Here is a 69,401-nt window from a genome sequence, read left to right as displayed (position 1 = left end):
TCCCAGGTCTGAAGCCTAGAAAGAAACGGGTGTGGCAGAATGTCATTCCCATAGTGTCTCTGCCCAGCACCTTGACAGATGCCTCAAGCCCAGGGTCTTGGGGACAGTGGGGACCAGGGAGAATTGTTTGGAACTTTGTCACACTAAGCTAGCCCTTCTTTCCCGACTCCATGGCACGGCAATCCTACCAAGGATGATGTGCCGATTTCCAAATTTTAGGTCACTGGGTAGTATTCCCAAGGACTCCAGGCCTACCTGCTCCCTTCCCCCTCCCAGAAAAGTTCAAAGAGGCTAGCTGCCCTTCAGCTCATTGTCCAGGGGGCCTCTTGCCCCCTGAAGATGCCTCATTCAGGACCTTGTCCCATTGAAGGCTGAGATCTGGGTGCGTCTGCAAAGGGAGAGAGGGGAAGGAAGGACCTAGGGGTAGCCAGGTCCTAAACATCACCTGATCCTGAAGAAACCACTCGTGCTGGTTTTTTGAATAGAGATGTCATATTCAAGTCTATGCAGTATGGATTCAGAAGACTAGCCATCCTCATACCCAGGGAAGGCACGCTGATAGGAAACTTGAGAGGTGACAGTGGGAAAAAGACTCCCACCACACAGGTCAATGGCCCAGAAACTTCCCAGGACAGGATGGAATCCCTTCAGTGGCTGGAAGTACCCCTTGGACAGCTGAAAGAATCTCTGCTAGGGACACCAAAGAAGGAATTCCTACTCTAGACAATTAGTCACGGTGGGGATCCAAGATCCCTTCTTTCTGTACCTGCGTGACTGAGTGTATGCCCTGCAGGAGTTGTCCCAGATGCAGACCCAGGTCAGTGACACATCCGTGGTCCTCTCCATGGACAACAACCGCAGCCTGGACCTGGACAGCATCATCGCTGAGGTCAAGGCCCAGTATGAGGATATTGCCAACCGTAGCCGAGCTGAAGCTGAGTCCTGGTACCAGACCAAGGTGAGTGTGGGCACCTTGCCGATAGGTTCCAGGGTCAGTGTTCCCTGAGATTCCACATCATCACTTCACTCAGGAAGCATTTCCATTTCTTTCCACTTGGCAGGAACATCTTTGATGCTGTGAGCAACTAGCTTGAAATGCCTGTGGACACATCATATGTTGCCGGGGCAATGCTGGGTGCTCAGAACTCGGAGCAGGGCTCCACTCTAAAATAACCAAGAAATAGTCACAGGGCACTTTCTAAAGGAAACATTCATTTCATTCATATATACTGAGCTCCTACCATCTGCCAAGCAGGGTTACAGGGTTGTAAATGAATAAACCACAGAGAACCCAAGATCTGGGAGTTATGGAAGGGAAAAAGATGGCAGTAATAAAAAGCTGCCATTATTAAAAGAGGTGGGTCTTTAGCCCAGTAGGGAAACAAAGAAGGGAAAACGGTTGCAAAGAAGCAGGAAAATATTGAGGGCTGAACCAGTAGCTGGAAGGCAGGATCGTACACCTTGTGGATAAGAGAATGAAAGGGGAAGTGGGGAGACCACAGAGGGCTGCTGTCCAAAGGCAGCATTTACCATTAGAACGGTGTAGTAGACTTCTAAGACCAGCTCCCTGCCAAACCCAGGCCCCTTTCAGAGGGCAGCCAATCACCCACACACTGGCCCCTGTCCCTTGCACTGCCTTAGTCCCTTCTGGTTGGCAGCATTGTAGAAAGGAAGGAGGGTATCAGGTGCCAGGTGTCTACAGGGCAGATCCTTGGCATTGAGAAGAGGCAGGGTGCACTTCACTCCAAGGTGAAGTGATGGAAGTTTACAGTGGGCAACTCCTTACGTTGTTCCTTCTAGTCATGAATATCTAGAAAGAGAGGAAGCTGGCTATACTTGAGGCAGCAAACTTCCAAAACTGAGCCAGTTTCTTGGCTCTGGCAAAGGTGCTCCTTCGGTCAAGAAAGGTGTAGGTGTGACTCTGGTATGCCAGAGGACATAGGGTAGAATGATTTCTTCTAAGTGAATGTGTCCCAGATAGGCACTATTAGACCCGGAACCACTGAGATTGGAGACTCTTTTACAAAGGTCAAAATTGCAACCTCGGGCTGGGGTTATGGCTCAGAGGTAGAGCGCTCGTCTAGCACTTGTGAGGCACTGGGTTCGATCCTCAACATCACATAAAAATAAATAAATAAAGGCATTGTGTCCATCTACAGCTAAAAAAAGTTGCAGTCTCTGCAGCATCAACCTCATCTCCCTAGCACACACTTGGTCTGGATACATGCCTGAGGCCAGAAATTCCCCAGGGACAGTGACCAAGCCCACTCCTCACTCCTAGAACTTGTCATCTTCTCTCCTGCCCCCAGGATCTTCTCACACGCAGTTTCATCTATCTGGAATGCTCTCCCCACAAACTGACCACTTCAACCCTTTCTTCCCTCCTTCAGATTACAGCTCAAGCATCTCCATCCCTAGAGAAACTTATCACTCCCTCCCCACTTCCAAGTCTAGGTCAGGCTCCTTTATGACACTCTCAAGGACCCTATTTCCTAAAGGACACTTTTCACCATTTGAAAGTGTAATTTTGGAAACATGCTGATGGGATTAGTGGCTGTCTCCCTCAGTGAGCTGTGAGCCTTGGGGGAGCAGGGGCTTGACTGTACTGCTCATGGTGTTCCCAGAGCAGTACCTCTAGGAACCTGCTACCTGCTACCTCCCGGACAAGCAGGGTGCTCAAGGAGCACTGGCTGAATAGAGAGAGGCAGGAGCAAGGGACTGGGGAATGAGCGGGCCTGTTGGTGGCCCTCAGGGAGTGCCTAGGCCAGGCATTTGGCTGGGTGACTGAGTCTGCTCTGGTCTTGTCAGTATGAGGAGCTGCAGGTCACAGCGGGAAGGCATGGAGATGACCTCCGCAACACCAAGCAAGAGATCTCCGAGATGAACCGGATGATCCAGAGGCTGAGAGCTGAAATCGACAGTGTCAAGAAACAGGTAAAATTTGGACAAGGCCAAGAGCTCCTCGAATGTTCATTTCCTCTGGGTCTTCCTGCCATCTCACAGGACTGTACCTGGGGGCACTATGCCTCCCAGGGCTGGCAGCAGGATTCATGATCCCTCCTTTCCTTCCAGTGCGCCAGCCTGCAAACGGCCATCGCTGACGCAGAGCAGCGCGGAGAGCTGGCCCTCAAGGATGCACGGGCCAAGCTGGTGGACCTTGAGGAGGCCCTGCAGAAGGCCAAGCAGGACATGGCCCGGTTACTGCGTGAGTACCAGGAGCTGATGAACGTCAAGCTGGCCCTGGATGTGGAGATCGCCACCTACCGCAAGCTGCTGGAGGGCGAGGAGTGCAGGTGAGGGGCAGATGTCCAACTCCATCCTCCAAGCAAAAGGAGCTCCCTCAGGCCATTGTGAGGGGCTCAGGGTGCTCAGGGACCACAACACAGGTAGAATTGGGCTGTGACTAAGAACTTAGGTGTAGTTTCCTTCCAGGCTGGTAAATAATTTGAGGTGCAACTACGTTTAGTACCCCATAAAAATCTAACACCTCAGCAGATCCAAGGAATCACATTCTATCAAAGGAGAAATCTGGTTACAAGGCAAATCTCAAAATATGGTTTAAAAGGCTCTGGACCCAGCATATACTATCCCAGTAGTTTGGGCTTCTAGGTCTCCCACTACCTAGCTATGTAACCTTCAGAAAGTCAGTTTCCCGTCCCTGGCCCTCAATTTCTTCAATGACAAAACAAAGGAGCTATACGATATGTTCCCCAAAGCTCAGATGGAGCTTGCTGTTCCTGGGTGCTGTGCCAGTTACTAACTATATAACTACAGACAAATTTCTCAAGCTCTCCACATCTGTGTTTGTGCCTATAGAAGGAGATCATAATAGTTCTGATCTCATGTGGTATTCAGAGGTTTAAAATAAGAGACTGTACATGAAACTCTGAACAATGCCTGGTATGCAACTGGTGTTCAATAAATTATGGCTAGCATTTGGTTAAGGGCTATGGAGTTAGATGGACCTGGCTTCAAACCCAGCCTTCTGACCACTGGCTAGATAATTAACCTCTAAAGCTTTAATTTTCCCTCTGTAAAATTAAGACAATAATACTTACCTTATGGGGTTGTTGAAAGAATTAAGTGGCATAATGTAAGTCCCAGGTACTCAATAAATGTTAGCTCTTATTAAAGTTCTAAGTACTCATTTATGAGTGCATACCAGTTGCTAAGACAATAATAGACTGATTGTTGGTATTATTATTTTTATGACTCAGACTCCCTATAACAACTTCAGTGCTGGCCTAGTATATGACAATAGTCCCTTGTTGAGGGAAAAGTCTTGTTATAAGACAAGCTCTGCCTTTCCAACTGACACCAGTCTGTGATCAGCTTTTATTTCCTTAGAATGTGTGACAAATTTAACAAAAAATGTGTTCCTGAGATTATAGGTTTCATTCCTATGAACCTCAATCTCCACACTTTGTCACTCATTAGATTATTTTTAATACAAAATTTCAATTTGCATGACTTCTGCAATAAAAATAATAAAGGGGTTTTAATGTATTTAAAGTAATTGCAAAAATGTCACTGCCAATGGCCACAAGCTGCTGGACACCATAGTAACCTTCCTTCTCCCCTCCTTCCAATCAGGCTGAGTGGAGAAGGAGTTTCTCCAGTTAATATCTGTGAGTATGACATCCTTTTTGTGTTATTTGGAGTGTGTGTGCTTGAGGGAAGGGAGGTGGTGGGATTGCAGGAGGGGAAAAAGTATTAGGGGTATTCCACTGAAAGGTTACGTTCTGAGAAGTTTTAAGGGTTTTGCTGCTGTTGTTGTTGTTGACAATGCAGTATTTTGACATATCATACATACATTGAGTACAACTTCCCATTCTTGTGGTTGTACATGATGTGGAATTACACTGATAGGAAATGTGTGTCTGATTCATTCTACCGTCTTTCCTATTCCCATCCCCCCTTCCTTTCCTTCATTACCTTTTCTCTAATCCAATGAGTTTAAGGTTTTGAGTCTGTTTAAAAGAAAGCCATATTTGGAGAGAGGCTTTAATATGACATTTCTTACCTCTTTATGAATGACAGAGCCACAGAAAGAAGACTGGGGAGGGGGGTTGCTGTAATTGTTCCACATGGGTTTAGAAAACCTCTGCCATCTCTCTCATCTCCCAGAATTCCACACCTGAGACTGGGGGCTACAAGTCTAGCTCAGACCTCCAAGATGAGTGTCTGATGTAGACAGAACCTAGGAAAATCACTGGTTTGCCTTGGGTCTCTGGAGGCAGCCTTCATGCTAGGCACCAGGGCCTGGCCCATCAGGGGACCCTGCCTCCAAACAGTTTGGGAAGAATTCAGTGCGTGGCTCCACCTTGCAGAGCCCAACCACAGGAAATTGCCTGGGGTTTCCAGGCAGCCAGGGCATCATGGGACATGGCAGTTGGGTATAGCGGCCCCAATGCAGGAGAGGTGTTCCCAGCGTGCCATAAGAGCAGAAGTTGTCTCTCACAGAGCTCAGTGCTGGCATCGGGAGGCCAACAGAAGTAACGTTGGCAACTCACACTCTACAAGTGAGTTTGGTTTTCTTGATGAAGGATTCATAAGAGCAACTGACTATACAAACCAGTGATCCTAGAAGCCAGAGCCCTCTGAACCACCCCAGCGTCCGCCTTCCCTAATGCCTCGTCTAGTGGTTCCAGACACCCTTAAAGCTAATTTGGGGAACAAATGGCAAAACATTGAGGTTCCTTTCTCTTGAAATACACCTGTGAGTCTGCATTAGTTTCCTAGGGCTGCTGCAACAAGTGGGCTGGCCTACAACAACAGAAGCATATTTTCATAGTCCTATAGACGAGAAGTCCACCATTGGGGTGTCAGCTGGGCTGTGCTCCCTCTGAAACTTGTAGGGGAGAATCCGTCCCTGCCTCTTCCTAGGTTTTTTGTGGCAGCCATCAATCTAGTTGTCCTTGGCTTACAGCTGCCTAACTCTAGTCTCTGCCTCTGTGATCATGTGGCTTTGTCCCCGTGCACTGTCTTCAGTTGTCTTCCTTCTTCTAATCAGGACCAGTCACACTGGATCAGGGCCCACCCTAAAGACTTGTCTTAACTTGACTACATCCACAAAGATCCTATTTCCAAATGGGCCATATTCTCAGGTGGTTGGAGTTAGGGTTTTAACAGAGTTTTTGGAAGGATGGTTCATCTGCTAAGAGTTCATTTTTCATTTCAGTTTTTTTCTGTAAGACCGAAACCAGGGTATTCGAATGTCTAAGGCAATGAGTTAGGAGAATACCAGGTTGGTCGGAGAAAAGAGGCAGAGTTAACTGAACAACAGGTTCATCTTTGGTGTTTCAAGAATATTCTAGCCCCTCTCTGGGATTCATAAGGCCAAGGCTTGGGACAGCAAATGAGAAGCAGCAGGATTGCCCCCTAGAACTTGCCAGAAGGAAGGGAGACTCAGAGCCAGGTCCAGAGAGGGACCTAGTATCAGATGGAGCAGCAGGGAGATGGTGGTGGAGTCATAGGGAAACAGCTTCCTAGAGAGGGGTAGTCTCCAATAGGTTCTAGAAGAAGAAAGGAGGTACCAAGTAACAGAAGAGAGGCAGCAAGCCATTCTAACCTAGGAGAACACCCAACACTACAGCTCTGGAAAGGCAGGCTGCAGCAGAGGACAGAATCTCACTAAGCTGGTGGGGAGACTGCAAGGAAAAACTGTTGCCTGCGAGAACACCCCAGACCCACCCCCAGGACCTCCTCAGGACACAGACCCTGGCAGCCCTGGTGTCTTCCCTCCTGTGCTTGATTCTCATCATGTCTCCTCTCTCCCGGCAGCTGTAGTCACCTCCACCGTTTCCAGTGGCCATGGCAGTGGTAGCAGCCTTGGAGGTGGAAGTCTGGGTCTCGGTGCGGGCAGCAGCTACTCCTTCAACACCAGCGGCGGGCACGGCTTAGGGGGTTCAGGATTCACTGCCAGTAGCAACCGAGGCCTGGGGGGCAGTGGCTCTAGTGTCAAGTTTGTCTCCACCACATCCTCCAGCAGGAAGAGCTACAAGCACTGAGCACAGCCCCTCAGCACCCTCGCCCCACCCTGAAGCCTGTTTCACTCACACCTAAACCTGGATATCCAGGTCCTTCCTCTTGTCTCCCTTCCACGAGGCCCACCTATGCTGCTGGGAAGCCTGGAGACCTGGCTGAACCCCACTCCCTGGCCAAAGGCAGTCTCCAGGCTCCTCCTGGCACCTGTTTTGTGCTAGCCATGCAAAAACCAAAGCCCTCTTTCTTCCAAAGTTCGCAAGAAGCCTATCTTGCAAGGCCTCGGCAGTCTGCAAACACCCTTTCGGCTCCCCCTTGCTCCCTCCCTCCCTCCAGTTGCAGTGATGGGGAGCCTGTGTCTCCGAGGCTGTTTCAATGCCAGCCTGTCCCAGTCTGTCTCAGGGTGCTTATAAACTGCCTGCTGGTCTGAGTGCTCCTCTGTTCCCTCCCCGGAATGTGTCTATTAAATGCATGTGTAATGTGTTGGCGTCAGGCCCTCTGTTTGCAAAGCTTATGGACCCAGAACAATCCTCCTCCTTCCCAGGCTGTCCCAGCGCAGAACTCCTCACAAGCAGGCTCCCAGCACATCAGCCCTCGCCCCATTCCTTCGAAGCCAAGAGAGAGGTATGGGGAGGTCAGGAGACCACCAGTCTTCCTCCCCTAGCTTCTCCCACTTCTTTTTATCTCTCTTTGGGATACCTTGTTTGGAAAGCCCAAGCCCCTGGGCAGAGGCCCTGCCCAGCTTCCCTTTCAGTATGTCATACAGGGCGATGCCGTCCCCTGCCCAAACTGGACTGTTCCTGGGACACTGACGTAGGGTGGGTGGCCCAGCCTTCTGCCAGCAAAGGAGTCGATTGTTCCCTGACAGCTTCAAACTTGCAGACCTGAGCAGAGAAATAACAGGCCACAGAGAGGAGTTAAAAGTCAGCCCTGGGGCCAAGCAGAGGAGCCATTTAGACTATAATTGCAGGCAGCAGTGAGACATCCAGGAAGGTTCCACATTCCTGATTTTATGAGTTCCCTGGTCCCCTCCCATCAGGCCTGAGCCTGGGGTGTCCTGGTGGGCTCACCCAGAGTGAGGCTAAGGTGGGTTTGGAGGGGTTGGGCTCAATGCTCAGGACCAAGAGTGGAAATGATGAGAGGAACAAACCAGGGAAATGGAAACACTTGTGCGGGCGAAAAGCAGGACATTAAAGGACAGGGGAGGGAACAGTCATGCATCAAAAGAGAGACAAGTATGAAAAATGTCGGGAGGATGAAGATGAAAGGAAGGGGAGAAACACTGAGAACAACTGTTCAATCCCCTGGTCCTCCAGTCCCCAGAGAAGGGCAAGTTAAGACCAGGGAAGGGACCAGTAGAGGGATAGAAATTTAAAGTGAAGCCTCCTCTTGTCCCTGGGCCTGACTCCCCTGCTGGGCAAGTCGCAATGATTCCAGGCACGTAACCTGGTCAGACCACCAAGTTCTAGTATTGGCCCGAAGGTTCACAAGCCTCTGCCAGGCTGCCTCATTACTCAGCTTCTATTGCTTCAAGAATAAAAATAGCTACTCCATAGTGATGTCCAGGGCTAAACAAGAGCACAGGTGTAAGGCAGCCACCCACAGAAGCTACTCGAAAAGCGAGGGCCGTCATCTTCACCATCTACCCTCACGGAGTTAGGAGAATCAAAGGAAATGACGCTCCTGACAGATCTGCCTCTTGGTCCGGCACAGACTGCATCCTCAGTAAACAGAATTTTTTTTATTATTAAGTGACCAGGATGGGATGGGCATAGTCAGGTTCTTGGATTCAGAGCCTGAGATCTGGAAACGGAGGCTGGAGCTGCAGATGAGAAGCAAGGGGAGTGTCTATGGCCTGTGGCTGGAATGGGGTTGGCTGGGGGGCTCGGAACCCAGGCCTGCCACAGGCCGGAATCCCCAGGCCTGGTCCTGCCCTGGGTAGGGTGTTCCCCATGGTGATTAGCGGGGTAGTTAAATGGGCTGTGGCCAGACATGCCATTGGGGTGAACTCAACAGAGTGGTCTTTGATCTCCTCTGGCCAAGCCCAGTTCTTGAAAGGGATATAAGTCAAAGAGAGTCTTAGAGAGCCAGACTTTGGACGTTCCTCGTTCATTTTTGCTCCTGCACCCTCTGGCATTAGCTCCCACCATGACCCAACGATCTTCCATCACCATCAAATCGGGGGGCAAGCGGAACTTCAGTGCCTCCTCAGCCAGCCTCCTCCCGGCGAGCTGCCAGCCCAGCTTCAGCTCTGTCTCCATGTCCCAGAGTGGAAAGAGCTTTGGGGGTGGCTTTGGGGGTGGCTTCGGGACGAGAAGCCTCCACAGCTTGGGAGGAAGCAAGAGAATCTCCATCAGCGGGGGCTACCGCTCCAGCCGCAGCAGCTTTGGGGGTGCTAGCTGTGGGCTGGGTGTCAGTGGCTTAGGGTACAGAATGGGGGGAGGCTTCGGTGGGTACGGAATGGGAGGTGGGATGATGGCTGGAGCTGGGGGCATCCAGGAGGTCACAGTCAACCAGAGTCTCCTGACACCCCTGAACCTGGAGATCGATCCCTCTCTCCAGCGGGTGCGCAAGGAGGAGCGTGAGCAGATCAAGACCCTGAACAACAAGTTCGCCTCCTTCATCGACAAGGTGAGAAACACATGGGTCCCCACCTGGAAAGCACCGAAGCCGGGGCATCTTAGCCTTCTGGTGTTTTTCTGAAGTCTATTATGACTTCCCAGGACCTGCAGTCCTAGGGACTAAGCAGCCTGCTGGTGGGGAGAAGGAGAATGGTCTCCCACTTTGTTGAGCTGAGACCAAAAAAATTTCCCTCTTTAGACCCAAGAGCTCTCTGACCCACTATGAGGACATTGCTCTTCTCATGTATTTGGCTTAAAATGAGCATAAGGGGAATGCATTTTGAGGGAAGGAGGTCAAGTTTACAAGTTCATGGAAGTGAACTGGGTCCCTTTTTCTTACCCAGCTGAGTCAGCACTCGTGTGTTCCCATGGCAGTAGGCATCTGCCTGGTGACACTGATGTCTGGGAAGCTAAGTGGGCAGTGAGGGGACACTCAGAGCATTTAGCATATGTCCTTTGGTAAAAAGGAAACTTATGACCTCAGCCTGAATCCCACTCTGGGATTCTAGGGACTTCCCAACTCTGGGAAAGAGCCCCTGCATCACCATTGCACGCGAATGGGTTGGTTTTGCCTGGGAAGAACCAGTTCAAGGATCTTGATCTCTCAGACTCCATATCTGGAATCTGGAAGAAAGAATGCTGAGCTAAGAGGCAATCTGCCAGGTTCCAATTTGATTCTACTGCTGCAAGAGTCACCAATTTCTCAGGCGTGAGTTGGGTTGGACAGATGGATTCTAAGGTCCCTTTGTAGGTCTGACAAACTATGAGTGCCTCCTGGTATGGACAAGACCACTGAGCACACAGACCTCACCAAGAGCACTGCCAAGGCACTGGTCCTTTAGCTTTGTCACCCATGTCACCCCATCTAGCCTGGGTTGTACTAACAGAGGGGAGATTTTCAGGAGCCAGCTATGAAGAGAATATCCTGGGCCTTGCTTTTCCCAGGTTCATCTGGAGGGGATGAGGGAGATAAGAGCCTGGGACTAGGGAGGGGCTTAGAGATAGGATGTTCTCCTTCCTCCAACAACAGGAGAAGCTAGAAAGGATGCATTTGTTAATAACTCTCTATAAGGACACTGCCATCTCCAAAGGCTTGGAGAAACTGTTCCTTTATTCATTTTGGTTCCTTTCAGTGGAAAGGCTTTGGTGAAGGGGAAGGGTAATGCCTCTCAGGCTAATTTAAGAAACTCAAATTAACGGCACAAAACCTCAAAGAACTCAAGAAAGCAAAGAGAGAAAGGGGCTTTTCTAAGGCCACATGGCTAGTGAGGGACTCAACTAGAATTGTGCCCAGGTCCCCCGAACACAACTCATGAGTGACCCCCTACTCAGAATTTCTGGAGTGTGCAGGCTTAGTAGCCTACATTCTAGATCCTGAGAAATCCTTTCCCAGAAAATGGACAGATGGAATTTTCTGCCTTAAACCTCCTACTCATGTAATAGAAATAAAAATCTCACCAGTGACATGGTGACCGAGGGTTCTTTTCTTACGTTAGCACACATCAGTATGGTTTGGTGTGTTCAGATGGCTTCCTGCACCTACTTCCCTACTTCGTCCCCCTTCAAATCACACTACCACCTGTCCCCTAAGCCCCCTGCAACAAAATCTCTAAACCTCAGGATCCTTGCAGGCAATGGGGAAGAAGAGGAGAATGCCACCTGGATTCTGAGTCCTGCAGAGACTTCCTGAACTGTTGGGGGTCCTATATCCCAGAGCATTCTGGGAAGCTACTGCACAGAAGCCCTCATGGTCTCTTACCTCTGGCTTGGGCAGGTGCGGTTCCTGGAGCAGCAGAACAAAGTCCTGGAAACGAAATGGAGCCTCCTGCAAGACCATAAAACCACCAGAGCCAATATTGAACCCATGTTTGAAGCCTACATCAACAACCTGAGGCGGCAGCTGGACTGCCTGGGAGGAGAGCGGGGGAGGCTGGAGATGGAGCTGAAGAACATGCAGGACGTGGTGGAGGACTTCAAGAACAAGTGAGTGGAGGCAAAGCCGGCTCCTGGGCCAGAGTCCTGCCCTAGGGCTCTGGCAGAGACCAGGGACAGCAGAGAAATAGGCTCTGCTCTTCAGAGATGCCCAGTCCAGTAGGAAATGGGATGCACAGCTGGGGGGGGGGAGTGGAATAGAAATAGACACAAAAGTAGAAAGAGAACTGGGACCCGTTGGCCAAGAATGTTGAGGTCTTAGGGAGGAGCTAGAATTACAGATGACGATGAGTGACATGGGTACGAAGGGCTAGGTAAACACAACTCCGCAGATGAGGAAAGTCAGGCTCTGAGGTGGCAACTCATGGGGTAAGAGTTAAACCCAGAGAATCTCACTGGCACATTTATTCAACCAAATCCCAGGGCTCCTTGACAGTCTTTATGCATTATGGCCCTGGCCAAGAAGCTGGAGGAACAGAGAAGAAAGCCTATTTGCAGACTTCCCTCAGGACTATCTGCACACATGCATGCACAAGCACACACGTGTGCACACTCACACACACACACACACACACACACACACACACACACACCATTAAGGGTCATGGTATGCTCATGCCCATAAACATGAGTTTCTTATTTTTGCTTTTTATTTTTCTTGTTCTAATTGATTTCCAATTATCTTGGCCCAACCAAAATTAGTAACTTGATAATGAGTTTTGGTTACTGTTTGTAGAAGTGAGAGTTCAGGACTGTAAAACAGAATCCTGCTAAAACCTAACCAACATGGTAGTCACTATCCACATGTAACTATTTAAGTTTATGCAATTTTATTGATCAATTATACCTCAAGAAAACTGATCAGTGGTGGGCACATATTGACTGAATTTAATATGATATAGTTCATTTGTCAAAAGATCAAGTTCATGTGCCAGACTAAAAAGAAAAGTAACTTCAAATTTTTTTTAATTATCTGGCTCTACATCATTTTTATAAACAAAAACACAAAACAGCTATTATAGGGTTAGAAACTTGAACTTCACAAATTCAAAGTCTTGGTTTCTCCCCTCTCCTGCTCTACTTTTGTTTTTTTAATCAATGCTGTTAAACTCTTATTGTCTGGATAAGAGTCTTTCTGAAACTTCCCTTGTCACATTTAAATTTATTAAATAAAATTTAAAATCCCATTCCTCAGTCACACTAGCTGCATTTTCAGTGCTCAATCACACATGTTAATGGTTCCTGTAATGAACAAAGATACATAGCATTCTATCATTGCAAAAGTTCTATCCGACAGTGCTATAGAACCTAGTCAATGGCATTCTCTAGCTGAATGATCTCAAGAAAACTGTTTAACTTCTCCAAACCCCAGTTCATCTGTTATAGGGGTGACAATAGTGCTCCACTTAAAAGGGAGTTGAGAATATTAAATCAAAACTTGCATGGAAAGTGCTTGGTAGGGCACCCAGTGCTTGACATAGTAAGTCCTTAAATGTTATCTATTTTGATTGTCCTTATGACTAGGCATCTGTGTGTGGTAATACAGACCAAGGTGAGAGAAGCAGGTGCAGATGGGTAATTTATAATGCACGTACAAACATGGGGTAACAGGGTTTTAATCCGAGAAGGCTTTCTGGAGGAAGAGGAGACTAAAGCTGAAAGCACAGGGGGAGGGACGTGGGATCTGTTGGAGAGCATGTTCCTGGTTAATAGCCAGGCAGTGTTCCTGTGGGATCCAGGTGGCCTGTGCAGCAGAGGGACCATGAGCTGGGAGACATCAAAGACAAGGACAGTGGCATGGAGTCAGGTGAAGAAAAAATGTTCAGATTTCATAAAAAGGCAATTGAAGGCAACAATAAGGAGCACCAAATTGGTTTTCCCAGAGCACGTGGAAGAAGGCACAGCACTGAAGTCTCAGTGGCAGGAAAGTGTGTGGTGCTCAGGTCCTACGGGGCAGTGAGATTCTAGTAATACACCTGTATGTGTTCAGACTTGGTAGTTGTCAAAGATTAAAGACTTGCCATTCCATAGACGGGAAAGAACTCAGAGAGGTTAGGATCTAGCCAGTGAAGTTGCCCAGGGTGACTCAGTGGCAGGTGGGACAGCCAAGGGCTGAACCCCAGCTGCATAATGCAACTGATGCTTCGGAGGCTCAGGTGGGGAGTGGGTCACCTGGGGTAGAAGTGAGGCTCCCTTCTCAGAGAAGGGTGAGCAGGAAAGTATCTCCATAGCCCCATTGAGCAGGAGGGGGTGTGTTGCTGCCTAGGGGAAAACCCAAGAATAAGACAACAAGCGGAATGGACTCTGCTCCTTAGGTGTGGTTCAGGTGGCTGAGGACACCTGAGGGGTATCCAGGCATAGTCCCTCTGCTGCACAGGCCACCTGGATCCCACAGGAACACTGCCTAGCTATTAACCAGGAACATGCTCTTCAACAGATCCCATGTTGGGGATCCCAGAGGGGACAGGACAGTATAGTGGGATACAGGAGCCAGGTCAGATCCCAGGAGCCTCTTACTGCTCTCTCCATTCTTCCTCTCACTACCTCTGTTTGTGTTGGGGTGAGCCCATTAGAAAATAAGATAAAATAAGGAAGCATGTCTGCTTCATCCGGGGACCCCAAGTATTCTAAGGAGATGAGCTGTGGAATGAGGGGTGGTTTTATTCTATTCTCATTTTGCATTTAGGCTTTATTGTGACTGGGGTAGTGTTTGATTGGCGACTTAGGGGTATATGTGTCCTGGAGAGCTATGCTAGAGTAGGATATTTTCCAATGACCTATCTCCAGAGCCCTCCTCCACTCCCACTCCTTCTCTACTCTTCCCACAGGTATGAAGAGGAAATCAACAGGCGAACAGCAGCGGAGAATGAGTTTGTGGTGCTCAAGAAGGTGAGGGGACAGAGAGCCAGGCTGGGAGACAGGGGCAGTACAGGGTCAGATCACAGAGGTCTGGAACTTTCTGCTTGATGGGACTATCAAAGGGAGAAGAGAAACTTCCAGGGGCTGAGTTGGAGGGGGAATAGAGCTGCAGCTATAAAGGTGGGAAGTCAGGTGGGCTTGCGGGGAGGCTTGGAGAACCCAGAGGCAGGGGGAGCCCAAGGTCCCAGGATGGGGTCTCTTCACCATGTGAGGTGCCATAGAAGACCTTTCACATGGTACCTGCTAACAATCAGGAAGAATCCCTGAGGACTCTGATCCTCCTATGGTATGGATCTTCCCCCTCCTCCAACCTCCACTCCACAGCTGGGAAGAGACAGGTTCCCCCTCAGGAGCTGAAGCTACCCCTCTAGCTCATGGCCAGAGGCAGCAAGCTGGGCCCAAGAGTGGGCCCAAGGTGATAGCATGTTCTGTGCCCAGGATGTGGACGCTGCCTACATGAACAAGGTGGAGCTGGAAGCCAAGGTGGATGCCCTGATGGATGAGATCAACTTCCTGAGGGCGTTCTATGAGGCGGTAAGAGGACCCAGTGTTCCCCCAACCTCTGGAAGGGCTGGTGGCTGGGACAGGGGCTGCTGATTCCTTCCCTTGGCCTTCTGCTACAGTCCCTCTCTCTATCTGTGGGTGTAATTCATGAGGCAGATGCACGTTCCCATACAAGGGAGAAAACAAGTTTCCTTAGAACAGCTAGAAGGTAGGGAGAGGTGGAAAATTTAGCCTCGACCACTTGAACCAACCATGTTCCATTGGTCAAACAAAAGAATGGACTTCCTGTGATTGAAATGCCTGAGCATTTCACAGAAGCACCTGAGCAACCTGGCTCCCCCAGCCCAGCCCTATCTGCTGCTCTTCCTCGAGCTATTATTGCAGAATGACACAATTACGCAAATCAAGCAGCAATTAGCAAGCCTGCAGGTGCTTCTGGAAACCTGCAACACAATTGCCTGCATCTCCTGAAGACATGATTATGTTGAGCACCTCTATTCAAGGATACTCTTCTCAGACACTTACCACTAGGATGGTACTGAGAAAACCCAATGGAACCCTAGATTCTTAGGTTTATAGTTAGGGAGTCAGGCAATGGCAAGGTAATCAAATAACTACCATTTCAGACATAATGGGGGCAAAGAAGAAAAATGGCAAGAGGCAGCCATGGAAGGCAAGGAGCAAGTGACATTTAATAAGTCTGAAGGAAGAGAAGATATGAGCCAGAAAGATAAGGGGAGGTGGATTGTGTCTCAGCCACAGGGATCTGGAAGAACAGCATGGCTAGAGCAGAATGAGGAGGTGGGACAGCAATGTCAAGGTGGGGAGAGGAGGGGGATTGGTAGGTCTCCAGGTGGGACAGTTGACATCTATAGGGTGAGCTATGTTTGGTGCCCACCAGCAGCCTGCCATGTTGTTCCAAGACCAGAACTGTCAGCTGTAAGACGAGGTGCCTCCAGTGACCATCTCACAGCTCGCATGAGACAAAAAGCTGTCCTTTGCTCTGCTTATTCTCTTCATTATGGCAACCAGCGTGATGCTGGCTCCTAAATCTGAGGGGGCCCCTTGCCCAGCAGGTCCATGGGCTGAACCTCACCCCCATCCCACCCACAGTGAGGTCAGGGAGCAGGAAAAACTGTATGGAAAAAAACAAACTGCAGCTTAAGAACAAAATAGCCCTTTGCTGAAACAGAAAATGTATGAAGCAGCTGGTACTAAAGAGAATAGAGGGGTATTTTTGCTTTGATTTATGCTTTGGACCAGCAATTCTCAGATTCCAAAGCATCAGATCTTCTGGAGTCTTGTTAACAAACCAGCTTGGACTGAGGATGTCTGGGGAGCTGAATGTGGCATTCCCATCCTGCTCCCAGGTGGGTGGGACTGATACTCCATCTGAAGTCACAAGAGAAGATCCACTGCTTTGGTCAATTCTGAAAATAGATCACTAACAAATTAATTGTGGGCTTACTGTTCAAAAAACATCTTTTATGGGTCACTACTGAGCCCTTCACGGAAGTCTTGCAAGGCAGTATTACGATAAGCCTCTCTGAGACCCAGAGATGCTCTCCAAACTTGCTCTGCAGAGCCAGACTTGGATTTCTCAGCCTCATGTGCTTTCTGCTAATCCAAGCTCGTTTCCATTTCCCAGTCCTGAGGAGCAAAATTGGGAAACAGAATGAGGACATAACCAAGTTGTCTGGCTCCTTCTGACTCAGGTTTCTTTCCCAAGTTGATGTCTTTATGTGGTATGAAGGGCTGTGCTTTCTCAGAACATTAACAGTCATAACAAGGTGTGCTCCCCCCACCCCCTGCCATCCCGCAATGGGAGTGGTTTCTGGAAAATTCTGGCTAGAGTTACCTGTGCTGCTGCTCCAGGCCAGATGAGCCGATGATAAAGAACAGCTGTAAACACCCTAATGTCCCTCCTGAGTTTTGAAGGCTTCTAGAGATAATCAGGGAGCATGACCCAAAAATACAAGACCCTCTATACCAGGGTCTGTCTTCCAACACAAACAGGCACATGAATGCCCCGCCTCAGCTCTCCCCTTTGGGCCCAATCACAGGAGCTGGCCCAGCTTCAGGCTCAGATCTCTGAGACCTCCGTGGTCTTGTCCATGGACAACAACCGCAGCCTGGACCTGGACAGCATCATCGCCGAGGTCAAGGCGCAGTATGAGGACATTGCCAATCGCAGTCGGGCAGAAGCGGAATCCTGGTACCAGACCAAGGTGAGCTATCAAGAGAAAATCCATTAAACAAGCACAGAGAGCCAAGGTTTCAAACACAAATAAGATGAGAGCCTTGTCTTCTCAGATGTTCCAGTCTGGGTCAAAGGCATCTGAGTTCAGCTCGAGGCTCACCCTCTAATCTAGCACCATCAGGAGCTGGGGAATAGTCAGATGCAGGCAGAAAATGATCAGTCCCTCTGCTAGGACAGATGGACACACACTTTCAATGCCCTGTATCAGAGAACAAGCACAACTGGACAGTTCCAGCCATAATGCCAACAGGAGGATGAGGAGGGGACGTGGTCATGATGAAGGTCTAAAACCTCCTGGTGGAAGCTAGAGCATCTAGAGAAGAGAGGTGGAACTGGATGGGGTGGCAAAACTGAGAGGTCACAGAATGAGATTCTTCAGGGTGGAGTAGACACTCTGCTGGGGGATCTTGAAAGATGAGATGTGGTGTCAGGACAAACAACTATGGAGGAGCTATGGAAACAGAAAGGGCTGGGCACCCAGTGTGATGCTGTATGGGGGAGGGTGCGGTGCTTGGAGTGGAGGGAGAAGGAAGAGCCTGGCCATGGGTCAGCTGTGGGGTGAATCCTGAGGAAACAGAGAGTGAGGGGCTATGATGGGGCAGGCAAAGCCAGGAGTCTCCAAGCAGGACAAAGGAAGCCTGTGGAGCCTGGGAGCCACCACCTGCTCTCCTCTGGACTGCTCTTCCTGCCAGCTGCACACATCCATTACTCAAGGCCTGTTTCTCTTTTCTTCTAGTATGAGGAGCTGCAGCGGTCCGCCGGCCGGCATGGGGATGACCTCCGCACCACCAAGATGGAGATCTCCGAGCTAAACCGGGCCATGCAGAGACTGCGCTCGGAGATTGATAACCTGAAGAAACAGGTCAGTCTTAGCTCCCAAAGGTCATCCCATCCATGCCCTTGCCTTTGGGCAGAGCTGGACCTGGGCCTAACTCAACCCATGCAGAGAAAAACTTCCTGGACCTGTGGTCTCCAGATATATAAAAATGTATCCACTAGGACCTGTCCTTTCCTGTGGAGGCGCAAATGGCCACACCTTGGCTTGCATTACTTACCCTCTGCCAGGGAAGTGTGGCATTGAAAAGGGCCTCAGAAAACCATTTTCTCCATCCTGATGAGGGAGGTTCTAATTATCCAAGGAGGACAGAGAGCACTCCAGCTCCAGCCTCCTTTACCTTAAATCCATTTCAGAGAATCCTTCCATGTTTTTGTCATAAAGTCCACTTCTTATTACATTCTCTGTGAATGGTGTCACAATCTCCCATCTCCCACTGGCAGTGCGCCAGCCTGCAGGCCGCCATTGCTGATGCAGAGCAGCGTGGGGAGATGGCCCTCAAGGATGCCAAGAACAAGCTGGCAGAGCTGGAGGACGCCCTGCAGAAGGCCAAGCAGGACATGGCGCGGCAGCTCCGAGAATACCAAGAGTTGATGAACGTCAAGCTGGCGTTAGACATTGAGATTGCCACCTACCGCAAGCTGCTGGAGGGCGAGGAGTGCAGGTGGGTCAACTTCTGCCAAAGCAGATGCCACCAGAGCATGTCATTATGCTACAGAAGCTGCATGAGTCCCACAGTGTCAGCCCCCCACAGAGAAATTCCAAGCCACTGCTCCTTTAGAGACATCCTGTAGCTGCAGCCACTGTCACCATTCCTGCTGGACCCAGGGCAGCGTCAGGGCCAAAGGTATCAGAAAGAGGAGTGATCATGAACCTGTGGAACCCCTAAGCAAGCCATCTCCATGCACGGCCTATAGCAAACTTAGCCACACTCACGACCAGCCTCAGAGGCCCCATGTCTTCCCAGAGATGCCCTATAATGTCACCATCCTGGTCCACCTTTGGCATGAATCCCTCCCCCCTCTAAATGTCCCCTCACATATTTTCTTTAGTTTTCAAAAGCTAAAGAGGTAAGTGGAACCCAGGACTCTCTAACTTCTCAGCAATGAAATGTCCCTTTCTCTCCCCACCTGCCACAGACTCACTGGAGAAGGCGTTGGATCTGTGAACATCTGTGAGTAACTGTCTTGGGATGAAAGAAATTGGGGGTGCAAAATGGGTGCTAACAACATCACTAATTAGGATTTTGTGGTTAGAAAATGAACATTCTGTGGCATTAAGACCCTCTTCGGGGCTCTGTGAAGACCCCTCTCCTCCCAATGGGGACAAGAGAACTCAGCACTGGGACATTCCATGTCCCTAAGGAAGGAATTGGAGTAGAGCTCAGAGACTTTCTCCTCACTCTGGGATAATCTCCCCAGGATCAGTAGGTGACCCCTCACCCCCTAAGCTGGCTGCAGTGGGGTCACATGTCCTCAGGAGTGTGACACCAGCCTGGCCCCTGAGGATCCCATTATGGGACAGGACTACTCAAGCAGAGATGGGTCCCCAGTTCAATGGCCTGATTTCTCTGAGATTCAGAAACTAACACAATAAGAAGCTGTGAAGCAGGTTCAAGGAAAAGACTTTTATTTAGATTTAAGCACTTTAACTGAACAAGTAGAACAGTCGCTGGCCTGGCTTGGCCTGGACTCCCAGGAGGGAGACCAGGAGGAATCATGTCACAGAGCCACATCCCCCACCCAGGAAAAGATGGGCATCCTGTGTGGTGCCACAGGAGCCCTGAGTCCTGGTCATGGAAATAAAAGCCCCTTGGGCATCCCTGAATCAGAACACCTAGGAGCCTGGAAGAGAGTCTGCCACCAATTGGAGTCAGTCACCTTGGCCATCCCTCTCCTCCAGACAGAACCCACAGAGATAGCCCATCCATCCGGGTCTCAGAGCCCTCCAGGGTCCATTCCAGTCCACACTGACTCAACTGCTCTGGGCCAAGACCTGGGCTAGGATTTTTCCCTTAAGGAATTTCCAGAATGGGGGTGTCATAGGATCTTCATGGGGAGAAGCCAACTCTGAAAGTGAGGGTTGGAGCAAAGCCTTCTCATGTTGGATAAAGTCAGGAGGCTGCCCCTGTCAGGAGGGAGCTCCTCATCCTTGAAAACATAGCATAGACACAAAAGTGTTGCCTCTCAGTGACGTAGTCAAGGGGACTCCAATTCCGGAGGGGTTCATCAGGTGGTCTGTTCTGCAACATGGCAGTCTGAGGTCCTCTTCCTGAATCCGTTGCACCCCACATGACAGCCTCTTGTAGAGAAGAGGAACCAACACAGCACAGGAGCCTGAAGTCTTCAATCTGGCAGGCATGACCTTGGCCAAGGCATTTGATCTCTTTGCATCTCATCTTTTCTTTATAAAAGGGAGTCACTGTAATGATGCCCTCTCAGGCCTCAGTGAGATCAGTGTGGTCATAGCTGTGAGAGGGCTTTAAAAACTGTGGGATGATGGGCCCATGCCCACCCTGCCTCAGCCTGACCACTGTACCCAAGGCTCCCTGGGGGGAGAGTGTTGCCTGGAGCAAGACGCTGTGGGAGGACAGGCCTGGGCATGAGACGCCACCCCAAGAGAGGAACCTGCTAACGTGCCTGTCTTCCCTCCACAGCTGTGGTCTCTTCCTCTGGAGGCTCAGGCTACAGTGGGGGCAGCGGCCTGTGCATGGGTGGGGGCGGCTACAGCAGCAGCCTCAGCTATGGTGGCAGCGGCGGGGGCAGCGGATTCAGCTCCACCAGCAGCCGTGGTGGCAGCAGCAGCAGTTCCAGCATGCGCATCATCTCCAAGACATCGTCCTCCACCAAGAAGAGTTACAGGAGCTAAGGCGCCCACCTGTCCTGGGCAGCCACCCCCCAAGGTCCAAGCTTCCAGCCTCAGGCCTGACGCTTTGCCCACATCTCATGCTCACATCCACCACACCAGGCAGAGGAGTGACAAGTGGCTATGAATTTAAAGGTCACCTTATCCATTTCTTGTCACAGGCCCCACAGAGATAGCTCATCCATCCTGGTCTCAGAGCCCTCCCGGGTCCATTTCAGCCCACACTGACTCAACTGCTCTGGGCTAAGACCTGGGCTAGGATTTTGCCCTTAAGAAATTCTCAGAATTAGGGGGGGGGGGGTCATAGAATCTCTTCCTCCTGTCTGACCCAGATCCACTACAATCCCAAGATGATTCCTCTTGCTCAGTCCTTCATGGGAACCTTAAAATTGACCCAGGGACCCTAAAGAAGTCCAGGGCTGTCTAGGTCTAATTTTCTACATAGGTTGTTTCTCCCTGAAGATGACACTTTTCCTGCTGGGCCCTCAGACCAGGAAATATCTTTGCAAACCCTGTCACACATATTGCCTTCTCTCCTCCTTTTATTTTGTCTCTGTCCAGGCCCTCAGCCAAGTCCACCAACAACTCCCCCAAGTAAAATATTTGAACAAGGAATCAATAGCCCTCAAAACAGTACCAACTGTGATTATTCATACTAGATTGGGGAAAAATTTATCAAGAGCCTGAGTTCTCTGTGGCCTGCAGCTGCATTGCATGAGCTTCTAGTCACATTCATTCCATATCTGCCTCATTGAAACTGATATTAGATGGTTGGCTCCGAACAGAAAGATCCCAGTGATGAGGGGGTAGGAGGCAGCCACTCAGCCCAAAATGCCCACACAAGATACACCAGAAAAAGGAATCCAATTAGCCTGTATAGAGAACTGCCCTGTGAGAGTCCTCCTGCAAAACAATGCTCCAGCCTCGGCCCTCTCCCCCTTTCCCTTATGCTAACCACCTATTTCTTCTGGAAGCTTCTCTTTCCTTTTTACCTTATTCACCCTCACTGCTTTTCCTACTCATCCTCAGGGCCCCTCGTTGTGTGTTCTCCCTCATTGCCCATCCTTCCTCTCCTCTCCTCGCCTCTCTTCTCTATTTCTCTCCTTTCGTCCTTCCCATTCTTCCCATTTTGCAACATATTTTCTGTTTTTGCTCTTCCAACCTTTCTTTTCCCACATCCCAGCCTCTGAAATGTCTCTGAGCTATGAGGATTCCCCTGTCCCCAGCCCCAGTGAGAACAAAGCTCTCTAAGGCAGCACCTCAAACTCTCTGCCCTGCGGGGAAGAACTGAGGTGGTGAGCTTGGAGGAGAAGCAGTCCTGGCTTTGGAGTGTCCCCTCCCTCTGAAGGGACATGACAGTCCAGTCCCACCAAGGGAACAGAGGGAAGAGGCAGGTGAACAGGATGAAGGGCTGCACTGAGTTCTTTTTGGAGTTGGCCTTCATGGGTGATTTCCTTGTTTCGTTTGAAGAGTTGTAAACCCTCAAACACCCGCCATGAATTCAAAACCAAACCCGATCAAAAGAGAAGGAGGTTCCCTGCCACTCGGCATGCAGACCCAATTCACAGCTCCAGAAAACAAGTTAAAACTTCTAACTCCCTGCTCCTTTCTCGCTTGCCAAGTTGCTGAAATTGCTTCAATAAAATGTCACTGAGCACTCTGGGTCTTGACTGAGTCGTATCCTGTCTTATACCTGGAGGGCAGCCTCAGAATCAGGAGGTCTGGGAGTAAGTACATGCCTTCTGCCCACCATGAATGCCATGAACCATCCTACTCTCTGCCCCTGAGCTCTGGTCCTGGGCTTCTGGGAGCCCAGCACTGGCACTGAGACTACCATTGTGTCTGGATAGGCTGGGGGAGCTCCGCTGTGCCCATGTGGTCCCAGTGAGCCCTATCCCCGCCCACTAAAGTGCGAGTCTGCCATTTGGCCAGTCTCTCAGCAGCACCAGCTCCATGAACATCATCTCCTGGGCCCACCAGGGTAGAGTGAGAGTCTCCTTCCCTGACACTGTGCAACAGTGTCCCAGCCCACACCACCCTCCACCTCCCACCATTCCAGGCCTCCCATGACACCCCTCACTTCAAGGCCCAAGTCAAGACTACTGAAGAGGGAACAGTGTGAAATGGCACAGTCAGACTGAGAATTTTCAAGGTGCTGAAATGTTTAAGTTCTAGGCTCCTAATCTACAGGCAAAGAATGTGAAGCATGTTGGTACAGATTCCCCGTCCCCAACCCAGGCCTTCAGAGCAGCAGAGCAAGGTGGGGTTAGGAGGAACAGGACTCGATCCCAACCTTATCACTGACAAGCTGAGTGATGGGGACACAGCCCTTCGCTCTGCTCCTCACTTTCCTTGTCTGTAAGATGGTTGCTACAGCAAAGTGTTGCTGTGGGGGATAATGAGATAATGGATAGAAAGAGTTCAGAGGGACCCGGCACATGGTAAACCTCAGTCAGTGTCACTATTATTATCATTGGCTTGATTTTGACCTGGAAAAAAGTCTCAGCATGGAAGGGCAAGACCAAGCAGAGTTTATACTGTGAAGATGGATGAGAGAAGAGGAAAGAAAATTGGCAGGGGCCTCAGGCCTCTCCAAGAGACTGTGTCTGTGCCCTAGTTCTGGGAAGACAGCCTGACCCACATCCACCTGGCACATTCTTTAGAGCAGGCACTGTCTGAAGAGAGGTCCTCAAGCTGGAATGTACCTCAGGGAGGCTCCAGAGCACAAAACAGAACCCCAGACCAATGCTGAATCCCCAGACCAGCTCCATGAACATCATGTCCTGGGGGACCCACATGTGTGGGGGAAAGCATCCCTTCCTCTCAGACTCCTCTTGAGTCTCCTTATCAGCATTGTGTGTGTGTGTGTGTGTGTGTGTGTGTGTGTGCAAATGGGGCCCTGGAGAGAAGTGTATATGCCTGGAGCCCTCCGCCCTCAAGACCCTGGGTGGGGCCTGGATGGCTGAACCAGAACCAGAGCCTTGCCTCCTGAGAAGGGGAAGATCCAGCGAGGCTCCCTCCAGCCCAAAAGTCTACCTCCCTAGGAACTCCTGGGATCACCTAGAGCCCATGGAGGGCACTTGGGTTTGAGGATCTATAGGAAGACAGAGACAGCCCTGGGCAAATAGAGCATCCTCCATGTGTCTGATCTGCCCTTGAATCCCAGGGAAGTTGGGGTGTGTATTTCATGTCCCTCCCCTTCCCTCCTGTGAAATGATGTATAGTCCCACTCTACCCCTCCTTGAGGCTGAGCCACGGGTTATGGCAGGCATCTCTGTCTGTATGGACCCTTTCATCGCCCCCATAAACAAGGAAGTCTTGCATTTTTATAGGCCCCACCAGCATGGGCCACTGGCTCCTTCTCTGGGCTTTCTGCTACCCTAATTATCCACCTTGCTCCCCAGTAGCTGCTGATATCCCAAGCTTGTAAACCAGATTTAATGGTGATTTGGGGTTTGACCCAGCTCAGCCCTCCACCCCTCTACGAGATAAAAGGGGGAAGTCAAACCACGACTTGGCCACGCCTGCCCCCTCTTCTCCACTCCAGGGCTCCGTCTCTCTGCCTCTCTCTCCTGACATGTCGTGCCGCTCTTTCCAGGCAGGCTCCAGGTATGGTACTCAGAATTTCAGCTCATGCTCGGCCATCACACCCCGAATGGTCACCCACTATGAGGTGAGCAAGGGCCTGTGCCGGCCTGGGGCTGGTGGGGGCCTCCGCGCCCTAGGCTGCCTCGGCTCCCGGAGCCTGTGCAATGTGGGCTTCGGGAGGCCCCGGGTGGCCTCCAGGTGCAGCCTGCCTGGCTTTGGGTATCGAGCAGGGGCCACCTGTGGGTCTTCTGCCTGCATCACCCCTGTCACCATCAATGAGAGCCTTCTGGTCCCGCTGGAGCTGGAGATCGACCCAACGGTGCAGAGGGTGAAGAGGGATGAGAAGGAGCAGATCAAGTGTCTCAACAACCGCTTTGCATCCTTCATCAACAAGGTAAGCCGTGGGCCCAAGGTGCAGGAGTGGGGACGAGACCCATTACAGAGTGTACCTGGTGGCCAGTCAAGGGACAAGGAAAAGGCCGGCAATACACAAGCTGTCCTTTGCCCATCGGCCTCTCCAGCCTTCATTTTTGTAAGTGTTTGGATCAGCACTGAATGTTTCTGCTTCCAGTCCATTTTTTTTAGTTATGTCTCTGGACGTTATCTGAGAAAAAAATCACTAAGGTTGTCTGAGGTCAGACTATAAGAGGAACTTTCAGAGCAGGTTATAACCAAAGAAATGCCCTTCCTGATGAGGCTTTAACAATCCAACTGCCTTCTGTGTGCCTGAGCTGTGTTGAGGCTCTTGAAGACTCTGAAGTTGAGGATGGGTACTATGACCCCCATTTTTTTGCCATAGGTTTAGGCTTGGGGTGAGGGAATAGAAGAGCAGTCAGAGCTGGGAGCACAAGGTGGCCACCACCCAAGTCTTATGTTTGTCAACCCCAGAGCCAGCTCAGAAAGGCTGCAGGGAGGGGGACACACTGCCTCTAAATGCTGCTGAACCAGGTGTCATCCCTCAGCTGCCCCTGGGCCTATCCCCAGTCCAGGGAGGCTCTTGGGGTCCAGACCATGCCACAGGCTGAGCTGGTGTTTCTGGTGGCTAGGCTTGTGGAACAGAAGCCAGGAGTCCTGGCCCCGAGTTGACTCCACTCCTGTTGCCCAGATCCCTGAGCAAGGCACTTGCTGCTCAGCCTCAGGGATGCCGGTGCCTCGTGGGGGAAGGAGGAAGAGAGGGGGAGGATGAAAGGAAGCACTCCATACCACAGGGATGCTTCAGAAATAAACTTGTTCAGTCACACTTAGTTTTTTTAATTTTTTCAAGTTCTGGTTATAAACTCATCCAACAACATGGGCCCTGGTCATCAACCTTCTGTGAGGCCGGGAGTCTCCTGCTGATGTGGCCATAGGCCAGAATTGGGGCAACTTCCCTTCTACAATGTTCTTGAGAGGCAAAGCACCATAAGGGAATAAGTCCCAGGGCAAGGCCCAGAGACCATGCTCCCCGTGCCCATGACTAGCGGGTGACCAGGGTCTGATCAGCTGCTTCTAACCTCAGCTCCAGTCCACAAAAATGTGGGAGGTGGGCCAGCAACTATCCCTATTTCTGTGACCTGGACTTCTTTCTGACACAGCCATGTAGGATGGGACAGGGTGGGTGGGAAGAGCTGGAGTCCTAAAGCATCACCCTTGAGCTGATGGTACCCTTGAGCTGATGGTCTTCCCGGAGTGCCCAGAAGCCTGGCCTCCCAAGCGTCACAGCGGGACCTTAGGACGCAGGCTTGCAGGGTGCTCTCCCATTCACAGTCCCAGTAGGAGCTTTGGGAAGCAAAGTAGAGTTTGAAGAGGTAAAGGTTTTGGTCTAGGCTACAGGGTAGTGAGAGGCAGGCGGAGAAGGCTGCACTACGGACCTGCCCAGGCCTCTTGGGCGATATTCTTTCAGCTAAAACATACAACTCCTGAAGGGAAGGTAGGCATCCTCTACTGTCCCCAAAGTCGAGGAGACACAAAGACACCTCAGGTGCCAGTCGATGCAGAGACCTTAACTTTTGCGAATCCCAGTGCGTTGTCACTGGTGTGTTGGGAAAGGACAAAAGCCACTCCACTACCCTCTCCAAGGCCTGGTTCCCAGGGTCCCCCCTACCGCACCCCATTCTTGGCTGTAGGTCCGGTTCCTGGAGCAGAAGAACAAGCTGCTGGAGACCAAGTGGAACTTCATGCAGCAGCAGAGGTGCTGCCAGAGCAACCTGGAGCCCCTCTTTGAGGGCTACATCTGCGCCCTGCGGAGGCAGCTGGACTGCGTGTCAGGGGACCACACGAGGCTGGAGTCGGAGCTCTGCAGCCTCCAGGAAGCGCTGGAGGGCTACAAGAAAAAGTGAGTTGGCTCAGCTTTCATCCCATGAGGGGATCTAGGATGAGTTATAGAAACGACCTGGGCCTCGATTTTCCCACCCATAAAATGGGAAAACAGCTCATTAGGTGGAACAATAATTAAGTGGGACAATATAGGCAGAGCATCCTACAGGATCATGTATGTAGCGCGTGGTGGAAGCCCTGAATATGTGCATTTGTCTTCATCTCCCTTCCCACCACCCTGCCTAAATAAGGAAGGCCCTCACGCTCTTTCTCCCTAAGCATGCTTCATCCACCATGAAGGAGTCCCCATCTCTACTCTGAGCTACCTATCTGCTCTGCCTCATGAGTCCCTTTGTAGGTTCAGGACTTCTTCCTAGTCCCCCAACAGATCCGCAGTCTCCTCCCTCCAAGATTATGCACCTGCTGTTCCCTCCACCTGATAAGCCCTCTCAGCATTGCCCCCCAGCCATCCAGCCATCCCACACTTCCCCTCACCCTTGACTTCCGGCTTCCTCATCCCTCCCCAGCACAGCTGGAAATGATCTGGAAAACTTGTGCACACGTGCACAACACACACACTATTAGGAGCTTGAACTCCTTCTTTCTCAGTGCTTTGGGGCTCGTGTATTCTCTCCTGCCCCAAGTACCCACCTTGGGTCTGATTCACAGCCTGGAGGAGGTGACTGGTGAGCACATGTTCATGGGGAACCAGTAGGAAAGCAGCTCAGTGCTTGCAAGAGTCGGAGGCCAGATAAATTGCCTCCTGATGAGTCTTGAGTGAGTCTGCCCCGGGTGCAGGGCCTCATGGGAACACATGCTGGTGAGAGAGTCAGGAGAGATACATTTTCATTGAGGAGAAACACACACCAAGAGCAGCAGTTCCTAAGAGATAGGAGCCAGTGAAGGGGAGCCATGTCGGGGACACTCATGCTATAGGTGCCAACCATGGACCCTCTCAGTGGCAGGCACCGTGCTGGGAAATAGAGATGCTATAGAAAGGGAAAAGGTGGCTTCTTCCCTCTAGATGGCCCAGTTTAGTACACAATGACCACCTGCACCTATACCCAGGCAGCTGCAATGCAGAACACAGATCCCAAGAAAGGGAGTGAGCAGGAAGAGCCAGGAAGGCTTCCTGGAGGAGGCACCATTTGCTTGGGGCCTTGAGGGATAATGTCCCTTCTGATGGATTCTTCCAAAAGGAGAGCCCAGAATAGACCTCAGAAATGGGTAGAAATAGGAGCAGGAGACAAGGAAGGTCCAAAGTGTGCCAAGAAAGGGGAACGTTTCTAACAGACTGTGGCAGGCTGTGGGAAAGTGGAGGCTGGCCCCGCAGAAGGAGCAATGCCCTTCTTGAGAAGACAGTAGCAAGGTTACATTGGGAGACATGATTTGCAGTTCAAGAGGAGAACTTGGGATTTTCAAAATGGCCAAAAGGAGAGGAGGAGATGCCACTGGTATTTCATCATTGACACCACACTTAGCCCAGGCTCAGGCTGGGCACCGTCCTAGTGTGTGGTAGACATCAACTGACCCTCAAGGCCCCTGTGTGGCAGGACCAAAGTTACCCTCCTTCCACAGGAGAGGAGCTGAGAGGCCAAGTCACTTACCCGTCTTGGCCATGACTAGCATGTGACAGAACCAGGATTCAAACCCAGGTGATAGGTCCCCTAGTCCTGTGCAGGGGCTCTCCTGGAAAGGTGGAAATGGGCATCAGGAAGCACAGAGCCGCTTCTAATAGATCCACGCTGCTCACCAAGCTGAGTCACCATGGCCAGGCTGAATCCTGATGATCCCCTCTGAGGAGCCCTGCGTGGGCTGCGGAGCTCCCAGGCAGCTTGCCAGAAATAGTCGGGCTGCCTCCATGGGTCTGGTGAAGTGGGTAATTGCTACCTCTGTCACCAGACTGCAAGTAGAAATCAGGTTCAGCACCCTCCCAGCAAGGAGGAGGCCCCAGGTCAGCCAGGTATTTCAGAGACAGCAGCCAGTCTCAGGTCAAGAAAAGCAGCCAGGTCAGCAGAGGATTCCCAGAGAAATCAACTAGATAAAGGAGCTTCCTCAGCAGCAAGAAATGAGGATAGCTTCAAAGAGGACTTCCCAGAGGATGACTCACAACAGAAACAGGCTACAGGGAAGTGGGAGGGGTATTCTTGGAAAGTGGCTGTGAGAAGCTCTGGAAATAATTATCTAGTGGTGTCCAGAGACGGGCTCCCTAGGGTGGTCAGTCACTGACAGACAGTGGCCCCCAAAACCTGATGCCAAGACCCCTTCCAAACTCCACATGCCAACTAAAGACTCTCTCCCGCCCACTCCATCAGGTATGAAGAGGAGCTCTCCCTGCGGCCCTGTGCCGAGAACGAGTTTGTTGCCCTGAAGAAGGTGAGGGGTCTACACAGGGAGGCAGAGGCCACTGAGCCGGACTGGCCAGCCTCAGATACCCAGCCCCTGGACTGTGTCCAAACATGTCTACAGCCATCCCATCCAAAGAGTCCCTCCCACCCTCCATTGCCAACCCCTTGACCCTGAAAAAGATGAAGGTCAGAGTCTTCTCCCATCCCCCTTGCATAGGGGCAAGGGTTGGTTTGTCCCCCACTCCCAACTCAGTAGGCCAAAGCCAGGTAGGGTCATGTCTGCACCTGCCCAAGCAGTTGAAGATGTGGCTATGCCAAATCAAAAACAAATCAAAACTCTGACTCAAACGCCCAAAGAGGAACTGATTGCCAGGATTCCTTAGACAGATAGTTGGGGATTTCTAGGCTGAGCTCTACAATCAGAGCTGAGAACATGGTAGGCCAACATGGTAGCTCCTCTAAACCCCTACATCCCTCAGATCCTTCCCCATCAGGGTGTCAGGTCCAGGCATAGGGGTCCCAGGGCCGGGGACCCACCCTTCCACCTTGGCTCCATCCTTCACTTCCACATGGACTCCTTGAGGAAAGGTGGGCCCCACACCTGCCACCTGCCACCAGCTGGTACCTGGCTGGTGGAGAGTATGGTCCCCACATCCCCCCAGCTCCAGGTCATGATTCTGTCACTGTTCTGCTGCAGGATGTGGACACGGCCTTCCTGGTGAAAGCTGACCTGGAGACCAACGTGGAGGCTCTAGAACAGGAAATCAACTTCATGAAAGGCCTGTTTGAGGAGGTACCTGCAGCCATGCTGCCTTCTAGATGGCTGGTCAGGGCCAGGGGGTTAAGAAGGCATCTGCCCAGCAGGTGCCTGGAACAGATAGATCCCCCGGGGACAGCTGGAGCTCAGGGAGTGAGACTCTCAGAAATTGGAGTATCCAGATCCCAGGCTCTCAGGCCCCTCAGGGAAAGCTCTGGCTCACTAAAGGACAGGGACCAGGAGGATATTGATGGCTAAAGTCCTGGAACAGCTACAGCAGAGACCTATGCAAATCTCCCACGGGAGGCCAGAGCAGGCTGTCCCCTTCCTGCTGCTGATTCTCAGAACTCACTCCTTCACCTTGGCCCTCCCCAGGAGATCCTCCTGCTGCAGTCTCAGATCTCCGAGACCTCAGTCATTGTGAAGATGGACAACAGCCGGGATCTGGACGTGGATGGCATCGTGGCCGAGATCAAGGCCCAGTATGACGACATTGCCAGCCGCAGCAAAGCTGAGGCAGAGGCCTGGTACCAGTGCCGGGTGAGCTGGGGTGCAGAGGCCAGGGCTGGGGGTAGGGAAGGACAGGGAGCAAGGGAGAAGGGAGAAGAGAGAGGAAATAGGTAGGGCCAGGGGAGGACCCCCAGATGCTCTGGGCCCCAGGAAGTGAGTAAGGAGCACAGAGGACTGGACAATGCCACAGAGCCAGGGAATCCCATAAATCCCAGCTCTATTGTTTCTGCCAAGCTTCACGCCAGTTCGCTACAGAGCATGTAGGAGGGACCCCCACAGACAGGCCAGGCCTGTCACCAGGGTGCCCAGCTGTATTTACCTTCAGACTCACCAGAAGCTCTCCTCTAAACAGCCTTCAATAAACCTAATTGGCGATGATGGCAAAGAGGACTCTGGGCTTGGAGACGTGGGAGGCTGGTGGCATGGGGTGGTTACTAATGGTACAGCAGAAACAGTGATTAAGGTGGGCCCAGACTTAGTAATTAGGGGATTGCTGGGAGGGCAGGGGAGCCCCTGAGGGCAATCTGAGTTAACAAACACTATCATCTCAGTGTCACTGCCCTGTCTGTGAAAGGCACTGCGCATGCGTCCGCTCACTGGTTCGTGCATTCAGGCAACTGTTCATTGAGGATCCATCGGGTGCTAGGAGCTGGAGATCCAGCAGCGAACAGAACAGACAGCAACCTGGCCCCCATGTCACTTCCTTCTTTGAGGCAGAGGCAGGGGGCAGACAATGAAGGAAACAAGGAAGTCCAGAGGATGTATGATAGACAGTGGTGTATGCTAGGGAGGAAACAGGTCAGGTAGAGGGTAGGGAGTGTGTGGAGGGTGGCTTAGATAGGGGGCCAGCGAAAGATGGCCCTATGGAGCAGGGCGACATCCAGGATACCAAGAGTGAGACCAGCCCTGTTCTCGAGGAGTTATATTTCTGGGGGATAGAGGGAGTGTATAATTAATCACCATGAGAGACAAAGAGTGTGTGGTGATTGCCAAGGTCAAGCAGCAGATTCAAGGGCCTGGAAACAGAAGCAACACATTGTACCTGAACAGCAGAAGAATTGTCAGTACATAGAGATGTCAATAAGCAGAGGACTGGGGAAGCAGGCTGAGGAGCAGAAGGAAGGAGACGCAGAGGCAAGAAAATGAGGTCCCGGTGTGCTGTGAGGGAGCTGGGTCCAGACAGATAGTTGGGGGCTGGGTCGCCACACGTCTGCAGGGCTGTGCCAAATATTTTGGGGCTCTTTCTGAAGGTAATAGGTAACCCACCCAGCCAGGGCCTCAAGTACTGCTCTGCCTATTTTCTGAAGATCTGTGGTAATTACAAATAACAAACCCTGGCCTGGAGCCAGCCCTGGTGACTCCGTCTGTGGCCCATCCATGGCCAGCTTCACCCTGCTGGCCCCTCCTCTGGTTGCTCCTGGACCATCCATCAGTCAAGTGGGCTCAGGGGACACAAGCTCAGTTTCCCATCATCCCGTCAGAACCATAAAGATGATTCTATTGGTTAAAGATTGTATTTAGTTAGCTATAAGAATCAGAAATTTTTGAAAAAATAGTTAAATTCAGTTTTTATTTTTTTTTCATGTGATACAGTACAAAAATAGACTGCCCAGGATCATACCACTCAGGATCCTTTTTTTTTTCTAATTTGTTATATATGATAGCAGAATGCATTACAATTCATATTACACATATAGAACACAATTTTTCATATTTCTGGTTGTATACAAAGTATATTCACACCATGCGTGTCTTCATACATGTACTTAGGGTGATGATGTCCATCTCATTCCAACATTCCATTCTACGCCTTTTTTTTTTTTTTTTTTTGGACTGGGGATCGAACCCAGGGGCACTTAAACACTGAGCCACATCCCCAGTCCTATATATATATTTGGTCTAGAGATAGGATCTTGCTAATTTGCTCAGGACCTCACTAAGTTGCTGAGGCTAAATTTGAATCTGAAATCCTCCTATCTCAGCCTCCCAAACCACTGGGATTACAGGCATGTGCCACTTGCCCAGTCAATTCTACCATCTTTTTTTTTTAATACTTTTTTAGTTGTGATGGACCTTTATTTTATTTATTTATATGTGGTGCTGAGAATCAAACCCAGTGCCTCATATATGCTAGGCAAGTGCACTACTGCTGAGCCACAGCCCCAGACCCTATTCTACCATCTTTAACACACATTTTCAGGCTCATGATTGCCTCATGTCTCAAGATAGATACAAACATCACTCATGTTCAGCAAGAAGGAGAAAACTAGAAGGTGGAAAACATGGCAGCTGAGTCATTTCCCACTTAAAAAGCTTTCCTAGAATCCCTACCCAGCAATGACCATAGACCTCATTGATCAGAAGCTGGGAAATATTCTCCTATCTGGGTTCAAAGGGTTCTATTTTAAGGGAAAAGGAGTGGATATTTATTAGGCAGCAGCAGATTTCCCCACAGTAACCCAATAACAGAAGAGCCAACTTGATTGTGCTTAATATGAATTAAGTGGGGAATGACTCAGCTGCCATGTTTTCCGGACCTGTTTGTTTTTATGGTGCTGAGATCAAACCCAGGACTTCACACATGTCAAACAAGCCCTCTACCACTGAGCTATAATCCCCTTGCTTTGTATTTTCTTATGAAAGATATTCCTATCCACTATCAGAAAATCTAAAGCCGGCTAATTTTTTAAATAATATACAAATGTAATCTGTATACAGTTACTCTTCAGAAATTGAATGCAAAGGGACAAGGTATTCAAAAAGTGTTTAGCTGAGGTAAGACATAACTTTGCATTTTGGTTTTGATTGTTTTGAGTTATTGATCTTTTAGCATTCCAGGCTGAGCACAGAACCCCCTCCCAAGATCCAGAGGGACATCTAAAAGGGAGAGAGTCCTCAGATGGTTAGGGCTCTGGGGCAGAGAGAAGGGGATCTGATAGGGAAGGTGAAGATCTTGGAGCTTGGAGGGGAAGTTAACAAGCCTGAAGTCTCAGAACTGAGGGATGAGACAGAAATAAGGAGCAGCCCATGAAAGGACATCAACATTGGTCAGAAATAAAAAGGGAATTGAAAGCAGGACAAGTATCAGAAACCAGAGAGCACCAAGCTAGGAAGTCACGGGAGAAAAGACTGGGGACAGTGAGGAAGAAGCTAGGAGATGCCACAGTGCAGAGCCTGGAGGTGTAACTCCTGTGTCCCGGCAGTACGAGGAGCTGAGGCAGACAGCTGGGAACCACTGTGACAACCTCCGCAACCGCAAGAACGAGATCCTGGAAATGAACAAGCTGATCCAGCGGCTGCAGCAAGATATTGAGACTGTCAAAGCTCAGGTGAGGCGGGGGAGGCCTCTGCTGTGGGAGCCCAGCACAGGTGACTCTCCCGCAGGCTGTGGGGCAGGTCCAACCCTCCCAGGGAGCACCGCAGAGGAAGTAATAAACCTGGCCGCCTCCACTGGTGAAGAAGTAGATCCTTTCTATAAGAGCTTAACCCCACTCCACCCCCAGCGCTAAGCCTATCTAGGAGGGAATCTCAGCTCTCCTGAGTGTCTTCCAGAAAAAACAATTCCCCATTCCCAGGAGAGCCAGATGTCACAATCCTAGGATAAAGCCCACAGCAAATTCAAACCTGGCAGGTGCCACCACATGTCTGCTTATCCTTCTGAGCAACCCACTCAGGGATTCAGGGGCCCCCAGTGATGCCATTCCGTGCCCTCTCCCCCAGCGCTGCAAACTCGAGGGCGCCATAGCCGAGGCAGAGCAGCAGGGCGAGGCAGCCCTGAGCGATGCCAAGTGCAAGCTGTCGGGGCTGGAGGAGGCCTTGCAGAAGGCCAAGCAGGACATGGCCAGGCTGCTGAAGGAGTACCAGGAGGTGATGAACTTCAAGCTGGGCCTGGACATCGAGATCGCCACCTACAGGCGCCTGCTGGAGGGCGAGGAGCACAGGTGAGCTCTGCAAGGGAGGGCGGGGATCAGGGTGTTACCCAGCCTGAAGTGTTGCCGTGACCACCCACGGGTGGTGGAAAATCCAGAACAGCACACAGTCCTTGAGCCCTCCTGCTCGGCATGGTGAGGGCAAGAGAAGGGGAGCTTCCACCTGGAGTGCCTCGCTCTGTTTATTTCTTTGTTTTTTCTTTGTGGTACTGGGGATGGCAACCCGGGGGCGTCACACATGCTAGGCAAGCACCTTCCCACTTCATTTTTTCTGATGCAGTCACCTTGTCTCCTCCTCTCTCCAGGCTGTGTGAAGGCATCGGGCCCGTGAATATCTGTAAGTAGATGAACCTTGGCCCTAAAGTGCCAGGTCGTGGGAGTTGATAACACAACGTAGGTTGGCACCACTCCATCCAGACCTCTGGGGCATCCCCCACCTCACAAAGAACCCTGGGTTGATGGAGAAGGTCTCTGGCAGGACTATCCATATTTGGGGTATCACAACTAGGAGTAGATGCCCAGCATGGTCTCAGAGTCCTCAAGAAGCCACATAGACCAGAGGATGCTTTGCTAGAGGGCAAGGGTTTGAGATAGACACAAAAGGGAGAGAGAAGACAAGGAGAAGCTGAGAGGGGGTGACATCAGGCCTGACCTCTCCAAGGCTCTGAGGAAAAGAGAGAAGCCCATGGGGATCTCCAAGCACTGTTGCTAGGGTGGGGAGACATGGAAGTTGGTAGCTGGAGGTGAGTGGCAGCAGGTGGGAGGTGTGGCCTGGCTGAGAAGTTCCAGGGCAGCTCCCTCAGAGCCACATGGGGTGGGGTCCTGAGCATCCCTTCATGTTCCCACAGCGGTGAGCAGTTCCAAAGGCGCCGTCCTGTATGAGCCCTGTGTGGTGGGCACACCCATGCTGAGGACCGAGTACTGCCCTGGAAGCACAGGTGTCCTCAGGAGCAGCGGGGGCTGCAGCGTGGTGGGCACCGGGGAACTCTACATCCCCTGCGAGGCCCAGGGGCTCCTGGGCTGTGGGAGTGGGCGGAGCTCCAACATGAAACTGGCGACTGGGGGCAGCTCTTGCACGCACTAGTGTTAGCACTGGCCCCCAACACCGGAAACCCAGGGGACAGGGCCCTAGATGTTGTACCCCCAGGGCCAAAAGCTGTTCCAAAATCCTGCCCTTCCTATATTGACTCCAGAGACCCCTGGGATTTCTGTTTGGGGTTGAGCTGACCTTCAAGTTCATCTTTATTTTCAAGTATCTGGGTACAAAATCTGCAATGGGACCTGAGGTGAGGTAGGATGCAGAGAGAGAGGATGCATTTCTTTTGTCCCTCCCAAACTAGTGACAGTCAGCCCTGGTGTGGCCTAGGAATGGCAGTAAACCCAATCACTTCACTTTCAGATAAGACCAAATGGGCACATCACAGTTCTGCTTTGCAGAAAACCCCATGAAAGTTTCCCCTCAAAGCCAGTCTCCTCCTCCGCACTCCACCCAAGCCTCCCACCTTTCTTTCCACTGGCCCTCATGTACCTAAAAAAAGTAAACCTCTTTTAGCACCCTCCTGAAATATGCACTATTGTAAACATCAAAAGGAGACCATCACCAAATCCCATTCTGAATTCCAAAGCCAAGTGCCACGATTTCAGATCATTTGGGATCTGCCCATGTCCTGCCAGCACCAAGACTCAAAAAGCAGTCTTTGGGTAGTAGCTTTACTTACACAAATTTGTTTGATCTCAAACTACACACATGAGTCTGTTGCCTGAGCCCACATTGGCAGTGGATGGTGGAATATTCCTGAAACAAAGGGTAAGAAGACTTGAAATAGTTACTGGGCAGAAGGATGATCAAGAGCTGACATTATTTACTCAGTGGGATCAAGCCCCACTCCCCACCCCATATTCTGTACGTAGCCAACAGCTCCTGCTTCTTCCCTTTAGCTCCTCTATATTTGAGGCTTTGGGTCTACATGAACACATTTCTCCACAACAGTTCTGTGGAGCTGCCCCAGCCACTTGGAGGCTCTAGTTTGGAATCTGGGAAAGGGAGGAGAAGGTGCTGGGCTCACCCACCTCCCAGGAGCCCTGCCCACCAGGGATACAAGTTGTCTGCCCGGAGCCCCTGGGCTCCGTGTTCCCAATAAACTAACTTTATTCACACTTTGAGAATCAGGATTGCTCATCCCGCTCTGTGTCAGGGGGCGGGGGGTGAGATAAGGCTGAAAGGAATCATGAGCCATCTTTAGGGACTGGAAGCTTGGGAATGGGAAGGAAAGTCGTTCTACCAATGGGAAAACAACACACACCTGATTTGCAAGTGGCCTGTGGAATAAATATGGCTCCATACAATTCATACTCAAAACCTGCATATCACACTTCACTACTTTGCATGTCACTTGCCATGTTAAAACAGCAACCGTATTATACAGAGGCCTCCTCACTGCATGGGGCCTTGCATACAGTCTATAGAAAACCCTGGGGCCTGCTATCATGTTTAGATGTAGCAGTCCCCAAACCCTGTTTGGGCTCCATTCCCTGTTCTGGACCATCCCCAGGGCCTACACAGTCGCGGCCTGGGCAAACCAGTGAAGATGGGCATCAGCCCAGCAAGGAAGGAAGCCCAGGACACTCCAACCTCCTCTTCCCATTTGGAAAACCCTGAGATCTGGAGACAAGATTCAGTGGAAATGGTTCTACCCTCTGCAAGGTTCCAGTGCCCTTCCCTGTTGCCTCAATGACCCCTGAAACAGCCTCTCCCCTAGGGCTCTCTCCCCCTCCTGAACCCTCCCTTGACAGCCATCCTGTGCCAAGCACTGGCTAGTGATACAGAGATGACAAAGACACACTCTTACCCCTGGAGGGACTCTCAGCCTCATCAAGGAGTCATAAATAATGATGCTAAAAAAATATGAGAACAACAAGAAGCAACAAATGATTGTGCTGAAAAGAGGGTCAGAGAGAAGCTCAAAGGGAAGATTGCAAGGACAGAATCTGACAGGAAGCCTGGAGGTGCAGATTTGTGGCAACATGTTCAATAGAACTTATTCATTCACTTTTTCAGTCACACAATATATATTTATCAAGCACCGGCTTGGGTCAGACCATCCAGGACCTGATAGCACCACGGTGAACAAGACAGCCCTGTACATACAGCAGGCCCAGCGCTGAGGGCCCAGGATAGGGACTGTAAAATGGTACAATGATGTGCAGAACATTCTAGCAGTTCCTCAGACTCTTGAACATGGAGTTACCATATGACCCAGCAATTCCTTTCCTAGGTATATACCAAGAGAAATGAAAATACATGGCCACACAAACTTTCGACATGATTCAAAGTAGCCAGGAGGAGGAAACAATCAAATGCCCATCAACAGGTGAATGGAATGGATCAACGACATGGGATCCGTATCCGTACAATGGAATCCTATCTTGGGCATAAAAAAAGAATGGAATAATTATACCTGTCACAATATAGGTGAACTATAAAGAAGTTTTACAAAGTGATAGAAGCCAGACGCGAAAGACCACCTATTATTTTATTTCATTCACATAATAAATGCAATGGAAGTTCAGAACAGGGAAATCTAGAGAGGGAGGGAGCTGAGTGGTAGCTGCTTAGGTCTGGAGGAAGTAGGTGATAGGAGTTGGGAGATAACTAAAATTTCTCTCTCTCTCTTTTTTTTTTTTTTTTAAGTGATGAAAACGTTCTAAAATTGACTGCAATGATGGTTCCACATATCTGGGAATAGATTAAATTCATTGAATCATACATTATAAATGAGTATAGCAGGTCCATGAGGCTCCTTTTAAAAGGAGCCTGGCCCAAGACCATGAAATGTACAGCTTAGCAGTAATGTGGGCCTGGAACAGGAAACTCCAGCTGAGAGGACTATTGTGAAGGTGGCAGAGCAGAGGGACATGGGAAACATAACCGAGGGTCCCTCTTGAGTCACAGGACTCTGGAAGCTCCCCAGGAGAAGTAGCAGGAAGCAGGCCAGCCTGAATCCCAACAGCCACAGGACTGTGAGGGGAAGGAAGCCAGTGGAAGGACACGTGTCCAGGGCCCAGCAGAGCCTGTGATTCCAGAGGTGTGTGCCAGGTGCGAGGGAAGGAGGGAGGGGATGGTGGGCCTCAGGAGCCTCAGTGCCACTTGCATCCCTGTTGCTCTGGACCTGGCCCCGAAACCAGCGGAGCTCCCAGCCCATTAATAACTCAGCTCTGGAAGCAACAGAAACACTCTGGCCAGGAGTACACCGAAACCTGAGATTCCAAAGAGACTGGCTATCTCTATCTCACAGAAGACTACCTGAGGCCCCGGGGACGCCCCCTTTAGGTGTTTGAGCTGAGTAAAAATTAAAATGATCCCTTACCCTCACAGGGGGCCTCTCTGGCCTGCCTGCCACCCCTTTTAGACTTTGGTTCCCAAGTACCTGGGCCCTTAACAGTTCTGCTAGAAAGGGGAGGCTGCCTGCAACCATGTACTAAGCACTACTCATCCCAGCAGTGGGGCGCCCCCTGCTCAGGTCTGGAGATAAGCTCATGGACCTGGGTTTGTCCCCTCTAGAACATTCCAAGGACTCCCCCACTCCTCACTGTCTGGCAGTAACCCATTCTCCCTTCCTCCCATGGGGTGGTGATGACTCAAAACAGGTGAGACAAAAGCGCCTCCTGGTGGTAGCACAGTGTATCTCATTCCATGCGACTCAGGAAACACCTCCTGAGCTTCCTTCCCCTCTGGGCCAGCTCCCTGGGTGCTGGGACACAAAAGGAACCAGCCTGGGGGGGAGGCAGGCTAAGAACCGTCTACAGCAAGCCAGAACTTCACTACGTTTGACTCTGCCTGGAGAATCTAGCTTTCAATCCCACGCAGAGTGCCAGGGAGGACAGCGTGGGAACAAGCAGGTCGGGGATGGTGGAAGGACCAAGATGGAGCTCCTGCCTTCCCAGAATGTCTCCATTTCCTTGTCCCTTATCCCCCCCGGCTCTCAAGTACTCACATAGAGCCTCTCCTGTCCCCATACACCCTGACCTGCTCCGATGGCCCATCCCCAGGTGCCCACTGCCTCTGCCTCAAATGGTCCCTTCCTCACTGTGGCCCCAAGCCCTCTTCCTGCTGCTTCTCTCTACTAGGGTTACTTGAGCACCCAGAAAGAATCTTGGCAGGGGACAATGACTTCCTAAATGGCACAGTGATTCAGTCAGTGGATCTGATAGCAGAAAAAGGGCTCCCTTGGCCATCCCAGCACCTAGTTACAGTGTTGGGCACACAGGAGCACTCAGTGAAGGGTTATTGAAGCAAACCGCACCTAGCAGGAACATTTTCACTCTGGCCAGATGGCACTGCGTGAGTAATGGGAGGAATTTGGCTTAAACCTGAAAACCTCATCCTTCCTGCAGGAAGAGGGTGCCCAATGAGAAGAGGCACTTTATCTCCCCTGGGGAGATGTTTGGGTTTCAAGCAAGTGGTCATTAGTCTGAGTGGGCAGAGGTGGAGGTATGGGCAAGAGTGGACTCAGCCTCCCCTCCCATTCCGGCTCCTTCTGTGGGGACTCCCAACGTGCTTTCCCAGCAGGGGCAGGTCTCAGCGTGAGAAAGGACCTCCTCCCTGGCCAGTGCCTCGCTCCAGCACAAACTCATCCCCGGGCAAAACGGAAGCACTCAGAAGGCGGCACTTAGCAAAGGCTGCTCAGCGCCTGGACTGCCCCCTTTCATCCCCCCCACCCAACCCACACACACCCTGCCACACCGCATGCCCAGGGTTCCCAGACCCTGCTCAGCCAACCAGGAGGGGGTCCCCTCCCCTGCCACTCGGCCCGCCTCCCTACTCCACAGATAGCATCATGATGACCCAGCAGTCGGCCAGTGACACAGCTGAGGAGCCACGGCTGGGCGCAGCCAGATCTCCAGGATTACATTCAGGTGGACTGACGACAGCAAAAAGAAACTGTCACGGCAGCAAAACCTCGAGCCCAGGGTTGCCAGGACAACTCCTCCCCTCTCTCTACCTGCCACCCCCTTGAAAATGTCTGAGTGTTGTGTTATGCATCATCTGGTGAAATGATACCTCAGAACTATAAAGTGCTGATGGTGACAGGGTTAGGCTTGGCTGGTCCCAGTCACCCCCACTCCACCCGTTCTGCTCGGGGATCAAGGAAGCTGAAACTTGGGACAGCCCAGGAATGCCTAATGGGATAATGAGCCACAGGAGGGGTGTGGGTTGCAGGACAGGAATAGGGAGGACTGCCCAGAAATGGAGGGAGGTTTGGGCTAAAGAGAGAGAAAAGGGTAGAGAGGACAGGAAGGAGGAAAAGGGGGAGAGAAAGCAATGGAGCTCGGGAAGGGTCCCCAGGCCTTGACAACACACATCCCAAATGTGTCCATGTTGAATCCTTGGAACGATGTGAAGCAGGTCTAACTCCATATACGAATGAGGAAACTGAGGCTCAGAGAGGTTAAACACCCGCCCCCGCCCAGCCAAGGTCACTGATATGCCATGGAATCAGGGTGATCTTTGACTACCAACATTATTTAGAACAGCCAGGGCATGTTGATAATGAAAAACAGATTTTAGCTGGTTGCATTACTGTTTTCAAGTTGTCTACAATCAAGCACCCCTTACGGCCTGTACGCACCTGAAACAGGATGCTGTCACCATCCTCCCCTCAGTGCATCCCTCTCCCAGATCACACTTCTGACAGGTGGCAAAACTGGAGTGAACCTGGGTCCATCTGATTCCAAAGTCTATGTCCTCAAGTTCTCTGTCCTCACTGGTGCCCTCGATGGCATCCTCCTGCTCCCCCTCCCTCTTTCTCCTCCAGTGGGGCTCCTCTGGTTCCCTTCTCAATATCCTGGAAACTTTTGCCTATCCTTAGAAGAGTGAGGTGTCTTTTCCTTCAACCAGACAGATTTAAGCCCCTAGAAGCAGGATCTGGAGAAACTGGACTAGTTCCCCTGTGAGCTCTTGAGTTTCTGCACCACCAGCATCTCCAGGGTCATTCCTGCTCACTGTGAAGCCTGGAGATTCTCTTTCTAAAATATCTGCAAAAACAAATGCCCCAATTCCTCTTCTTTATCCTCCCTGCTCTCCTCTCTCCTTTCTCTTCCTGATTTTAACTTTTGTGGTGTATTTATTCATTCAACAGAACTAGGTAGCATACCTGCCATGTGCCCTCACTCTACCAAGTACTGGGGTCACCCAGGAGAACAAAATCCACAATGTTGTCACTACTTAAAGCTTATGCTCCAGCCAGGGCGGACAGATATTATACTGCAATTCTGTGCAAGAGATGACCTCAGATGGTGAGAAGTGCTAAGGAAAAAGGAGCAGGGAGCTTGGATGGAGATCAAAGACCTGGAAGAGTTAAGGGACATGGCTGAGGAGCTTTTGAGAGGAAATATCCTTGCAGTGAAACCAGCAAGTGGGTAAATGTCTAAGGCAGGAGTGTTTCTGCCTGTTTGATGGACAAGCCAGAGCCCACAGTGGTGGGAGCAGAGTGAGCAGTAGGAAGGTCAGGAATGGGAGGCATGCTGGAGAATCTTCCATGGCATTGGCTCTGAGCACAGAAGTGATATGGCCTTACAAGTTTTTGAAGGATCCCCCTGACCATAATGTTGAGAGAAGTCTGAAGGTGCAGTCCAGGAAGCAGGGAGTCTAGCTGGAGGATGAATGGATGGAGCCAGTGAGGAGTGACAGTCTTAGACCCACATGGCAGCAGTGGAGAGGCAAGAGTCCAGATATACTCGCCAATGGATGGAACGAGGGATATGGCAAAAACAGAGGGAACGAGGACCACTCCAAGATTTTTGGTCTGAGCTGCTTCAGGGATACTGAGGATGGCAAAGTAGAAAGTATTTAGTAGGAATGATTTGGGGAACATCTTGGGACACACTAGGATTAAGTTTCCTGTCTAATATCCAAATGGAGCTATCAATTAAAACACATGTGTGGGGAGGTCTGGGGGAGAGCCCTGCCTGGGGAGTAGCTGATACACAGTCTTTAAAGTCATGAGTCTGACTGATGTCACCAAGGTGTATGCAAAGATGAGAAAAGGCACAGGACTGAGTCCAGGGACGCTGTGATGTGTAGAGGTTAGGGACATGAGGAAGAACTGGCTAAGAAGACTAGAAAGAAATTGAGAGAATGTGATGCTTGGAAATGGACACAGAACGTGCATCAAGGATGAACTGAGTATGTCAAATATGGCTGAGTTGAGGGAAAAGAAGACCCAGAACAGCACTGAACACAGCAACACAGAGGCCACTGGGAGCTCGACTTGTTATTTATTTTCCAGCTTTTCCTTCCTCTTAGGTACACAGCTGATACCTGAATCTACAGAAAATAGTGCACATCTGAGCTGTATACTTCCAGTCCAGAGCACATATTCCCTTCTTAGTAGAATCCTAAGCTTCTCAAAGAAGCTCAAGCTTCCAAACACAAGTTCTCCCAGGCACAGGACAACAAGGAGGAACCATGTCACATAAGAGAACAGAAAAGGTAAATCAGCTTCAATGTCCAACATTGTGGACAAGAACAATATCCAGCTGCTTTGAACTTTTCATTTTCTATCCAGATGCTTATTGCTGTGTGTCTCTGTACCCTAACCAAAGATTCATTGATAATAAGTAGCCTGCATAGGCAGGATTATAAATCAGCCCTATGGTCTATTATTGGAAGAGCTCCAAACCTTGTAGTTAACATTACACACAGACCCACACTGCCTGGCACAGGGTGGACAATCAATTCTTAAATGAATGAATCTCCTTTGAGCATCTCAAATCAGAGCTATGTCAACACTGGCCCAAACAAACTTTACTATGGATTTAACTTTTATGTAAACACCCAAACCTGATCATGGAGAAGAGATAAAACACTGCAAAAGGTCTTTTGATTATTCCATCTATCCGCAGAGATGTAAAAAATATATATATATTCTCTTTCAATCGCTTCTTACGTGGAGCTGCACAGACCCTGTCTCTCTCCTCTGTACAACCACTCACCTTTTTAGGGTGACATGTCTGCACAGATGCACCCCTCATGAGCCTCTGGCCATGACTGTTAGCATCCTAACCTTCTGGTGGTTAGCCACACTGGCAGTGGAAAAACCTCTGAATTTATGACCAAAGCAAATTAATGTCCCCATAATGGCAATTGTGGTGGACTTATGGGGAAAAATAGGACCATAATGTTTATGTGTTTATGTGTTTTTAATGTTTATGGGTCTGATGTTACAGTCCTCATCCTGATGAGAATAGGTGTGTCCGAGTTAGCTCATTGTTAAGGAGGTTATAGGCATGAAGAGTTTCTGCTAACTACCCAAGCTCATAAATGCCTTTTTCGTTTTTATGGGGCCCATCCTCAGATCCCCACATACATAAAAGGGGTGAGAGGGATCCACTAGCCTCAAAGGGACTCCCCACTCCAGCTCGCCCCATTCTGCAATCATCCTTGGCTCTCACCCAGGAGGAAGCCACCATGTCTTGTCGCTCCTACAGAGTCAGCTCTGGGTGCAGGATGGGCAGCTTCAGCTCTTGCTCAGCCGTGACCCCCCAGAACCTGAGCCACTTTCAGGCCAGCTCTGTCTCCTGCAAGAGTGGGCCTGGTCTCCGGGGCCTTGGTGCCTTTGGTAGTCGGAGTGTCATCAACTTTGGGTCCCATGCACCCCAGATGGCAGCTGTAGGCCCTCATCGCACCCGCTGTGGAGTTGGCTTTGGTCCTGGCAGTAGGATGGCCTTCGGCTTTGGTGACAGGAGTGGTGTCGGTCTGGGATTTAGGGCCTGCAGTGGTGTTGGTCTGGGCTTTGGAGGCGGCAGTGGGTTTGGCCATGGTTTCAGCGGCCCTGGCTTTGGCTACAGAGTTGGAGGAATTGGAGGACCAGCAGCCCCATCTATCACAGCGGTGACTGTTAACCAGAGCCTGCTGACGCCCCTCAACCTGGAGATTGACCCCAATGCCCAGAGGGTGAAGAAGGATGAGAAGGAGCAAATCAAGACCCTCAACAACAAGTTCGCCTCCTTCATTGACAAGGTAGTTATAATGGCTGAATCTCTGGGTCTGGGATAGTGAGGTTAAAGTCTTGGGAGTTCTGTCTCTTAAAAAGAACTAGTCCAGCTCTGGGGCAGCACCTTTGACCCAGATCCTTTGGGTGTCTACCAAAGCATTGAGGTATGACCTCTGGGAGGTTCTGTCAAGGAACGAGGACAAGCCAGAGAAACTGCTACATGGTGACACAGGCCAAGGCCTGGTCATGTCTTCTGGAGGAAGGAGGGGCGGCTAGCCAAAGCTGAGGGCATCTGGGAAAAAATTAGACCTACTATCTGGTCACTTAGAAATGTCTCCTCAACAGGCTGGAAGTACCAGGACTTCAGTCAGATGTAGAGTGTTGTAAGTTCAAAAGATTTAATCCTTTGAGATTGTGGTTTCCTTAATAAGATATTCAATTTCTGAAGCTGGGTGGCCCCATCTGTGCAGCATTAGGAAAGCGGACAGTGAATTGAGTAATTTTCATGTAAAAAGAAAAAAAAATACATCCTCCTGTGAATGTTTGGCCAAGTTGCCTAGATTGAGGGAAATCTAGGTCCCAACACTGGTAGTCACTGATACAGAGGAACAGTGACATGGAACTTCCAAAAGACTTGACCTCCCAAGGCCATGTCCATGGAGAAGGAAGCTAGGGCTATGTTTGAAAATGGAAACTCTGTGAGCTCCAGTTTCTCCATGTCTAACATAGGGGTAGGGGCTGTGAGTTCTTCTCCAGCTCTACACATCTCAGTGGATGGGATATCTGAGGTGGTAGGTATGGCTTATGATCCCAGAATACACCTCCTAGTACCACACCCACCCCAAATGTACTTTCCTCTGCAAGGTATGGTCTGCCAGGAATAGCTGGCATCTGTTTTCAGCTATAGACAAACCCCAGCTTAAGCAGAATCAGTCTTTCCACCTTCCCCATGAACTGTCTTACATCTTTCTTAGCGGGAAAAAGAGGGGATTGTACTGAAACATGTCTATTTGTAGTCAAGACTGACTGAACGTGAGTAGAGGGTCATGGACATGCCCTTCCAGTGTGACCTGCATTGGAAGAGGAATGAAAGTCAACAAAAGAGACAACACTGTCCACATGTGATGGAGATTCATTGCCAGCCATCTAGAGAACTGGCCAACATGTGGGGACTCTATCAAACACTTCATTTCTTTGTCCCTGTGGATCTAGGTACGGTTCCTAGAGCAACAGAACAAGCTCTTAGAAACCAAGTGGAGCTTCCTCCAAGAGCAGAAATGTGCCAGGAGCAACCTAGAACCTCTCTTTGAGAACTACATCACCAACTTGCGAAGGCAGCTGGAGACACTGGTCAGTGACCAGGCCCGGCTGCAGGCTGAGAGGAACCACTTGCAAGATGTCCTCGAGGGCTTCAAGAAGAAGTGAGTGGAACCCGGATTGCACACACTGATGACAGGCACAGGCTGCTCCCAAAGCAGCAGCCCAGCTCATATGACAGCAACTGGGAGGGTGGGAATTGGTTGGCTACAATACACAGCTTGGGGACAGGATTGAGGATAGTAATATGTGAAGGGGGAGGAAGAGTGCCTCCATGAGTCCTGAGGATAAAGAAGTCTTGGAATTGAGCATGGTTTGTCCCTAATACTGTCAGTGGGAATGAGTGAGATTCCCAGAAAAAGGATTCCCTTGATTCTGAAAACAATGCCCACATTCAGCATTGAGTTAGATCCTACTCTGTCAGTGGTCAAGTGCAATGACCCTAAGTCATTTCTAACAGAGGAGTATAGCAATGGTCCAGAACTCCAGACCCCAAATCCAAGTTGAAAAGGTAAAATGGATTTGGAAGAACTAAGGCCACCAACTCATAGGTCTTAAAGATGGAACAGGGAGCCATGTTACTCAATGAAGCAGAGAGTTCCTCAGAGGCTTGCTGGGGGCTTAGGAGTCACTGGTTCTCAGTTTGCAGTGAGAACTAACCCCTTCATCTTTATCATCCAGGTATGAGGAGGAGGTGGGATTCCGAGCCAATGCTGAGAATGAGTTTGTGACTCTGAAGAAGGTAAAGAAGAGCAACAAACCCAAATTTCTCCTCCGGCAGGGCAAATATTCTCAAGAACCCCCAGAAACATCCCAGGGAGTCCCATGGAATCAGGGACTATGTTTGAAAATGGAAGGGAACCTCTGTGAGCTCCAGTGTCTCCATGTCTCACATGGGGTTGGGGGCTGTGAGTTCTTCTCCAGCTCTACACATCTCAGTGGATGGGATATCTGAGGTGGTGTGTATGACTTACAATCCCAGAATACACCTCCTAGTACCACACCCACCCCAAATGTACTTTCCTCTGCAAGGTATGCTCTGCCAGGAATGGCTGGCATCTATCTTCAGATATAGACATAGATACCCTAACTCAGCCAACGTGGATACCCTAGCTCAGGAAACTGACTTCCTTAAAACCCTGTACACGGAGGTGAGGCCCATCTCTCAGGCATCTGAGGAGATCAGTGCTTTGTGAGTATACAAAGACAGCAGAACCTCAAAGATCACATCAGGTTCCCTTGGAAATTCTGATTTGGCATCAGATTACTTCATTGGGTCACTTGAATCAGAGGTATGAAAAGATGACCTTTTAAGTATTGTGAATTAGCTACATAATCCTTGCTTTCAAATGAACACTGGAGAATTTCCAGCAGCCTCTGGAGGAGTTCTCAGAAGAGCCATAGTCACTTCCACTCAGTGACGTTCCACCCATCCTAAAAGCCTGTAGGAATTGGTCCTGTGGAAACTGACCAGATCTTCCACCCATTCGCAGATCCTGCCAAGTTGGGATGGGTAAGCAGCATACAGGTAATGAGTATCTTATCCTTCTCTCTTCTATGCAGGATGTGGACACAGCTTTCTTGAATAAATCTGATCTAGAAGCCAACGTGGATGCCCTAACTCAGGAAATTGACTTCCTTAAAACCCTGTACATGGAGGTGAGGCTCATCTCTAAGGCATCCAAGGGGATCAGTGCTTGACCTGGACTTCCCGATGGCTTTGCCTAGGCTGGCATATTTTCAAACGTTGGCATCCTACATCCTACCACCCAAGTCTATGTGCTGTGTCATGGATCTGCAAGTGGAGCAGGTCAGGGGAGCAGGCTTCTCAGCAGCCTGGCTCAGGCCTATGAATGGCCACCTTGCATGTGTGATCCAAATCTCCATGAGCCAAGCTAAGGACAGAGGTCTAGGAATGTCACTTCCTTTCTACTGGCCAGATGACTCTGGAAAACTGATTTGCCAGGAGATGTAAGAAAACATGTTTCTGATCCAGTAGACAAACTAACTCGTTATCTTTTGCTTCATATGTGATCTGTTTCATCTGGAGCCGACCCAGGCAGGGCTGAGTTTTCAGCTCTGAGCAAAGATACCCTGAGTGAACACTCCCAGGAGCCCTCGCCTTGCCAGCCAGCTCCAGCCTCCTAGTTCTGAGACTTGGGAGGCCATGGTTTAAAATATTGGAAGCTCTCAATGGACTGTGACCAGCAAAGCCACTTTCTGGATGAGCCAAAGAAAAGTTGAATCCCTAGCATGGCTCCCACTCCCCCCACCAAGTCCACGGACACTGCAATTTTACTATTTAAAACCTAAGCAAGGGAGAGGGTTGAAGGGCTATCTCCCAACAGATAGCAAAGGTTCTAGTGTGACACTGAAATGGTTCTCGGACACGTCTTTTCCCTTGCCCTCAGTGTGGAGGATCTTGATGTGTCCTAAACCAAATAGCAATGTTTTTCTGCCCCTGATCCCAGTCACATCCTGGGGACTCTATGGCAGGGTCTGAGCCACAGATGAGACTCTGAGCCCTTCTTCCTTGCTGTTCCTCCAACACAGGAAATCCAGTTGCTGCAGTCGCACATCTCAGAGACATCAGTCATCGTGAAGATGGACAATAGCAGAGACCTGAACCTTGACGGGATCATCGCTGAAGTCAAGGCTCAGTATGAGGAGGTGGCCAGGCGCAGCCGTGCTGATGCTGAGGCCTGGTACCAGACCAAGGTGGGCAAAAAGAGGTGTGGCTAGCCCTGGGGGGAGGGTGCTCCTTACAATGGAGTAGAGCCAGGGAAGTTCTGAAGCTCCCAACTTGGTGGGGGCTGTGGTCTTTACCTGACCTTTGAAACTTCAAAACACTGCCTTCTCATCCCAGTATGAGCAGATGCGAGTGACAGCTGGCCAACACTGTGACAACCTACGCCACACCCGGGACGAGATCAATGAACTGACCCGGCTGATCCACAGGTTGAAGGCAGAGATTGAGCATGCCAAGGCTCAGGTGGGCACAAAAAACGAGAGAAAGCCACAGAGCGGGAGAGGTAGGGTCCCTAGCTTTAGGGAGCCCCAAATCCAATGAAGTCAGGGTCATGCCAAGACCAAGAAACAGAGGAATGGAGGCTTTGTGCAGGAAAGACTTCCTGGAGAAGGAAATAGGGAAGAAGGGAGAATCTCCCATGTAGGAGGAATGAACAGAGGCGGACCCAGAGAGGGAGGGGAGGTCGAAAGAACAGGTGGATTCTCTGGACCCCATGGGCAGCAAAAATCAGGAAGGGTGAAGTCAATGTGGATGGAAAGGGAGGGAAAGTATGCTCTATCCTCTGGTGACAGCAAACTACAGGATCACCATCCCTAGGAAAACAGCCACCAGAGGCTCCATCCCTGGCTTGGCCCCAGCTACATCCCTATCAGCCGTGGGCAGTGTTTCTAACCCACCCCACCCGCCCCCCGACCCCTGGGCCCCTGCCAAAGCCCAACTGCAAACTGCCCTCCCTGCAGCGAGTCAAGCTGGAGGAAGCAGTGGTTGAGGCAGAGCAGCAGGGCCAGGCGGCCCTCAATGACGCCAAATGCAAGCTGGCGGACCTGGAGGGCGCCCTGCAGCAGGCCAAGCAGGACATGGCACGACAGCTGCGGGAGTACCAGGAGCTCATGAACGCCAAGCTGGGCCTGGACATCGAGATCGCCACCTACAGGAGGCTGCTAGAGGGCGAGGAAGTCCGGTGAGTGTTCTGGGAGGGGAGGTCAGACATAGGCATTTGGGAAGGTTAAGCAAGTAAGGGGAGGGGCCAGGGGAAGAATTGCTAAAATAAGCTGCTCCCCGAGGTGACAATACATTTTCCGCAAACATTAGTTGGTTGTCCTTGTCCAGAGATTAGAAGGTAGCTCTAGATCTGTGCTCTCAAATGTGAAGTCTGTAAAGCTACACAGTGTCTCATAAGTTTTGCTTGGTTGGCCGGTTTATTAAAAATAATAACAATACATTTCCTTAAATATTTTAATTCAGTAGTTTGGGGATAAGCCAGGAATGGTGGCACATGCCTGTAATTCCAGTGGCTCAAGAGGCTGAGGTAGGAAGATGAGGCAAGAAGATCTTAGCAACTTAGTGAGGACTTAAGCAACTCAGCAAGACCTTGTCTCTAAATAAAATATTTAAAAGGCTGGGGATGTGGCTCAGCGGTTAAGCACCCCTGGGTTCAATCCTCAGTGCCAAAAAAAATAATAATTTGGGGGTAGGCTCTAGGAACATGTGGTTTTTCAAAGCTCCCCAATTGCATGTACAGCTGAGACTGAGAGCCAAGTATCCCCTGCCTGTGAACTAAATTGTTCCTTTCTCTCCAGCATCTGTGAAGGCGTTGGCCCAGTTAACATATGTAAGTAGCTTACACCTTTTCCTCTTCACATTTCTCTCTCCTTCAAATTTCTTTTAAACTCAGGCTCATGCAGGGTACAGGGCCCTCCCAAGAAGCTCCTTGGTTATGACCAAGACAGTTAGGAAAGCAGGGGCCACCTGCCCCTTGGAATGGGACATGTCCTCAGCTGAGGTCCAAGATCTCTTGGAGTCTGCCTTCCCCAGAGCAAAGCATTGACAAGGGTGTGCAGAATCATCAAGGTAGGAGAAAGTTCCAGAAGAGACTCAGCCCTTTTGCTTTGAATGACCTTGTCCTTCAAGGGAACCATCTCAGAGAAAGAAGGAATGGAAAGGCCTGTGCCAGGGAGGTCTGTCATTCCCCGATGGCAGGGACGGGACAAGCTGAGTAGAAGTTCCCCCTCCTGTCAAATAGTACTGGTTGTACCCAAAGTACGCAGGACACTGAGCAGAGCACTATGGTGTAGCTCCAGGCCAGCTCCTGCTCTCTAGAATTTCAATCTTCTTGCAAAGGTGAGTCCTAGTTACTGCCACCCTCAACCTGGAAAGACCTCCGGGAGGAGGAGCAGGCGTTGGCATACCAGATGTGATTTGCTGGAAGTCACAAGACTAGGCAGAATCCAGATCCAGATTTCTGACTCGATACACAAATGTACACAGATGCGTGGTGGGACTGAGTGCTAATCTGGGTGGGTCAGATGGTCAGAGCTACCCCTTCCAGGAGGAGAGTGCCCCTGGAGGCAGAGGAAGGGGCAGCAAGCAATGGCCCTTCAGCAGGAGGTTAAGCTCCAGGGGAGATCAGATGGTAGCAAAGACCCTGGTGAGAGGAGGGGGCAGAAAAGAGTATGTAGTGACCGGCTGGGGCTAGTCTATGCAGAGGTTAGGGTTCAAGTCCTGGGGCATGGAAGTGTGTCCAGAGCTGACAAAGGACCCATGTTGACAGGGTTTCTTATGGGGGAGTAAGTGGAAAACGTGGGGGTGCACCAGGGACCCAGTATAACGGCAGAGAGAAGGTCACAGCTTCCCAGAGGCTCCAGGGCCTGGGTCATCCAGCCCACCCCACCCACTCTGCCCCCACCCTCACTCCCACCAACCTGGGCCACATATGAATGACAGTCAGCAGATGGACAGATGCAAACATCCAGGGGAATTTCCAGAATTCTCCCCTCTTGACCTGGCTGTTGGCTTTTAGTGCAGTCACAGTCTTTGGGCCACCCAGACAAGAGAAGGAAAAGAGGACCCTGACTCCTGGAGTCAGCCTCTCTGATGGTTTCTTCTCCGCAGCTGTGAGCAGCACCCGGGGTGGCGTGGTGTGTGGGCCTGAGCACCTGGTTGCTGGCTCCACCCTGTCCCGCAGCGGAGTCACCTTCTCTGGCAGCAGCAGCATCCGCACCACAGGAGGGGTCCTGACTTCCTGCAGCTCCAGCCTGGGTGGGGCACGGGGCAGCCACGGGGACCTGCTGAGCACAGGCACCAAGGGGGGCTCAGTGCTTGTGGGTGAGGCCTGCGCCCCCAGCGTCCCGTGCCCGCTGCCCACTGAGGGTAGCTTCAGCAGCTGCAGTGGTGGCCGCAGTACCCGCAGCTCCAGCGTCCGCTTCTCGTCCACCACCACCTCTCGCAGGACCAAGTACTAAGCCGACCCCCAGGCCCCAGCCACTGTCCAGAGGAGAACCAACTCAACGTCCCCTGCTTGTGCCCCTGAGAGGTCTCTAGCCACCCCTCCTGCCCAGTCACCAACAGCAAGCTGTCCCCAGGGGCAGCTGTGCCTTGTCAGACACCTCCTAAAGGATTTTGCCACAGTGTAGATACTCTGTCCACAGCCTCAGCCCAACTGGCTTCTCTCTGATTCCCAATTTCCTTCCTTGGGATCACTCCTCATGGTCCATTTCCCAGGGAAATGCAGATAGAGCCCAATTCCAGACACAGTGTACCTGGGAAGAAAAGGACCGTTCAAGCCAAAAGCAGGTGTTTGGGTTCCAGGGCCACCTGCAGCTTTGGTGGAGCTGGAGCACACTGTGGACTGCACAGTGCAGGTGTCCACAACTCTTGCTTCCTGCTTCTTGCCTTCCCTGCCCGGGGACATTTCTCTCCTTCTCTTCCTGGCCCAGAAATACCCACAGTTTTTGGTGGCCCAGGGACCCCACAGTGGTTCTTCCAGTGGCTTATGTCCTAGTGTTCCTCTTCCTGGGGTATTGGTGAGGTGGTGGCTGCGGGTGGAGAGGTGATCTCTGTAGCACTCCACACCACTTTGGTGGTGTGAGGCCCAGCCCTGGCCACAGGAGGGTTATGTCTATGAGCTCCAGAGAAACGTGGGGGTGGGGGTGCCGTCTGTTTGTGCTGCTCTTTGTGTTTCTGGGTTTTCAATAAACTTGCCGAGCTCACTCTAACAGGACTCTGGCCTCTCCTTCTGGATTACACTGGGGATGGGGAGACTGCTTCCTAGAGCCCCCCAGTCCATCCTCCTAAGGACTTGCCAAGGACTGGTATCCTGAGCCCAGGGGAAGCACTGGGAAAAGAAAGCTCAGAACCTTCCAGGGAGGGGCTCAGCTCTGCAAGACAAAGAAGACATGGAGCAAAGACTCTCAGAACAAGTGACAAACAGCCCACTTCTCCCCAAGCTCACCTCACCCTTCAGAGGTGCCCTCCTCCTGACCAAAGTGAACCCTTCCACCTGGTTCCCAGGTCCTACCCAGTGCCAGGTCCTCTGGGATCACTGCAGGGACCTCGGGGTCTTTCCATCTCTGCTCTTGTTTCCACCCAACTCATTCATCTCCAAGCTGCTGGAGAGATCTTTCTCACATGGAAGACCAGTCATGGTTCTCCCCTGCTTATAGTCCTCAATGGCTCCCCCTTGCTCTCCAGAAGTAGCCCAGGCTTCTTCACATGGTTTTCAAGGCCTTCGTGATCTGCCCACACACTTCCTACTGCCATCTCCTCCATGCACCTCACTTGCGGCCTGTCATCTTTCACTCACATTCAACAAGTTGATAAATGCCTACTACATAAGAGTTGGGAATGAGATTCGATTCTTGTCCCCGAAGAGTTTCCAATCCATCTGGTAGAACAGATGCACAAGTAATTAAGTCTCAATTTGATAGATTCTTTGTTAAGAGTAGAGTTGGCACAGGGTAGAGGCTTAATGCAGACTTGGGGCATCGTGAAAAGCTTCCTAAAGAATGTGATGTCCTATCAGAGAAGCAAAGGATGATGCCTTAGCCACACAAAGAAGAAAGAAGTGCTCCAAACAGAGGCCACAGTGTGTGCAAAAACCAAGAGGTGATAGAGAGCATGACAAACTTGAGACTTGCCCGGAGTTGAGTCTGGCTACATTATAGAGGCCAAGACACGGCATTCCTATTTCAAGCGGAAATAGGAATCAGCCAATGTGGGTCATGACCAGGAACCTGGATGTGCTCCATTAGGACACATCTGTCATAGTAGGAATTATTTGCTGATCAGCCTCCCCCGAGATAGCTCTTCTTAGAGATCAGGAAGAACATATTTTATCTTTATATATTCAGCCTTACCCAGACCCTGGTCAACAACCCAAGGACATACAGAGTGCCCTGCTCACAGCCTCAGGCCTGCCTGACCCTGGCCTCACCAGCCACCCCCCGCCATTTCCAGAGGCTCCTGACTTCCAGCTCCTCTCCCCTATGCAAAGTTGCACACACCTCCAAGACAGCAATACCAAGGCTTCCTCATGTGGCCTTGGTGCCTCTGAGCCAGACCTACATCCACCCTGTGCCAGGGCTCAATTTATGGCCTCAGTTCTAAGGTCACCTTTGCCTGCCTACACTGTGAAAATGATCTGGTCCCTTTAAACATTTTCGTTTTGAAGAGAGGGGTTAAAGATAACTCCAAGCTTTGTCGGCTGGTGTTTCAAGTAAGAGATTCCCTTCCACGTGCCTCCTTGCAGGTCCCTGTTTGGGTTCTCCAGAGCCAAGTTCCCACCCCACAGAGGGCTTCTACAGTGCCATGCTCCTGCAGCACACAGCAGCAGCCAGCTGCACCAGATGCCAATAGCTGCCCTTGATACCCTCTTGGGCAGTTTCAAAGCCAAGCGCCTCCAGAAAGCTCCCTCTTTGTGAAAAGCCTTCCCCACACCCAAGAAGGTGGATTTCCAGCTCTGAATATTTCCAGCAAGCTCCACTGGAGTGGCTTCCCAGTGACTTCTCTGGCATCCAGTAACACTCTGCTCTTTCCAGGGAGGTCTGGATCCCAGCCTATTCCCTTGGGCCCTCCAACATGGCCCGAGGGGTAGGAACTGTTTCTCACATTGTTGCTTCTCTATTTTCTGGAGTTCTCTTTACTTCTCACTGGCCAGTGCCTCATAACGCCGACATCCCATATTATTGGTATTAAACACTCCCCATTCCAGTTACCGCGGGGTGCTGTCTCCTGATTGGGCCCTGGCTGACGGATGCATGCCATTGGAATGGCATTGATTCCAACTCTCGAGCTAGATGACAAGGCAATGTTGGGAGTCCCAGGCTCTAATCATCAGGTTCCTTCTCATCTTTCTGCCCTACCCCGTGGGTGACATCAGCTTTAAGTGCTGTGGATAAGCCAGTGACTCCTGAATTTGTCCCTCCAGCCTAGACCTCCCATTAGCTACAAGCTGGTATATGCAACTCACCCACTGACATCTCCCCCTGTGTGTCTAACGGGCTTCTCAAACTAATCATGTCCCCAAACAAGCTCCTCTTCCTGCTTCCCTCTCCAGCTCCTTCCACATTAATGGCAACTCCATTAATCAGCTGCTTAAGTAAAAAATCCTTGGAGTTATCTTTAACCCCTCTTTCCTCTCATGTTCCCATGTTTAATCCATCCACCAATATCATCAGCTAAGCTTTTAAATAATAGCCAGAATCCAACTGCCTCTCATCACTCCTACAGCGACCACTGAGGCCCAAGTTAGAAGCTACTGCAATAGTCTAGGCAAGAGTCAGTGGACTGCATCCAGCTTTTGAAGAGCCTAAAGTCTGAGCTGTCAGGGAAGCAGATACCTCCTTGGCCTTTCCTGCTCCTGCCACCACATGGCCTCTGCTAGTCTAGCCATGGGGCTTTGCTGCCCTCTGCTGGCCGCCACCTTCCACCGTGACAGGGCACAGGGAATTTTCAAAGGCTAACAGTGTGACAAGGTGAGCTTAGTGTTTCAACTTTTTTTTCCCCCCCAACCAAAATTGCACGTAGGACACAAACATAACAACAATAAATAGATTTTTTTAAAATCTATTCCCTTTCTTCCCAGCACTACACAACCCTGTTTCCATCACCTGTGTTTCTCGCTTTGTTCCCAAGGGTGCTTTCAAAATCTACAGCCTTGAAGTGCAAGAGTCCTGTGGTTTTCAAACCGGGCGTGCACCTTAGGGCTCAAAGACCAAGGCTTCCCACAAGTGGCAATTTCTGCCAAACCTCAAACATCTAAAAAATCTGAGATGTTCATTCATTTACACAATTCAATTGGTCAGCAAATAAGCAGCAATAAATAAATAAGCACTTACTAAAATAAATAGAATAAAGTAGATTGGAAAAATATAAGCCAGGCGAAGAATGCCCTGGGATAGGAAAGCAGGTTACCATCTTTAAAAGAGGGCTGCAAGAGGTGATTTTTGAGCAAAGACTCGCAGGAGGCAATGGAGGCTGTCATGTGGATGACAAGTCAGCACCAGGCAGAAGAAAGAACCAGTGCTACAGTCCTGATGGGAGGGCTCCCAGCATGTTCAAGGAGCACTGTGGTTGCTGAGAGTGGGGAATCAGGGGAAGAAGACGAAGTGAGAATGGGAGCAAGCGACAGGCAGAGCAAGACCTCCTGAGCCATCGTTAGGACAGGGGTGGGGTGTCGAGTCACCGCGGTTTGGAGCAATCTGACTTAATGTATTATGGGGTACCCTCCTGTGCTGGGGATGGAGTCCAGAGGGTGGGGCGAGCAGCCAGCAGGGAGACTAACATGACACGCTCATTTGTTCTAAGAAAATACGCAGGTCGCCTTCAGTATTCATGGCTTCACATCCATGGAGTGGAGGAAAATTGTGTCTAAACTGAACAATAACTACCTTTTTTTCTTGCTATTCCCTGAACAACACAGTATGACAAACTATTTACATAGCACTTACATTGTACCAGATATTGTAAGTAATCTAGAGGCGACTTAAAGCATACAGGAGGACATGACAGGTTATAAGCAGACACTACGCCATCTTTTTATGTAAGGGGCTTGAGCATCTTTAATTTGGGTATCCTTGGGGTTCCCAGGACCATTTCTCCATGGATACCCAGGGGTGATTTTATAGCTTTATATATTTAGTTTCCTACTAAGATTTAGGAAAATGGTTCTTTTGCTAAAATTAAAAGAAGAAAAATCTCAAAACCATTAATACAGTTGAATTCTGAAATTAGAAGCTCTGAGAAAAAGACAAGCCACCAGGGACAGTGACCACAGGGAGGCAGATGCACAGAGTTTGGGAGGAAAGTGAAGAATTTCCTGGGGTTCCTGGTGGGAAGCCCTGAGAAGAAAGAAAGGGGGGCAGACCACGGAGCCCTTGGCCAGCCGGAAGAGGAACCACCCCATGGAAGCAGCTGACCATTCAGCCAAGTTCTTACTGCTCTGACCCTCATCCCTCCCACACCAAGTCTCTGAATCATACCCAAGTCTCCAAATGCCAAAGAAAGGGTCACGGTGCCATGACGCCCCTTCAAGAGCCATGTCCCACTGTAGGCAGATGGCATTGATTTGCATGCATAATGAAAGTGTGGCCCGCAGAGTGAGGGCCCAATGTGAACCAGCTGTACAGGAATCCATCAAGCCCCTGCTTGGGACAGGGCTTGTCTATGGGGAGCCCATCAGCATCCACTCGGGAGAACCAGCCAGCCAGGAAGGATAGAATAATCCAAGCAGATACAAATACAAAACTGGGAGGGTTTGCGGTGGCTCTAAGGACAGGCAGGGAAGCACTGAAGAAGGTATTCATGCTCTCCTACCTTTCGACAAATCCAGGAAGTCTTCCTGGAGGTGGTGATGGGGAATGTCAGACATAGTAGAAAGAGCAGAGGGGAAGGGAGGTAATGAGTCCCTGGTGACTAAGGCATCCCAGCTTCAGTCAAACAAAGGAGGAGGATGGACCAGCATGGGTGGGGCTGAGGCATGAGTTGCAAGGCCTCTAAGGAAGCCCCTGGGAGTGTGCTTAGTGGACTGGGGCAGGTCCTAAATGTTCTTAGAAATTACCAGGGGCTCCTGGGTGGGGCAAAGAACTGCTCTCTCCCAATTAGCTCTTGAAGGCTTCCTGGAAGAAGTGTCCTCTTAGGAGCATTTTAAATCATGGAAGGGTCATGGACTCCAGTAGACATTCTGGTACTGGGTGGGGCCTCCAAAGGTAGGGGCCAGCACGGGGCAGGACCAAAGAGGGTGATGTGTGACTGCATCGAGCTCAAGAGTGTGCAGAAGAGGATAATTGGGAGTCACCTGGGAAGCCCAGAGAGGGCATTTTAGGAGACACCAGGAGAAGAAATCCCAGCCACCCTCTAATTAGTTCATTAAGACTTCCTGGAAGAGATGGCTGCTCTGGAACATTCCAGACAAAGGTGTGCCTGGAGAGAAGTCTTAGAGAGAGGGGTGCAGTGCAGGAATCAGCAGGATATAAGGGGGAAGAGATGATGAGACCAGTAAAAGGAGGGGGGCCTCCCACCCCACCCACAAAAGATCCTGACTCAGGATAGGGCCTGGTCCCCCAGAGTGTGTGGCTGATAGGTAGAGCTGGGCATGGGTTCAGGACGCCCTGCCCCTCCAGAGGGTAGAACCGTACAGCCAAGGCCAGGCCCCTCCAGGGCAGTGTTCCAGACTGACTTGGCCTGTGAGCTCTCACTCACTCTGGCCTACGTGGGACCAGCCAGGAGGAGTCAGCCACCCTCCCCTCTCCCCAGCACAGTCTTCCATCCACAGCAAGTTTGGGGGAAGACAAAGCAACTGACATAGAACCTCCATTCAGACAGAGCTTCCCCTTCCTACTGCCTCTGAGGAGAGGTAGGGTTGGGTCTGACTCCATCATCTGAGCAAATGGAGGCGAGCAGAGGCTTCTACAAGTTGGGGTGGTGAGATTTCAAGGCGCCCCTACCTCCTGCTTACCCAGCCCTCCTCGCCAATCCCTCTTGTCCACAGCACATGACCCCAGGTGTCCAAGACAGCCGGGCAGTGAACTCCTGTTCAGGACACTGAGAATAACAACCCAGGGACCCCACCCAGGGGTGAGGCTAGGAGTCATCTCCTGAGCTCCCCCCAAGACAGTCTTCTCCCTCTGCCCCCAGACTCCACCCCAAATTTTTATACGAGTGAAATCAGGCTAAAGAAAACATTAAACACAGTCTTGAAAGGGTAAAGAAGTCATAAATGTACAGAGGAGGTAAAGACCCTGGGTGGGGCCACTATGCTCGGGAGGGAGGGTCCGGGGGCTGATTCTGACCGGAAGCAATGATCCCTTTCCTTATACAGAGTTTTATGACACCTAGAGAACATTTTCACATATTAGCCACTTAACTCTCCCAACAACCTTGGAAGGTAAGAATGAATTCCACTTTACAGTAAAAGAAACAGAGGCTCAGAGAGGTTAGGTGCTTCCCCAAAGCCACATAGCTAGGACTTGAACCAGATCTTTCAACTTTGACTCCATTGCCCAGGTTACTAACCCCAGATGTTTCTCCTCAACCCACTTCCAAAGGCCTCTCTACCTTCCCTGAAGAACAGGGGTAAGACGTGGGGTAGGAGTGTCAGTATGATTTTAGATGGACACCTAAGGTGGCTGGCCATGAACATCAGGACAGAATGCAGGGTACCCTACAGAGGATGTCGGGGGGATGGCAGTGGCAGCGTTTGGTTCTGAAAGGCTCCCTAAAGGAGGAGACACCCTCTGAGGAAGTTCATCAGATCTTCTTTCCTAAGTTCCTAACACCTCAGGGGCAGAGACCACATCTTCAAGGTTTGTGCTGTTAAAGGATAGCAATCATTATCCTAATAATCGGCCCAAGGACACGCAAGGACATAAACAGCCAAGACTCTCAGAGCCCCCCTAGAGCCAGAAATTATAGGGTCCTGAGACAAGAGTAGAGCTGTCTCTAAGCATTCCTCTAAGAGGGACAACCGGGGCTGGTGAACTGAATGAGCTCCCCGCCTCTGGCTGGTGGTCAGAAGGAGGGGAGACTCACAGGATTTGTTTCTTCTTCCAGAGCAAAGAGAAGGTGCCCAGAGCAATTTGTGGCCACCAGGTAATCTCAGGATTGGGTTCTCCACTCCATTGGGCCACAGAGAAGAAAGTGGCTGAAGGGGAGTCTCCCCATTATCCACAAGTGGTCATTATTGTGGCCACTGAGAGTTGAGTGGTTTGCACTTTTGCTTAGAGAGAAATAAAGACCCTGAAACAGAGCCCTCTGGGCTGAAATCCAGAAGATTCCAAGGGATGGTCCCCTGCAGTCTCTGTACTAGAGGGAGCATGGTCAAAAACACCCCTCCGGTCCTGAACTACCTTTCAGTCAATGCTGCGGGGATGCATGTAGACACTCCTGACCTATCAGTTCCTGAGATAGTGATTTACCCGAGAATGTGCCTTATGACAATTGGGTGGAAGCAAAGGCTCCCCAGGGCTCACCCAACCTGAGACCCCAGAAACTCTCCCTTGAGATGATGGCCCCGCCTATAACCCAAACCCATCCACCCCCAGACTGTTGTGGAGTTCAACTCCGTCTCCAAGTGTGGGTTGGGGCCATCTCACAGAGAGACTGCGAGAAAATTAATTACTTAATGTGTGTAAACGAGCTTTGAAGATGAAAAGTGCAAACATACAGTGTCCCTAATAACATCTTCAATACTTTTACGGTGCCGGAATCACTGCTGAGCTCACCTTTAAGATGAGTCCTTGGGAGTTGCTGGAAAATTCCCCAAGCCAATAAACAACATAAAATGGCTTTTCACTCCTTTTATGCAGCCAACCCCAGCTCTCCCCACCAATAAAAGGACCAGAGAGGATCAGAGAGACCAGAAGGATCCTCAGCCTCAGCTACGCAGCCCGCACTGACTTTCACAGCCTTTCACACTCTGCTCAGACTCCCACGATGTCCTGCCGCTCCTACAGGATCAGCTCAGGATGTGGGGTCACCAGGAACTTCAGCTCCTGCTCAGCTGTGGCCCCCAAAACTGGCAACCGCTGCTGCATCAGTGCCACCCCCTACCGGGGAGTGTCCTGCTACCGGGGGCTCACGGGCTTCAGCAGCCGCAGCCTTGGTAACCTGGGCTCCTGCGGACCCCGCATGGCCATTGGGGGCTTCCGCTCTGGGTCCTGCGGCCGCAGCTTCGGCTACCGCTCCGGAGGCGTGTGCGGACCCAGTGCTCCCTGCATCACCACTGTGTCGGTCAACGAGAGCCTGCTCACGCCCCTCAACCTGGAGATCGACCCCAACGCACAGTGCGTGAAGCACGAGGAGAAGGAGCAGATCAAGTGCCTCAACAGCAAGTTCGCTGCCTTCATCGACAAGGTCAGTTTTGAGGCCTATGATGGTGCAGAGAGGACCTCAGCCCTGCCCTCCCTCGAAAAGTCTGCTGGGGAGACAGGCTGGCTGCCAGGTTGGAAACCGCAGAGGGAAAGAAATGCAGACCAATTCAGGTAGAAGGATCCATCTCCATCACTTTGTTCCAGCCAAGTTTATGAGGTCCAGGTCTGGTCTAGAAACTGTGTCTGTGGTGGTCAGGCTGTGTGGGCTTCTGCAGCCAAGAGAACGGCAGTCACAGAGCTGTCCTTGAAAAACTGGACTTGGGCCCTGGGTGTGGGAAGAGCAGGAGATAATAAGGAGAATAAAAGGCCTTGTGGCACATGGTTCAGTGGCATGTGAAGTGATGGGCACCACTCAGGGCACACTGCCTCCCCCAAGAACTTGCTGTGCCAGTCAGCAGTGTGAGGCCCCAGACAGATTATATGTCTGGATATCAGGTCCCGCCTCCTCAGCTCGTTAGGAGGACTGATGAGCTCCTACATGGAAAATGTTGGCAAATAGTCCAGGCTCAATAACTGCTCGCTGTTATTATTAGTTTCCAAAGACAGTAGTGGATGAGTGACAGTTAACTAACCCAGGCTTGGCGGCCTCTTCACGGATGGAGTGCTGCAATGGAGACTGGGCAGGGGCCTGGCTGGAGGGAGACCCACCAGTATCCTCAGAGTGAGGAACTGCTGCACAGACCAGGAAGTGTGGGAGGGAGACAGGAAGCCCCCTTCCCGCCCAGCAGAAGGATCAGGTTTGGGGTTCTGGGGCAAAGGGGTGACCTTCCTGTTTTTCTTTAGGGATCTTAGTTAATCCTGAAAATAACCCACTGGGGTATTATCATCTCTATCTTTCAATAACAAATAGGAGCTGAGAGAGTTTAGATAAGCTGCTAGATAGACATACTGGGGTGGGCAGGTGAAGACAGTGGACAGGGATGCAAGGGACATTGAGTCCTCATTCCATCACTTGCCATGAGCTGGTCATTTCATACCTTGGGAGTCTCAGTTTCCCCATTTGTGATATGGGCAAGACAAGGCCTACCCCTGCAGGATTGTGATAATCCACAGGATATCAAATGACAGATGACATAGATACAAAGATATGTGTGTCCCAGCACAGGCCCTGGAACCACATGTGAGTATTTGTTGCAATTAAGTGTTTGTTGCATAAATTAAGTGTCTGTTGCATAAATGAATAAAAGGAAAACTGGTAATTATAATAGTTAAATTGGCTGAGCACTTAATACATGTCAGGGGCTGTTCTAAGAACTTTACATGTATTAACTGGTTCAATCTTCGCAGCTCCATCAACTATTAGCTCTGTATTAGAAATGAGAAAACCTAATACCAAAAAGTTTTAAAACTTGCCCACTTAAAGTGGCAGAAAGTTTAACCAGAACTTTGGCTTTGAGCCAAGCCTAGGTCAATCAAGTGACTCCCTAAAGTGCTGGGAACAGGGTCCCTTGAGCCTCAGACACTCAACTGCATGGCTCAACCCTATTCAGCTTCCAGCATCCAAGAGCAGAGAGCTCTAGGTACCAGACACCTCCCCAATTCCCCGCCCTGAGTCTCTTTCTTTCTCCCAAATGGCAGGTGCGCTTCCTGGAGCAGCAGAACAAACTGCTGGAGACCAAGTGGCAGTTCTACCAGAACCAGCGCTGCTGCGAGAGCAACCTGGAGCCCCTGTTTGCTGGCTACATTGAGACCCTGAGGCGGGAGGCTGAGTGTGTGGAGGCTGACAGTGGGAGGCTGGCCTCGGAGCTCAACCACGTGCAGGAGGTGCTGGAGGGCTACAAGAAGAAGTGAGTGCCCATGCCCAGGGCAACTCAGAGGGAAATCTAGAAGGTTCTGCCCACGAGCCCTGTGTAACAGTTTCTTAAAGATTCCTTTAACAAGACTTCCTGGGACCCAGCGGGGCTGAGCGGTGAGACTTAGATTTCCCCAAATTCCTGGGCTCCCCCTCAACCCCTAGGAGGCCCTGTGAGTCTGGGAACTAATCTCCAGGGAAGTAAATAAAGGAAGCCCAGAGAGTCCTACATCACTTCCCTTTCTGATGCAGGCTCCGTGCTCTCCCTGACAGTAGCACTCGCTCTCTTTGGATCCAGGATGCACAAACATTAGGCTTGGGGGTGGAATGTGCATTCCTGATCTCATTCCAGAAGCAGAAGACTTGGGTGAAATGAAGCCAGGCTGGGACAGAGCTAGCCATGAACCATGTACTAATAGATGACAGAGACGACAAGATAATACCTGAAGAGGGTTCATTCCTTTTCAACCCCTGGAAGAGCTTGGCCAGGAGCTGGAATAGACCTCTCAGCCCCAGCCTTTCTCTCTCTCACTTCCAGGTACGAAGAGGAAGTGGCTCTGAGAGCCACAGCTGAGAACGAGTTTGTGGTTCTAAAGAAGGTAAGGGGGCTGGTTGCAGGGGAGGGAGGGTTGGAAGGGGACCCATCTGTGCAACCTCCAGCACTGGGCACAGAACCACACTGACTCAAGGTCCTTCCTTTGGCCTCCTTCCCCCACCTCCTCTTGTTCAAATGCCAGGATGTGGACTGCGCCTACCTGCGGAAATCAGACCTGGAGGCCAATGTGGAGGCCCTGGTGGAGGAATCTAGCTTCCTGAAGCGCCTCTACGAAGAGGTGAGGGCACCTGCCAACCAGCCAGGGCTGTTGGAAGGGAGGTTGCAGGGACTGGGGGAGCTGGGGGTAGGGTGCCTATGCATGTGTGTGTTTCCAAGTGAAAAGAACAAGGGCACCCATGTGAGAGGGGCCCAGGGTAGGGTGTGGTATGTGGGGTGTTTATGCCTGGGCCACATCTGTGTTCACCTGTGTGAGAACAATGGAATGTATGTGTGTGCATAGCTTCCGGGGTCTGTGGGCACCCCTGTGGGTTGGAGTGTCATGTCTACACTGGTTGGTGGAGCATTGGTCTATCATTAAATATAGAGGTATATGTGGGGTGGGGGTTCCCAGATAGGGAGGGGCCTTAACTAGTGGACTAATCGCTCCCCTGGGCACCACACCTAGCTCCCCTGCGGGGTAACTTTGGGTCGGGGCTATTTTACACTTTGGGCCCTAGTTTTCCCATTGAGGAGTTCAGAGGCTGTTCTGACATGGTGTCTAGGGCCCTTTCCAGCCTTGTTGTTTTATATGTGTGGATGGGGGTGTTAGCAGAAGGAGAAGGCACATGGCATTCCTGATCAGCCCCCCAGCCAAGAGCGAGCCTGGTTCCCTGGGGGAGCAAACAGCCCAGGTCAGGCACCAGACCCAAATGCACTGCCTGTCGACCCCACAGGAGATCCGCGTTCTCCAAGCCCACATCTCAGATACCTCAGTCATTGTCAAGATGGACAACAGCCGCGACCTGAACATGGACTGTGTTGTGGCTGAGATCAAGGCTCAGTATGATGATGTTGCCAGTCGCAGTCGGGCTGAGGCTGAGTCCTGGTACCGCACCAAGGTGAGTGACTTAGGACACCTGCCTCCTTGACAAGGCAGTGGAAGGAAAGTGAACTGCCTATTAGAAAAGGCTTCTTTTACTTGAAGGATGGTAAGAGATGGTAAGGGTTGACAGCTGTCAGGTTGGGTGCAGGGCCGAGCTGCCAAGGCTGAGCACTGTACCACCTGTCAGGCATCCTTGGTATCCCGAGGGGGTAGGATTCCCATGCTGAGCCTCATGAGCATTTTTGCTTCCCCCAGTGCGAGGAGATGAAGGCCACAGTGATCAGGCACGGGGAGACCCTGCGCCGCACCAGGGAAGAGATCAACGAGCTGAACCGCATCATCCAGAGGCTGACGGCTGAGATTGAGAATGCCAAGTGCCAGGTAGGTTACAGGGAATACTCAAACACCCAGCACATGCAGGCTACAATGCCAGGTCCTTTAGGAAGCAAGGACCCAGAGAGAGGGCAGGGGCTCCCCCATACTGCACAGCACTCTGGCTGGCATGAGCAGGGTCACTGACTTCCAAAAGAGGCACCCTGCATCTGTGGGAAGGTGAAAGCACACCCCTCTCCTCCATCATGTTCCAGCCTATGAACTACTGGTCGTGGCCCCAACCTTTTCTGCAGGTCTTCCCTCTCCCTGCCCTAGCCTCATGAGCTCAGGCGAGACAAGCTGAGCCCTCTCTCTCAGCCTTGCCTCACATCTCCACCCCATAGCGTGCCAAGCTGGAAGCCGCTGTGGCCGAGGCAGAGCAGCAGGGCGAGGCGGCCCTGAGCGACGCCCGCTGCAAGCTGGCTGAACTGGAGGGCGCCCTGCAGAAGGCCAAGCAGGACATGGCCTGCCTGCTGAAGGAGTACCAGGAGGTGATGAACTCCAAGCTGGGCCTGGACATCGAGATCGCCACCTACAGGCGCCTGCTGGAGGGCGAGGAGCACAGGTGAGACCCAGAAAGACCTTGTAGGCTTAGAAGGGGAAGGTCCAGTCCACAGCCATACTGCCCTGAGTGTGTCTAGGCCTGGAGTAAGCAGAGGTGGGCCTGAGGAGCCCTTGAATGGGACAAGGTGGAGGCCTTGGTCTCTCAGAGCAAACTGTCCTGGGTCCAAGTGTGACCCATAACTGACCAGGCTAGTACTGGGCAGGCTTTAATAGTGTCTATTACATGCTTGTTCTGTGTCAAGCACTCACTTTATAACCCTCCCCATCCAATGAGGTGGGTCTCATTTTTTCCATCCAAAGATAAAGAGGTAGGCTTGGAGTTCAGTGCCTTTCCCTCGGCCATACAGCAACTCAGCCCAGCTGGGACCTGCACCTAAGTCGTGTGCCTCTAAAACCCATTATTGTTGCAAAGCTTCCTCAGACAGCTGCTCGGGGCTTGGGCACACAATGATGCACCCCCACATAGCTCTGCACCACCCCAAAGCCCTTCACACACTGAAGCACTGGATTCTGCTCTGCCAAGAGCTCCCTTGGAAAACCCAGTGGGGGCCACAGGCATCTGATTGGAGGCAGCAAGAGAAGGTCTTCTCTTAACCACCACTACCCACCCTCAGGCTAAAAGTCAGAGGAGCTGGACTCTATGGAGGGAGAGCCATTAAAGAGAGTAAGATTTTGGGGACCCTCCTCTAGCCCCTCAGGAAGTAGACTCTGTACACAGGACACAGGATGACTTTCTGTCCCCAAGCAACCATGGGTCTCAAGAATTCCACTCACTGCCAAGAACTAATGGAGTTTTCTTTCCCCCCAGGCTGTGCGAGGGTGTGGGCTCCGTGAATGTCTGTAAGTATTGCTTGAAATCCCAGGAAAAGTGGCTTTGTGATGGGCAAAGGTGAACTCGTTGGCCTAAGCCAGTGAACCTCAGTTGTCCCCCACTGAGAGAGGGCCTCTTCTCTCCCCTGGCCCCTCACCAAAGACCAGTAAGGGAAGAACAGAACCAGAGCTGAGTCCCTTTATGGGTGGCCTTAGTGAGCTGCAGGCTTGGAAAAGGGTCCAGGAGTCCTCGCTTCCTTCCCGATGAGCTGAGAGGAACTGGGCCCCGCCATTGACCACTAGCCCCCTTGAGGAGTGCTCTGGACCCATCTTGGGGTGGACTAGATGATCACAGCAAGCCCCTCACCCCTCCGTGTCTCCTTGTCCCACAGGTGTCAGCAGTTCCCGTGGTGGAGTCACCTGTGGTGGCCTCTCATATAGCACCACCCCTGGGCGCCAGATCACCTCTGGGCCCTCAGCCACCGGGGGCAGCATCACAGTAATGGCCCCCGACTCCTGCAGCCCCTGCCAGCCCCGCTCCTCCAGCTTCAGCTGCGCGAGCAGCCGGTCAGTCCGCTTTGCATAGTGTGGGGGCCTCCTGCCAAGCCGCCTGCCCCACCGGCGTCCACCCCAGCACTGAATGATGTGTGAATGGAAAATGTGTGCTTGCTTCCAGAATCTTCCCGATGTTCCTAGAGAGGGAAAAACCCTTGGGCCGCTTTCCTCCACCTTCTTGTTTTAGGGAGCTGTTTCCTAGTTCTCCTCTTGGCTTCAGTTTTAGAGGGCCATTCCTAGCCCTCACCTAACTCCATCTAGCTCCAAATACCTGTGGCCAATTTGAATTATTCACCATGCTGTCCGGGACATGACCAGTCACCCGACTGCATTTGGGTGCCCAACTCCACTTGGTCCTCCTCAGACCCTGGGGGCTGGACAGCATGGAAGCTGAGCCTTCCCCTGGGTCAAGGCATGATCCTAACCACCCAGCCAAGCCTCCCGCAACCAGAGGAGGCCCCACTCCCAGCAGCTCCCTATACTGCTGGCAAGAATGGCCTCTGGGCAAGACCCTGCCTGTTTATTCTTTATTGTGTTTTGCTTGTCTCTCTGGCTGACTGTTCTTCTGGGTTAACCTGCTCCAGCCAGACTCCTCCTGTGACCTCCCAGTGCAGAGGCCCATTATGGTGGAAATCCTTTTGCCTATAACCCCTGGTTAGGGGACTTTGGACAGGTCTTGCTATTCAGTGCATCTTTATACATTTCAAAGGCTCCATGGTTGCTCCAGATCTCCCCATGCCCAGAGAAAGAGGGGATTGTCCAATGTAGAGTTGGTCGGATGGAGAAGGTTAGGTCACTTCCTGGGTCCCCTCTGGTTATGACTGTCTATGGGTGCCATGCCTTCTGGGTTGTCTCAATCTATGTTTCAATAAATGCTGCTGCAATGCAAGAAGGGTATGTGATCTTGTGAGCTACAGAATCTCTGTTCCCTTCTTGCCCCAGGACCAGCCAACCAATCCCAGTCCAGCCCCACTCAGGATTCCTCCTGTTGCCACCATTCCCATGACTCTGCCTCTTCCTGTCCACTTCCACTGCCCGACTCCACTTGGTCCTCCTCAGTCCCTATAGGCCTGGACCACAGCCCCAGCACCCCCATACCTATAACCCCTCTCAGCAGCCACAACCCTACCCTCTTGGCCAGATTTAAATGACTTACCAACACAGGTGTACCTCTTAAACCAGTGGCAACTCCCTCCCTTTCCTTTTTCCCCACTTACTCCTCAGCCATATCCAAGCCCTCTGCCCAGGGCAGATCCTTCCAGACCTGGACCTGCCCACAGTGAGGCAATTCCACCCTCAGGCTCCTGCGACCACTCTCTTCACCCCACGCGGGCCAGCCCATGCCCCTCCTCTAGCTGGTCTTTTCTCAGGGCTCTCCTCTGCTCCCTGCCTGCCAGCCCTCCCCTCACCACACACATCCCCTCCCTGCCCCAAGCTGAGATCTCTTATTCTGTCTCCCAGCTCTTCTGGGTTCATAGCTTCTAGGCACTCAGGCTGCCACTGCATTTGACATTCATGAGTCACCCCAGGCAGGCCTCCTCGTTCTCTTGCCTGTCCTCCTTCTATCTCCTGGCTCTCTTGTCCCTGAGGGTATGCTTACAATTTAGGGTATATCATTGGCCACAGGAAAGGTTAACTCTCAAAGGCTAAAGTGTCAGGAGATAGAGATTTGAGCCCCAATTCTTCCAGGACTGCCAGGTTTCAAAGATTCTCTCACAATTTGGGCATCAGTCTGGGGGACTGTGAGAGGAAAGGGCTGAGGTCTTTCCAGCCCGGCCACCTCCTGCGGATCTGGCATGCTGGAGTGAGCACATGCTTGGGGAAAACAACTATGTCATCGTGGATCAAGAAAAACTAAAATGCAAGATTCGATAACCAAAATATATGACACCATGCACTAAAAAGTCAAATAGAGGGCTGGGGACATAGCTCAGTTGGTAGAGTGCTTGCCTCACATGCACAAGGCCCTGAGTTCAATTCTCAGCAACACACACACACACAAAAAAAAAAAAATACACAAAGTTAAATTGATGGATCTGGAAGGTGTTAATAAGCTTTTTAATACATTTACATGCTTGGTATACAGACCAAGAAACTGATTCAGTCAGAGCTCACTCTTCTGGGTTCATAGCTCTGGGGTTCCTGCATCTCTCTCCCTGTAAAAGCTTTGTTCCCTGAGGGAGGCAACAGGAACCATCCAAGTAATTAAGGATTGAAGTTTAATTAGAAATGAAGTTTGCAGTCAAGTGATCTGAAATTGAGAAATCAAAGAAAAGTCAGAAGAGAAGCAGCCCCAGTAAAGGACTGTCTGTGGGAGTGAGTCTAGATCTCTTTCCTAGGCTCTCTTTTCCTTTGAAACATCACAAACCAAGCTAACATCTTCATCAGAGGAAATCTCATCTCTGTCTGAAATCAATTCTTATTTAAATATTCAATGTTTTCCCCAAACACAAAGTTTCCAAATATTTGAAAAGTATGGATTATAATCCTTCCAAATCTACAGACAAATTTGGGCTTGGTCATCTCCCTCCTAAAGCACTAACACTCCCCCACCAAGTCTCAGTTCCCCTCTGCCTCGGCCATCCTCACCAACACTCCCAAGATGGCTCCTTCTCCTGGCCCCAGGGTCTTGGATTGGTGCTTGCTTCAATTTTTGAGATCTCAGGAAATGTGACTTTTTAGTACTCACCTAACCCCAGCATCATGAGAAACACAAATTAACCACATTATTGAGGAAATTACAAAGTGTGTTCCACATGGACATGGAAATGACCATCTAGGAATTACCCCTTATCTGGACTCTTCACATCACTACTGCTTTCTGGAAACAAAGACATTAGAGGGTGTTTTGTTCACTGAAGATTACAGCAACTAGGACATTAACACTAAGCTCTGCTGTTCTTGGATATGGGTATCTATCTGGAAGAACCAGCAATGGAAGAAGGCTTAGTTCACACTGCCTTGTGCTACTTTTCTCCTCCTCAAATCTCACTTTTGTGCCCCTGGAAATGCCTGAGCATTTTTGCTTTGTTCAAATACCAAGAGATCCATTCAGGAGTGGTAGTGCATATCTGTAATCCCAGCAATTCAGAAGGCTGAGGCAGGAGGATTGCAAGT

At 50.9% G+C, this 69,401-nt stretch overlaps 5 protein-coding genes across 5 annotated transcripts in view; all 5 read left to right on the top strand.

The window, feature by feature from the left end:
- The window catches only part of LOC308657424 (keratin, type II cytoskeletal 75), a gene marked incomplete at both ends in the record, with an annotated part of 9,954 nt that extends 2,944 nt beyond the window's left edge, over positions 1-7,010 (top strand). Inside the window, 5 exons of the mRNA XM_081309114.1 lie at positions 794-958; positions 2,809-2,934; positions 3,073-3,293; positions 4,594-4,628; positions 6,784-7,010. Of these exons, the coding sequence (XP_081165240.1) occupies positions 794-958; positions 2,809-2,934; positions 3,073-3,293; positions 4,594-4,628; positions 6,784-7,010 (774 nt within the window). The remainder of the gene's footprint in view (positions 1-793; positions 959-2,808; positions 2,935-3,072; positions 3,294-4,593; positions 4,629-6,783) is intronic.
- A 2,122-nt stretch (positions 7,011-9,132) lies between these two features.
- Positions 9,133-20,923, top strand: LOC308657428 (keratin, type II cytoskeletal 5-like; the record flags this gene model as incomplete). The annotated part of the gene is made up of 9 exons (XM_081309118.1): positions 9,133-9,615; positions 11,380-11,588; positions 14,366-14,426; positions 14,895-14,990; positions 17,024-17,188; positions 17,957-18,082; positions 18,499-18,719; positions 19,195-19,229; positions 20,712-20,923. The coding sequence occupies 9 exons, from the start codon at positions 9,133-9,135 to the stop codon at positions 20,921-20,923; spliced, it is 1,608 nt and encodes a 535-aa protein (XP_081165244.1).
- A 3,574-nt stretch (positions 20,924-24,497) lies between these two features.
- On the top strand, positions 24,498-35,431 carry KRT82 (keratin 82; the record flags this gene model as incomplete). Its single annotated transcript, XM_081309129.1, has 9 exons — positions 24,498-24,902; positions 26,614-26,822; positions 29,119-29,179; positions 29,849-29,944; positions 30,284-30,448; positions 33,622-33,747; positions 34,139-34,359; positions 34,653-34,684; positions 35,196-35,431. 9 exons carry the CDS (start codon positions 24,498-24,500, stop codon positions 35,429-35,431), a joined length of 1,551 nt encoding a protein of 516 aa, XP_081165255.1.
- Positions 35,432-43,801: 8,370 nt separating this feature from the next.
- KRT84 (keratin 84) lies at positions 43,802-51,720 on the top strand. Its single transcript, XM_081309101.1, has 9 exons — positions 43,802-44,368; positions 45,555-45,763; positions 46,341-46,401; positions 47,223-47,318; positions 48,213-48,377; positions 48,526-48,651; positions 49,149-49,369; positions 49,989-50,020; positions 51,301-51,720. The coding sequence occupies exons 1-9, from the start codon at positions 43,817-43,819 to the stop codon at positions 51,648-51,650; spliced, it is 1,812 nt and encodes a 603-aa protein (XP_081165227.1). The 5' UTR covers positions 43,802-43,816; the 3' UTR covers positions 51,651-51,720.
- An 8,397-nt stretch (positions 51,721-60,117) lies between these two features.
- On the top strand, positions 60,118-66,315 carry LOC308657436 (keratin, type II cuticular Hb5; the record flags this gene model as incomplete). Its single annotated transcript, XM_081309130.1, has 9 exons — positions 60,118-60,537; positions 62,133-62,341; positions 62,885-62,945; positions 63,084-63,179; positions 63,835-63,999; positions 64,239-64,364; positions 64,700-64,920; positions 65,728-65,759; positions 66,122-66,315. 9 exons carry the CDS (start codon positions 60,118-60,120, stop codon positions 66,313-66,315), a joined length of 1,524 nt encoding a protein of 507 aa, XP_081165256.1.
- Positions 66,316-69,401: the final 3,086 nt, after the last annotated feature.

This window comes from Spermophilus citellus (genome assembly GCF_964194105.1).
Source record: "Spermophilus citellus genome assembly, chromosome: 10".
NCBI classification, from domain to species: Eukaryota; Metazoa; Chordata; class Mammalia; order Rodentia; family Sciuridae; genus Spermophilus; species Spermophilus citellus.
This window is presented reverse-complemented; position numbering and strand designations above follow the sequence as displayed.

What these genes read in the sequence shown, in the direction of transcription:
- KRT84 (XM_081309101.1), top strand. Translation starts at nt 43,817, where the DNA reads ATGTCTTGTCGCTCCTACAGAGTCAGCTCTGGGTGCAGGATGGGCAGC. An exon ending in AGGCCTGGTACCAGACCAAG is followed by an intron (nt 48,378 to 48,525) that starts GTGGGCAAAAAG and finishes TTCTCATCCCAG; the next exon opens with TATGAGCAGATGCGAGTGAC. An exon ending in TTGAGCATGCCAAGGCTCAG is followed by an intron (nt 48,652 to 49,148) that starts GTGGGCACAAAA and finishes CCCTCCCTGCAG; the next exon opens with CGAGTCAAGCTGGAGGAAGC.